Source organism: Prosopis cineraria, unplaced genomic scaffold (assembly GCF_029017545.1).
Source record: "Prosopis cineraria cultivar Desert tree isolate PC_DT_omini unplaced genomic scaffold, ASM2901754v1 PC1, whole genome shotgun sequence".
NCBI classification, from domain to species: Eukaryota; Viridiplantae; Streptophyta; class Magnoliopsida; order Fabales; family Fabaceae; genus Prosopis; species Prosopis cineraria.
The window spans coordinates 269356-341444 of record NW_026555332.1 but is presented as its reverse complement, the minus strand read 5'-3'; the positions used below and the strand labels follow the sequence as shown (position 1 = coordinate 341444).

The 72089-nt window shown below is 33.9% G+C and overlaps 5 protein-coding genes and 1 pseudogene across 5 annotated transcripts; 2 read left to right on the top strand and 4 right to left on the bottom strand.

Annotated features, from left to right (window-relative positions):
- Positions 1 to 11702: 11702 nt before the first annotated feature.
- Positions 11703 to 13802, bottom strand: LOC129313475 (cytochrome P450 CYP73A100-like). The gene is made up of 2 exons (XM_054956667.1): positions 12919 to 13802; positions 11703 to 12710 (listed from the first exon to the last, which is right to left on the bottom strand). Exons 1-2 carry the CDS (start codon positions 13767 to 13769, stop codon positions 11978 to 11980), a joined length of 1584 nt encoding a protein of 527 aa, XP_054812642.1. The 5' UTR covers positions 13770 to 13802; the 3' UTR covers positions 11703 to 11977.
- A 3886-nt stretch (positions 13803 to 17688) lies between these two features.
- Positions 17689 to 19834, top strand: LOC129305869 (tetraspanin-2). Its single transcript, XM_054946036.1, has 2 exons — positions 17689 to 18362; positions 19264 to 19834. Exons 1-2 carry the CDS (start codon positions 17865 to 17867, stop codon positions 19573 to 19575), a joined length of 810 nt encoding a protein of 269 aa, XP_054802011.1. The 5' UTR covers positions 17689 to 17864; the 3' UTR covers positions 19576 to 19834.
- Positions 19835 to 31318: 11484 nt separating this feature from the next.
- On the top strand, positions 31319 to 32381 carry LOC129291007 (cytidine deaminase 1-like). The gene has a single exon (XM_054928091.1). It carries the CDS (start codon positions 31421 to 31423, stop codon positions 32297 to 32299), a length of 879 nt encoding a protein of 292 aa, XP_054784066.1. The 5' UTR covers positions 31319 to 31420; the 3' UTR covers positions 32300 to 32381.
- Positions 32382 to 34522: 2141 nt separating this feature from the next.
- On the bottom strand, positions 34523 to 35306 carry LOC129307613 (PRA1 family protein F1-like; annotated as a pseudogene).
- A 10928-nt stretch (positions 35307 to 46234) lies between these two features.
- LOC129303719 (uncharacterized) lies at positions 46235 to 48290 on the bottom strand. Its single transcript, XM_054943214.1, has one exon. The coding sequence runs from the start codon at positions 48136 to 48138 to the stop codon at positions 46648 to 46650; it is 1491 nt and encodes a 496-aa protein (XP_054799189.1). The 5' UTR covers positions 48139 to 48290; the 3' UTR covers positions 46235 to 46647.
- An 8588-nt stretch (positions 48291 to 56878) lies between these two features.
- Positions 56879 to 59128, bottom strand: LOC129292349 (sodium transporter HKT1-like). Its single transcript, XM_054929921.1, has 3 exons — positions 57969 to 59128; positions 57415 to 57621; positions 56879 to 57323 (listed from the first exon to the last, which is right to left on the bottom strand). Exons 1-3 carry the CDS (start codon positions 59111 to 59113, stop codon positions 57125 to 57127), a joined length of 1551 nt encoding a protein of 516 aa, XP_054785896.1. The 5' UTR covers positions 59114 to 59128; the 3' UTR covers positions 56879 to 57124.
- Between the last annotated feature and the right edge of the window lie 12961 nt (positions 59129 to 72089).

Below are 72089 nucleotides of genomic sequence, written 5' to 3'. Positions count from 1 at the left end.
ATTTATTGTAGTAATATTTAATAGGAATAAATATAAAAAGATAAAGTTAATTTAATAATAAATAATTATTTTATTAAAAAATAAAATTTAATTAAAATATTTTATATTTTTAAACAATTAGAGTAAATAATTGCAAGATATTAGAGTGTAAATAAGATTTTTTTTTTTTTTAAATTGTCCAAACTCCCACTTGTCACTCGGCTTGCCCACCTTGTCAAATCCTCTCCAGTCTGAAAGGGCGTGTCTGGCCCTCTCCAGCTGTGAGGTCATTGCAAGTTCGTCCTCTCCAAGAGACTGCTGGTGTGTGCCAGTGTGTCGCACATCCCACCACTGTTCATCACTGTGCCCTTGCCGTTCATGAATCCACTGCTCCGTTCGAATTGTCGCCGCTCATCTCTTCTCGAACTGCTCGCTACGTGTTTGCTCTATGGAGGGTCTGCTCGTCTTTGCTCAATTTATACTTGGTCTGCTTTCAACATGGATGATTTGCTTCATGAATACTGTTGCAATTTGGTTTCTAGGTGGAGGGGAAAAGAGGGGGTGAAAATGTTGATAATGAGAGAGTTCTTAAGGGTAGAGCTTGAAGCTTTGCTTCTTGGCCACATTACGAGATATGGAAGCTGGAAGGAAGTTCTTGGGGCCGTTGGTAATGATTGAATAGTTTTTATAATTATAATTAAAATCAGAATTAAATTATAAAAATATGTTTGATATTTTTTTATTTAAAAATGTAAGGCATTTTTAATTGAATTCCATCTCTAATAAAATAATTATCTACTTTTCAACTAACTATTTTTTATATTTATTCTTATTAAACACCCTACAATAAATATAAAGTTATCATCAATGGGGCACTTTTAACAAAAAAGGTAATGATTATATTTCGAAAAAATAAAAATACCTTACTTTTTTAAATATCTAACTCCTTAAAAAATACCTTATATTTTTTAACGAAAGTATGTTAGAAAAATTAGATGAAATTCTTGCATTACTTTTATTTGGTATGTAAAACATGAAAATAAAATTATACTTAAAAGAAAAAAGTATCCCTATATAAAAATTAAAATAAAACATAATAAAAGCTTAATTGGGTTTTAATTTCATTATGGATTTTATATGTTAATGAAATATTATATAGATATTATATAGATGATAGATATTATATATAAGTAAAATATTTTTCAAAAAATATTATAAATATGTAAATTATATATAAATATTATATATATAATAACACTATCTTATATATATATATATATATATATATAACAACATTTTATATATAGTGAGCGAAAATATCACACTCTTTTATACTCCTTTTTTTCTTTTTGGCCAACATATATTATTTAAAAAAATATGATATAAATGGGTTGTGAATCTATATGGTTTATGTTGCTTATCTAAATGGGTTTTTTTAATAATATTAAAGATAATTCTTTAAATTGCAAAATACAAACTAAAAAAGGATTGAAGCTAGCAAATATAGACCACCTTTTCACATAACTAAAGACGAACTTAACTATTTATCACATAAGTAGTATTTGTACAAAATGTCTGACTCAATTTTTTTGCCATATCTCCCAATGCACAATTTACCTACAATGGTAAAACCAAAAAATGAACTAAAGAAATATATTTGAGCACTTTACAATGCGGACTTTCTATATATAAGGTAGCCACAGCTACTTAATCAAAGGCTACCAACCATGACATAACCAAAAAAATATATTCATTATGGTTTACAATGTAGACTTTGCTACACTATAATACCTAAAAAGAAGTAGCATATATGACCTACACATAACACATTTATGCATAAAGTATTTTACGAACTACAGCTACCTTAGCCTTATCTGGTACGTTAGGAAATCCAATAAGGATTTTATCATCACCTATCATTTTAAGACATGCATCAGTGTACTCATTGTCAGTAAGATCTTTAACCTTTAACAACTCATCATATAGAGCCTCTCTCCGTGCATCTAACATTGCTTCTTGAGCCAACTTGTCTCAATGAGCTCTTAATTGGACAAAGAAATCCTTGATGTCTTGAGAAGTAGCTGTTAACATCTCTTTAAGTGCACCAGTCATAAGTTCATCACAATCTTAACTAGTTCTTTTTCTTTTCTTAGACTTAGAAGTGCCAACATTTATGCTTTCTGATGGACGGTCAGAGAATGTAATTGATGGATCCATCTCTAGTCCAATATCCACAGTATCTTCATTAACATTAGCAGCTATTGTATCAAACTCTGTATCAGCTTCAACCTCATGCACATCATAACTTGAAAGTAACCCTTTTCCTATGGCTTTATCTTTTCCAATATAGAGCATAGTGCATCAAAGAGAGGAAAGGGTTTGTTCTTGAAATGATCAGTTTTTTTATGGCTCTATAGACACACAATCACACAAAAATATCAACAGTAAATAAGCTTAAAAATTAAAATATGCATTAATATTTATTATCAGAATAGAAGTTAAAATAAAAAATATTTTTCTAGTAAAGTATTATCTTGATATACTCATCCCACACTTCCTTATTTGCAGTGACACATTATTTGTTAGGGTCCTAACCAAATCCACATGTGTTTGAACCATATAACAAATCATATATGACCTGCCAACTAGTTTTCAATGTCTTTAAACGAGATTGAATGTGAGATATAGCTAGTATACCCATCTAGGTGACTTCTCCTCTATCATTTTTTGCAACTTCTTTAAACCTCCAAACTTAAACCCATTGTCTGCAACCAAGGTCTCATCATCACGAAGCTAAAGCAAGGATTGCACAAGAAGGGAGTCTCGCTCAGGTGTCCAAACATGATGGGTTGACTTTTTGGAATTGCTACCTGTCATGATCTTACTTAAATAGCAAAAATCATCATTAGTTTTAACATATCATAACACAATCAATTACTGTGAAGATAAAATATCATACATCATAATATTGCAAAGAAGGCAAATATTACCTAATAAAACCATTCATAGTGTTGTCATTATACAAAACATACGTCTACAAATTTTCAACTAGAATTTAAGTCACATCTAGATTTAGGTGTCTCTTATGATGCTCACATACTACCCCTATGACTCATAAGTTTAACAAACATTTCATTTGCCAAGGTATCATGAAATTTAGCCCATGCTTTTGATGTTCCAATTGTTTGAATGAAAGGTTTCTCCATATCATTGGTATTTGTCTCCAATGCTTCTATCTGAGTATCTAGTAGATCATTTCCTTGTTGACGAATCAAATTATGAAGGAGACAACACGCTATGATAACCCGATTATGGACACGAGCAGGGTAGAGTGAAGGACTTCTAAGAATTATCCATTATAGTTTCAACATTCTGAAACAATGTTCAATAACGTTATGTGCAGACGAATGCCTCATGTTGAAGCACTCACGTGGAGTTAAAGGCTATTGTCCATCCTTTCACTCACTTAAGTGGTATTGCTGACCTTGAAATGAGGCAAGAAATCCTTCACAATTTGTATACCCCACATTAACTAAGTAATATTAGCCTACAGAAATAAAAGAAATTAACTTTAAGCTCATTACTACATTAATCGTTACTTAAAAATAAATTAACATTACCTTGAGGCACTTTCAAACCATTCCTACGACTAATTGCATCTCGCAAAACTTTATCATTAGCCACTGAGCCTTCCTAACCCATTAAGACATATATGAATAGTCTATTTGGAGAGCAAACTCCCAACACATTAGTGGTTATTTCCCCCTTTCGATTTCTATATTTTGCTTTATCAGCCATACGCACCTTCACTTTAATATGGGTTCCATCAAGAGCACCTCAACAATGTTGGAAATGATAAATAATTAATTAAAAGAACAAATAAATTATATCATTAATATAAGTTATGAATTAAGATATGAAATTACCTTAAACCACCTTCATTTTTTGTCTATTGAATCCTCAGCAATTGGCTTAGGTTTCTTTAGGAGCTCTCAATTCAATTTCATCATAGAGGTTAAGACAAAATTAAAATACCTAATAATAGTTTCACCAGACCTCCTAAAATAAAATAATATAACTCTATTTTTTAGATGATGTGCAAGGATATGTAAGAACATTGCCACTTGCTCATCAACTAGCATATTTTTAGTTGGTTTTAAACCTCCTATAACATCAAGCATAAGACATAGTTTGTCAAATGTGGCTCTATTCATTCTAAGCTAGTTATAATAAGTAGTGTCACTATTATACACTAAGTTTTGTAAGTGGACTTTATTAGCATAAAAGTCTACCGTATATGGCCTTTAACTAATAAGATTCCTACGCAAAGCTATAGTGGTACAAATGGCTAAAAAAGATTGATACATAGAGTGAAGAACACGTATCCACCAAATCGTCAAATGAACTATCACATCTTTCCTTCCTGGATCCATAATTGTAGGTTACAAATTTTAAATATTAGGTTAAAAAATTCTAAAACAACCAACAAATATCATAAGGTAAGATCTACTTTAATGTATAAAATTCTATTGGAAAAAGAAAAGGTATAAAGTTCTAACATAGAACCCATATTTTAATAAAACACTATCAAACCATCTTAGACTAGAAGATCATGGAACTCTAGTAAATCATCTTAAACTAAACACAAATTGTGTCATACTAATTTTGAAATTGGATTAATTTTCAAGGTAATAATCTAAAATGGATAAGAAATGTTGTGGTTAGACTTCAATTTAATTTTAAAAAATTAGGACTAGATCTGAGTATGAGAGAGTAAAAATCTTGTTTAGCATGCTAGCTGCACTCATTGAGCTAAGCAACTTTAAAAGGGAGTAAGAGATGGAAAACCAAGCATTCAAAGTTGATTTGATCGAAACAAGAACATTTTCCAATATCATAAGCTTATGTTTCTTTAATTTCTGCAGGTTTTTAACAGAAATAAAGCTATATTCTATCTTATTGGCATTTACAACTCACACCACATTACTTTCATTAAGCATAAAATGATGTATATTTTAGGTATATTTCTTTCATCTTCTTGGTGATAGACAGGTATATTTTAGGTATATCTAATTGCATAAAATGATGTTAGACCAATAAAGTGAAACATAAGGCAACTATCAAGTATATTTCTCTCATCTTCTTGGTGGGGTTGCAATATTTGTCGAGGCATTGACATCAGTTTATAAAAGCAGATGGTACCAAATGCAAGAGACTACAAAGAGTATGAATTATTAGATAATCTAACTTCATACTAGAGGGACTATAACTAAGCTCAAACCTTTTTGCACTGACAAGAAGAAGAAGAAGTACCTTAACAAAGAAGCAGTTGCCACTTCCAAAGATAGGGGAGACAGGAGAAGGATATAAAATCAAGGATGAAAAAGGATGGAGGAGGGAAGTCAATTGCCATACTTTAGTTGCGAAATCCAAAATATTTGTCTAGATTGCATCGTCCATCATCCTTCTTGTCATCAATCTCGCCACTGCTCTCTCGTCTTCTCTTGTTCTATCGCATCCAATAGTGAATTTGAGTGTAGTTAGGGTTATATGTTTATGGGGCAAATTTGTCTTTCTAAAATTTTTATGAGTAAAAGTGTCTTAAAAGTTATAATTCTATGGAATTGCTCTTGATTCCATGGCTTTAAACAAAGAATCCAATTCAACTTATTTTTATGGAATTAGAATTCTTAGGAATTACAATTCATATCTACCAAACATCACTTTATTCAGATTCTTATATCAATTCTATTTCCATCTCTAGAATTCCAACCTACCAAATATGGCCTTAAGGTGTGTTTTGTTCGAGAGAAGAGAATGGATGGATGAAGGAAAAGATAGGGGAGGAGTTTTAATAAACCTTTGTTTGATTTAGAAAGGGATGGGAGGGGAAGGGAATAAAAAATAAGTTAATAATTTTATTCTTATCAAATTTAACTTGATTTTTATTTTTCACTTTGAAAAAGACTATTATATTAGAATTTATTAAGTTTTTATTTTAAGAATATGAACTTATATTAATAAAAAAATTTGAAGAACAAATTATATTTTATTAGTGAGTCTAATAAAAAAATGTTAAAATTTTATACATTAAAAATTATATATTAATTTATGTAAGGTGATAAAATTTATTTTATTATAAGAGATAGAGAGAGAGAGAGAGAGAGAGAGATAATACATAATTTTTTAATATCAAAAGTAGTTTAGAATTTTTAAAATAAATTTTTAAATTTTTTTTAATTATTTTCTCTCTTCTCTCCCCTCCAAAAAATCTCAAATTGGAGGGGAGGGTTAAAAGGAGCCCTCTTCTCCTCTCTAATTTTTTAATCAAATAAGGAGTTTCTCTTCCCATCCTTTATTAATTACTAATCAAATAAGGGAAGAGGAGCAACTCTCCTCCTTTCCCCTTCGAAAACTTCAAACCAAATACACCTTTAAGGAGGAAGAGGAAGAGGAGGAGGGGAATCAAAAAGGGGCTTAGGGAGCTCAAGAGAGCATCATGGACAATTTGATCAATTCAAGAAAGATCTTATTTATAATCAAATCTTACGGGATTTTATTTCCATTCGTGTATTTGATAGAATTTTTGGGTAGTTAGAATACTTAGAGGATTTTATAGTTATTTTTCCTAAATTTAAAAACATATATTTCATTTCATATTTATTACCTCACATGTCTCATGTATTAGTAATTATTTTAATAATAACTTTTTTTGTTTTTATTTTTTATTCTTTTGTGCATATTAAAAATATAAATAATTTATTACCTTGAACATGTTAAAAATATGATAAACAAATCATTTTATAATAAAATTTGATATTTTGTGTAATTAAAATTATTAACACCTTTCTTCCTATTATTCATATAAATTTAATTTTTTTATTTCATTAAGAGTCTTACATTAACCTTTTTTTATTGTTTACTAATTAAAAAATATTATTTATTTGCATATCATATCGTTATACTTCTTATTTGCTCCCTTTGTTCTAAATTATAAGACAATTTGAAACAAGATTATATATATATATATATATATCAATAAAACTTAATAATGACACTTTACAAATTATTTTTTTAAAAATAAAAATATAAATTTTTAAAAATATTCTTTATTTAATATAACTTTAAATCTATACAATCACAATAGAATAATTATTTCAATTTTGTTTCCTTTTAAAAGGTAATATTAAAAAAGTATTATAAATGAAACTTTATTATTGTCAAGTTATTTTATATTTTAGGATAATAAAATATTTTAAAGTTATCTTATAATTTAAAATGGAAGAGTAAATTTTTTGTTTGCCAATTCTCTTTTTTAATTCTCTCTATTATTATCTTTCTATTTAACAATAATAAATGAAAAACTTTGTTCTTACCTTTCCCTCTTCAAATTATAGTCATTCTCTATCAAACAGTTAAATAAATTGTAAGCCTTTATGTACTAAATAACATAATTTTAAAGGTTTAAGGATAAATTTATCCTTAAATTATTTTTCGAAGAGTATTAGATATTCTACATCATAGTGCAAAGAGATTCATCAACTATAAAAAGGGTTAATGTACAATTTGAATTTTGAACTATCAATTCAAGGAGCAATTTAAATCTTGAACTCATATTTGGTACATTTTAAACTATAAATAATTAAAATTGTAGCAATTAAGTTTATCAATTGATAGTTCAAGATAAAGCTTTATAATATGATATTTTGAATGAGATTTCAAGTATTATAAGACTATGTGAGTGTCCTAAATATTTTTCTTAATCACATTTTCTCTTTAGTTTCAGATTTAGATTATGCAAAATCTAGAATTTGAAAGATGGATGAATTTTTGATGAATAAATATAATTATTGAGATTATTGGTAGTATAATAAACATTTTAAAGTATTATTTTGTTGATGAAATTTGAATTTGAAGCTTTTGAGTTAAACCGTAGACCTCTATGGGTAGATTTTTAGTTAAATTTAAAAATATAAATTAATTTGTTGATGCTTAGATGATTATTTGAGATGAAAAATAGATTATTATGGCTATAGAATTATAATTCTAGGCTTGAGACTAAGTTTGTAATTTTTTGATATTTTTAGGTGCAAATTTTTGGAATAAAAAGGGATATTTTGATATTATAAAATTGTTTGAAGGATGATTTTAACCAAACTTTAATGAAACTTTTGTGAAGGAAGCTATTGAATTAAGTGGATAGGTTCAAATATATGAAATTGAATTTTAGAACTCAAGAGGCTAAGACTAAAGTCTTAAAAAAATGAAATGAAATAAAATAAATACCTAAGTGTTAATAATATTATTAACACATTTGGATATGATTAATTGTAGATTAATTTTCTTTTAGCACCATTCAAGCTTTGAAAAGCTTTGGAAGTGTTGTAACTTGGGGGGTAATCTTTAACCTATCAAAAGTTGAGGTAGCTAAAAGAAATCTATTTTATGTATTTATGTGTTAATTAATTATTTTTGTTTGTGAAACAAATGAATGTGTGTGTGTGTGTGTGTATCCAAATCTTAAAATTATAGTTTGTAATACATATGTGACTTTGTTGAGATCTTATAATTTGTGACTAAGTTAATTGTGACATGATTTGAGTAATGAGATTGAGGATTGATAATTATGTGTATACTTTTGATTATAAATTGTGGATTATACATGGTGATGAATTGTATATGAGCATGTTGAGTTTTTAATATAATGCTATTGTGATTATGTGATAATATAAAAATTGATACATAAGGCGTGATTGAAATATGATAATTCTTGATACTTGTTGAGCAAGAAAATTGATGAGCATGTGAGATAATTGTGAATTACATATATGAGAGTTATTGAAATGCATTTTCTCATGAGTATGATCATATGGCAGGAGTTCACTTTAATAAAGGAGCTAGCAATTGTGCAAAATTCATATGATACTTGGCTATTAATCAATAATTCTAAAGGTTATAGCCACTACTTATCTTGTAGGGTGCTGTAGCATTGTTTCTATTAAGGGACTTAACCCTATTGGCCTATCTGAAGTTTTAGGTAGAGATAGTCTTGGATATGACACCCTATGGTGTGTGATTTGTGGAAAATCATATTCATAAGTGAGTAAGGTAACCCTGACCTAGTAACCCCTCATAATATGATTAAGGCCTTAGGTAGTCTTACTATATAGACAGTCCTTTCCTATTGTTGGCCCATGAATTTCATGTTAGAGGGAATAAGGGAGGATATAAGGAAAAAATTGATCATACATTTTATTATTATTATTATGCCATTTGAGTGATTGATGACTATGTTTGAGACTATGATTGTAATTGTGGAAATGAGAACATGTGATAAATATGTGAACAATGTATATGTGGCCACTTGTGCCAATTTTATATGAACATTCAATACTTATAGGTAATTGTGCCAATTTTGTACTTGACTCTGTTCTTGAGATTATTCATGAGTTATATGTTAATGTTATTAGTATGATCTCGATATGATTGTTTGCATGGTCATCTTGATAAATTTATTAGCCACTTGCATTCATAATTAATTATCATGTATTTGAGTAACTTAAATGTACCTTGGTTATTGAGTGATTGTACTCACCCCTCTATTTTATCATATTACAGGAGCTAACTCATATGGAAAGAATAGATGAAAGGAGTATCAGGCCAAGTGATCGTAATAACTTCTGTAGGCCTTTCTCTTTTTTCATATGTGTATTTAGTTTATGATATTACCAACTAAGATAATATATTCTTGATCCACTTGAATTATGGGTTTTGTGTTTGGTGAAAATGTATTTTAGGCCCTTGGGAATGTGATTTGGTGATTATGTTTATATTACTAAGCCAAAATATTTATGCAAGTAAAAATAGTTATTATATATATGATTTGAGAATTGAAATATTGTTATGGTCTTCCCTTGTGTTTTGATGTCCAATAGTGAATAGTTGATATTAATCATATATGAATGAAAAGGAAAATTCATGCATGTGATTAACTATTGATGAATAGATGATATATAGAGTATGATGACCAGTTGATAACCATTGTGATAGATGTGATTAAGACCTTAGCCTTCCGTTATCAGTTATAGAAAGGTTTGAGTGGTCAAATGTTATATTAGTGAATATATGTATCATGTGGAGTAAGGCACAAAGAGAAAATAAGGGAAAAAGTTTTTCTTCCATCTTGAGATGTGTTTTTTAATCATGCTTTCACACAGGTTTAATTGAATAACGTGAGCTTTTGAAATATTTTAAAAACTTGAGATTCCTTTGTTTTAAATAGTTTGTACAAATATATGTTAATGACTTATTTTGATTAATCACTATAGGATAACCCTTTTGGGCTAGTCTTTAATTAACTATAGTTAGTGTGATGATTTAAGTCCTAATTTAGGACACTCCTTTATAGTCTATGGTTCATTATTGTGTTGATTGGTTGGTTAAATGAGTGTGTATTGCATATAGAGTTGGCAATATCATATTATACATATTGTTTCCCCTTATTGAGCTAGTGGTAATTCCCTTTTTTTGTTTTTGGTGATTGCTTCCATCCTTAAGAGGGAAAACATGATGCAACTAATATTGGTAATGTTTTGGAAAATATACAAAGACTGGAGTAAGGAGATCTGATGGGGCCACAAATAATGCCAGTGGGACAACAAATAATATTGGTTAGGCAAGAGCAAAGACTAATGGATCAAAAACAACAATGGGGACAACCGAAGCCTCAATAATGATATTTTGGAAAAATTGAGGTAAATGATGAGGGGTATCCAAAAACAAAAAAAAAAAGATAAACATGATGAGATCCTCGGGAAGAGACTTGGAGAGAGCAGTAAAATTGTGGAGAAGGCTAGCAACATTCATGAAGAGATCTGTGATGATATGCACGATGATGTGCATGGTCATAAGGATGGAGAGTAATTTGAGGAGACTATACCAGGGACGTTGGTATGACCGATGCATCCTAAGAGGAGTGAGTCTGAGAACTCCATAGATCTAGTGTTGACAAGGTTCATAAGACTAAATCCTCCATCTTTCAAGAGTTCTATAGAAGATTGAGCTGGAGAGAAATGGATAGACAAACTGATTATGGGCATGTTGGAGCTTAGCTCTGTGATAATTAAATTGAGGGGGATACAGGAGATTCTTTAGGTTTTGCTCAGTCCCCTTCATCTTCAAACGCTATATACCCTTAAGTGTTAATATTGTCATTCTTTTTTTTTTTTAAATTGTACGGTGTTATTTTCTGGAAAGAAGTTATTTTCCTATAGAAGGTTAGAGTTGTAACGCCTATCAAGTGTTCGTTATTTGTCACCGAACCAAATTTCTCTGAAGGGAGGAATTGAAGAGGAAAAGAAGAAGAAGAATGAACTTTTTCTTGGAATTGCCGAAGGTGCTGGAATAATTATCGTCCTTCGTTTATGAGAAGATGAATGGAGAAACAAGACAAGGAAGGTTGAAGAAGAGACTTTGGTCAAAGCATTTTTAGTCAAAAGTATTTTGTTAAACGGTCAAAGTTAACATCTGTTTGTATTTGGATATAATTGCCACGATTTTTGGATATAATTGCCACGATTTAAGGGCAAATCTGATCTTGAACCATAATTTTAAACATCATACAACTTTGGCAAAGGAAAAGGAATCTTAGCAGTAAACTTATCTTTCCACTATTGACCCCCGATTCTAACCTAAAACTCCACAACAAATGGAACCAAGCGTACTTGTTTCAAAAGTAAGGTGACCTTTATTTCAAGGATTTCATCAAATGATTATTGTTCAATACAACGCACATATATAATTCAAGTTCTTTTGTGTGCTTGAAGCTTGTCGTATAAGCCGCGTCATTAACTTTTTTTGAAGACACAAAAAAAAAAGTACAATAATACAGTGAATGCACACAAGAATTCAAAAACCCCATCTATATATCTAGGAAAGCTGATGGACTAGCTAGAATCTCAAGTTTACATTGGCTAACTTGACGGTTCGAGAATGATGATCAGGCCTTGATTGGATGGAAGACGACAGTTGAGTGGTTGGCAATGTGCAAACTGAATTGGCCTCCCTTTTCAGAGACATCTATCTGTGTGCCTTGTGGAGCCTCCATCTCAAAATTTGACACCAACTTGGCAATCACTAGGCCCAGTATTGGCAATGCAAGTATGATCCCAGGGCAGCTCCTCCTTCCTACCCCAAATGGCAAGTACCTGAAATCAACCTTCCCACCGGCCACGGCATCAGTCCCACTTTCCTCTTCCATGAACCTCTCTGGCCTGAACTCCTCTGGCTTTTCCCACCATGCCGGGTTGTTTGCCAGCCACCAGGCATTCACCACCACCTTTGACTCTTTTGGTATGCTATACCCCCCTAGCTTTGCTTCCTCAAGGTTCATGTGTGGCACCAATAGAGGTATTGGGGTGTGAAGCCTTAGTGTCTCCTTCACTACAGCTTGTAAATATGGCAGCTCTTGCAGGTTAGATTCTGTCACTCTCTCGCCTTTAAGCACTAGTGATATCTCTTCACGTATCTCGCTTTGAACCCTTGGATGTTTCACCAGCTCTGCTATTGCCCACTCCATAGACCATAAGGTCGTCTCTATTGCTGCCACGTTAATGTTCTCCACAATGTAAAGCACATTCTCCTCACTGATCTCTCCTTTCATCTGCGCATCTATGATGTGGTCGATCGCGCAGCTTATCTTGTGCTCTTCCCCATTGGCGGCCATTATTTTTCTGTCAACCAGAACATCACATATGAATACGACGGCCATATGCTAATATGATATGACAAGTATCAATGTACAATTTAAATGATCGTCCTGTTTGGTACGAAGATCAGACCTGTTTGACTTGACTGTTTTTGTTAGGTGTTTGTACTTCACAGGCAGATATGATGACGGAAATATTACATGTATTAAATTCATGTCAGGTTGATGGTTACCTTCTTTGTTGAACGTAGTGGTTGTTGAAAAATGCGAGCCTCCTGGTTTGCAAGTTCCTGCACCTGTTTAGGTAGCCCTTCAGAAAGGGTCTGAGCAGAGGGATGAAGTCTCCGTAATTATACTCAAAACTCTGAGCCAGACGGCTTCTTTCAGAGTTGAATCGGGTGGCCTCAATGAACAAGGGATCCTCCTGGGACTCAAACTTGGCATCAAACATCATCCTGTACATGATATTGTACAGCATCAATTGCAGACGCTTTCTGATCAAGATCCCCTGGCTTCTCACGGTCTCACTAGTGTTGAGGTCCCTCACAACCAGGTCCATCTCTTGTTCCCACATGTCACTGTACTGGTGGACAACCTTGTTGGTGAAAAAAGGGACGGTCATGACTCTGCGCATTTTACGCCAGTGATCACCATACACGGTGAAGACCATGTCCTGGCCATTTCCAGTGAAGATATCAAACACAACGTTTCGGGGGCGAGAACCGAATTCGACGCCTTGGGAGTGAAGGACTTGAGTGGCGAGCTCAGGATCGGAGACCACAACAAGGTTCTTGGAACCCAGTTTGAGGAGGAATACGGGGCCATAGGTCTGGGACATGGAAGCCAGGAGACGGTGATTGAGGTCATTCCCAACTTGAAGCCAGTTCCCAAAGATAGGGACAGAAAGAGGGCCCGGAGGGATGTTAGAGGGCTTCCTGCTGGACTGCTTCAGGAACAGGACCAGGGGAAAGACGAAGGCAGCGAGTGAGAGAAAAGATGGTGAGAATTTAATGAGGATGGAGATGATGAGAGCGAGTGTGATTAGAGTGAAAGAGAGAGATTTGTTGATGAGAAGACGACCCATTTTGTTTTTGCGAGGACAGAGGCTGAAGAGAGGTGTTGATGAGTTTGATTATATATATTAGGAGCGGATGGGGGTTTCTTGTCCCATGGTTTTAGAGGAATCCATGGGCTCTATTTTGAAATCAAGGTAGGAGAGATGGCAACGGGGATAGGTGAGAGCAAAGCCTCTTGTGGAGCAGTCAAATGTTGAGCTCCTTGGTAGGTGAATGCCATGTTGCCCCATTTGGCCTCCGTCTCCCTGGTCAAGCCAACCCTGCATTTAATTGTATTTCTAATTCCAACCCACAATTTGCCCTGCTTTTTTCAATCCCTACTCCGTTTTTTCTTTTTTCTTTTTTAAAAAACTATAACCTGTTGATATTATATAGCTAATAAACAGGTTAACCCTTACTTTGACGCGATTATTGTGCAGGTGGGTATATATATTGTTTTCAAATTTCGGCTTCTTTAAAATATTTTTAACCTTTGCTGGTCACCCAAAAAAAAAAAAATTTACCTTATCCGCACAAGACTTGCGCGGGAGATCTCTAGCAAGCTAATGAACTAATCATTCAAACAAATATCAATATATAGTTTTTTCAGCGGATTAGCTCACCCCGGCAACTATACAAAAGAACATTTTGGTTTGGCTTTGCTTCATCATCAATATATTAAAATATACGATATGAAATAGAAAAATTAATCATGCGGAGTGCTCATGCTTTACGGTGAATAACGAGCAATTGGAGAGATCCTCTGATTTATTCCCTTCCGTGGATTTCGCTCTGGTGGGATTGAAATCTGATATGTTTTTCCAGGTCCTATTGTTCTTCTTTTATGACTTCGTTATGGGAGTCTACATCATTTTGGTATTGTATATACACGCTGCCTATGTTTTTATAGGAAACAAATGAGAATAAACAAACAGAAATAAATAAAATGGAAAGGTACAAGATGAATATGTCATGGGTGTAAGACGTGTGTCGTTGAGGTGTTGCTCGAGTGTTCTTTCAAGTGGGGCTTGCATGAATTTGTTTGTTTGTGCATGCAAATCTTCATTTGCCCTTCCCTTGTGATTAGGGGTAATTCGCTACTCTGTTTTGAGGAAGAAAAACGGGGAAAGAGCAGGCTGGAAATATTTTAAGCTATAACATGAAGAAATTCGATAGGCAACAATTGAGCGACTGAGGGATATGTTAATGGGTTCCTCAATAATTATGCAGTCTTGAAGCACGCCAATTACATGCCACGATGGAATGAAAACAGGTTGCTCATTTTATTGAGCTTCCAGTGATTCGTAACTCGCTAGCTTCAAGTGTTGCCCGACCTTATTGGATAAGTTGAGTTGTTGACGCGAAGAACTCTCTTTTAAGATTGTGTGAATAACAAGAAATTGTTGCAGTAAATATTAAACACTAAAGAAAAGAAAAGCTCACATTAGATTCAAGTCTTTTTTTCCCAATCACTTGGGAGTAACCCGAGCACAAATTTATACACTCGCAACGCCTACCCTGCAAGACGTGAATGTGTTTGAGAGGGTGTCTGATGTGTCAGCGTGCCATCATGTCAGGATCGGCGCTGACCCTGTAAACGGTTGGTTGTCAATTACATGTGCACGATCAACTTCTCCTACTTTGGTTTTCCCCCTCGTATGATGGATTTCCTAATATCTTTCTCACTCCTCACAGCAACATCTTCAGGTGGACGCGTTCCATTGCTTTTTTAAGCTTCGTCCCTTCAAATGAGTTTTGAAATAGAAACTGGATAAGTTGCGGAATATTCTATATCCTACTGTTTATTTCTTATCTATATCCTTGCTCATTAGTTGCTTAAAATTCTATCCTTTCTGTGCGTTCCACGGAAGCATATTTTGAGTGATTATTTTTAATTCAAGAAAAAAAATTCTGATTCGAGTAACGATATTTAGATTAAAAAGAATATTATGTATGTTTCAGTGTAGGAGTGATCGTCAACGTATTTTGTTATGGACGACAGTACCGATCTTAGATAGTCAGATTGCTTCGCTTCACTTGCAAAATAGTGAACCGAACCATCCCAATATAACTCTGGCTCGGAGGGGCCAAGGGGACAGGTGGAGAACTGAGATTGGGAAAATATGCAAAAACACAGATCACAACGCTGCTCTATCTCATTAAAACAGAAGTTCATTCTTTCAGATCCACTCGGTTTGATAAGCTGGAAGAAAAATGGGAAAGAAAATTGATGGCGCAAAGTAGAGGACATTCAATATTGATTATTATATATCTACCTTTATGTGATTTTATTAATCTCCGCTTAGGCGTATGAAGGGCAATTTTCATGTGAACGAAAGACACTTTTCATTCATTTCTCTTTTCTATCCTGTTATATTTCCCGTATCAAACTAGTTGAACTGAAATTATTGAACAGGACAAACTCCGTGATTGATGAAAAAAGAGTTACAGATAAAATTGCGTGATTTAAATTTTTAGTTACACATGTTGAATTGATAATTATTGATATAATATTAAAATTCTGATTAACCTGATTGGTTTTAATAAACTGTTTTGTTTATAAGTAGTCTAATCATGGGTTGATTATAATTACCTTGATCAGTTCAAATATGGGTTTAGGGTGTATTTAGTTTTCAATTAAAAAAAATAAATTAACAAAGTGCGATGATATTTGAATAATATTTTTTAAAATTAATTTTGATAATTGAAGATGTAAGGATAATTTTTATAATCAATTATAAATATAAGGAAAAATAAAAATGTTCAAATGCTAAGAATTTATTCTCAAATGAAGAAATAAACAGCTCATGCCGAATAAGGTTTTGGAAAGCAAATGAAGTTAAAAAAAATAAAGGTGTTTGGATAAAATTTTTTAAAATACTCCTCTAATCCAGTATATAAATTACTTTTTAAAAGCATAATTTAATTCACTCTATAAGTTATTGATTGATAGGATTGTTTTGTTTTAAATTGAAATTTTTAAATTATCTTAAAAAGTAAGAGAGAGAAAGATATAAAAAATAATATTATATGATTAATTTATTTTTTACTTTTTACTTGAGGATTATATTTAAAATTTTACTTACTTTTATTTCTTGTATTTTTATTATATTGGTATTGATGAGGTTGGTAGAAATGATTTATAAATAAGATTAAATAGAGTAATAATTTTGAAGAATATCCAAATTAGGGAGAGTTTTTATGGTCTTGATTGTGGATAAGCAGTAAGAGTAGAATGTTAATTGAGCAAATAACTATGATGAGAGTTAAAAATAAAGGTTGGGCTTAAAGAGCCCCTCATTTAAGCTCATTTTTATAAAAATTTGAGTTTCAAAAAATGATATTTTTTAAAAAATCGAGCTTTCAAGTCTGACCCTAATAAATTCTGAAAAAATGAGTTTAGGTGATCCTTTTAAGCTCATTTTTATTTTTTCCTTAAAAATAAAATATTTTTTATTTTTAAATTGAACTTAAACTTTAAAATATATATTTATATTTTAAAATTAAAATTATTATTTTTTTTTTAAATTTTAAATATTAGAATTTGTATTTTTAAAAAATATATGAAATATTGTAATTTAAAATTTTAATTTTTAAAAATTTTAAAAAATAAAAAATAATAATAATGAATTATTAACATGATAAATTTTTTATATAAAGGTTGAGTTTTAAAAAATAAAATATTTTAAAAAAATTGAATTTAAGGGCTCTATCTTGTAAGGATCGACCCATTCGTTTTTCAACTCCAACTGTAGTGAGGTAGAGGATTATTGGATACCGGATTGACTTGATAGTGTGATAATATTATTTTGGGGGTGAAAGATATGAATTTGATGTGAAGCGGGGAATGATAAACAATGCCAAAAGGGAACGGGAGCGTAAAGCAGTAAAGCACAAAGAATGAACAAGTGGATGACACATATGGTGAACAGGAAATGGAGGAGCCCGTAAAAAAGAATAAAAAGACAGAAATAGTAAAATGCAGAGAGTGAAAACTGCAATCGCATCTATTTCACACTGAAAAGTGAAAACCACACGGACTGAGAAAGAGTAATCCCTCCAGTCTCCAAATCAGCTCCAACCGCGACTTCCAACCTACCCAATTCCTCCTTCCAAACTCCAAAATGGGGGTCAGCAACAACATCACCGCCTTCCTCAACTTCATCGCCTTCCTTGCCTCCATCCCCATCATCGCCGCCGGCATTTGGCTCGCCCAGAACCCCGACAACGAGTGCATCCGCAACTTCCGCTGGCCCGTCGTCATCCTCGGCTTCCTCATCCTCCTCGTTTCCCTCGCCGGCTTCGTCGGCGCTTACTGGAACAAGCAGGGCCTCCTCGCTCTTTACCTCTTCTCCATGGCCCTCCTCATCGCCGTCCTTCTCATCCTCCTTATTTTCGCCTTCGTCGTCACCCGCCCCGACGGAACCTACCGCGTTCCCGGCAGGGCCTACGATGAATCCCGCCTCGACGGCTTCTCCGCCTGGTTGAGGAACCACATCACCGGTTCTGGGAGCTGGGCCAAGATCAGATCTTGTTTGGCCGATTCTGATATCTGCATTAAGCTCGCCCAGGAGTATATCACCGCCGACCAGTTCTTCAATTCCCATCTCTCTCCTTTACAGGTCCGTATGCATCCCAATTAATACTTGTTCTGCGTGCTTGGCTTGGTGAATTGGAGATGGATTTGCCATTTGTGTGTCCTCTGTTATTTTTCTGTTTTTTTTTTTTTTAAGAAAGATAAGCCGAAAGGTCACACCCATTTCATCAAGACAAAGAGTTTCTTTGTTGACTTCTCTAAACACTGCAACCCGTCAGGATCTGTTTGCCAGCATTTAGAATTTAAAAATTTGGCCTCCACCTTAAACATAGACGATAAACCCGAGCTTTTAGTTATTGGGTTTTGTTCCATGTTCTTTTTTTTTAAAAAAAAAAAGTTGAGTTTCGAAAATGGCTCTGAGAAGAATGTAGGGAATAATGGAATTGGCAGTGAAGGAAGATGATCCTGGACTGACAGAACCCAGACAGTGACGGTCACTCGACTTAGTGTCCGTGATGTTTCGGGTGGGGCCTGGTTTTCTATCTTATCTTAATCCACGCTACAGACACAGAACTAGAGTAGGGTTAATTATTAGATGTTGAGTGGAGAGGTTAGGAGAAGGGACGCGCTCTTATGTGACCTTCCGCAAGCAGAAGATCTTTTTCAAAAGATTTTGATGCCTCAAATCGGGCATCATTAGAAGACGACACCAGACCCATCGCTTCCCTCGGAGCGGATAGCCACGAGGGGCATTGTAATGGTGCCCGGAAAGGTGCATGCCAGCTGAGAAGAAATCATGCAAATTTAAGATAATCACCCTACAATAGTTAAAGTCAATATTTTTTTGTGCTGATTGCAAATAATAATAATAATAATAATAAGTGTTGGTGGCAGGTCGGGGCATTGTTTAGTGGGGTTTGTTTTCTACTGTTGTTATCCGCTAAGTGGTGTTAGATGAGTGTATGATAGTGTGGTGGCTGATGCAGTCAGGGTGCTGCAAACCTCCAACGGTGTGCGGGTACAGTTACATGAACCCAATAATGTGGACGAACCCGGCGAATCCGACGGCGGACCCTGACTGCTACGTGTGGAGCAACGATCAGAACGTGCTATGCTACAACTGCAACGCGTGCAAGGCGGGGCTGCTGGGAAACCTCAGGAAAGAGTGGAGGAAGGCGAACATAATACTGATAGTGGCGGTGGTGGTGCTGATATGGGTGTATCTGATAGCGTGCAGCGCCTTCAAGAACGCCCAGACAGAGGGCATCTTCAACCGCTACAAACAGGGCTGGGTTTGAGCTTTACATGTACATTCTCTTTCTCTTCTGCTTCCTGCTTATCACATCCGTGTATTAATTTCCCACTTTCACTTGTGATTCCATCTTTAAACATTATTTGCTACTTCATAACTTCTGCCATCTTGTGTATGAGAACAAGATAGTGTAGAGTGCAAATAATTAATTTATGGAGGGCACGTGGGTGGGGCGGCAGTTGGGGGACCAAATGAGCGCCGACCCCACCGACCGCCATCCAAGTAAAGTGATGCTTCAGCTTCAAGTTATGTTTCTATTAAAATTACCCTCATCTAACACCATTACTCGTGTATGCCACGCGGCCCTCTGGAATTATTGCACTTTATAGACACTTTAATATTGTATGTAGACCGTGCACGCCATCAAGGAGACTTCTTGTTTCCAAGTGAGAAAATTAGTGTCATCAAGAATTACATTAATTATCTTGTCTGAGAAGGACTTCTGAATGGTAGGAGTGGCAAGAATAGGAATCTGAGCCATGGAAAATATAACCAAAGGATGGAGGAAGAAAAATAGGAAAACTCGAAGATGAAATTGGAGTCACCAGTCCACTGGCTCTGATACCATGAAATGAAAAAAAGAGTTTAGAAAAAAGATAATCTCGAAGTACGATCTAATTATTCAAGAGATAATTGTTTACAAACCTTTTATATTTACAAGTGCTAATCACTCTGTTAACAAACTAAACTCTTAATCAACTTAGCTAATGGGCTTACAATACTACGGTTTATGAAGGCCCAATACTTTAATAGATTTGAGGATCATCATATCTTCTTGTCACCGGTTCTGGATCTTTAAAATAGAACTTGAACCTTTAAATTTAAATTTTACATTTTACAATTTTTAAAATGATAAAGTCATCTCTTTTTTTAAAAAAAAATGATAGTTAAAAAGTATCTGCATTCCAAGTTTTACATTTATGAGAATAAATTCATATAAAGTTTAGATCATTTAATTTTAATTTAGATGGTCTTGATTCAAAATAAACATATTATGTATTGTGTTTTTCACTTATGATGTGCTCGCAATCTTTATAATAGTTGACACAATGTCATGTCTTAATGGAATGAGGTTGTTCAATTAGATAGAAAAGTACATATAATTTGGAGCGGAGGCTTGGTTGAAGAGATGAGCTAGAGCTTGGAGAAGAAAGAGTTGACAAGGAGTAGAAATTGAAGGTTTTTTTTTTTGTTGATACAAAAAAGGGTTTAATACATTAGAAGGGATTGAGATCCCAAATAGTAGAAATTGAAGTTGGAACAATGAGTTAAATCAACAAGGAGAAAATTGGTAGTATTTATGCTAAAAAGAAGAAAATTTTATGAAGACCGGAAGGTATTGACAAAAGTAGGAACTATAGAGATAATTATTTTCTACAAAAATTGAAAAAATCTCTTTGAAAAAAATATAACAAAGTTCTCTCATAAGAAAAACTAATTTGGTTTCAAAAGTCTAAATGTAAATGTCTCAAATGGGAATATCAAAACACGAAATTCTTCCATAACACATCCATTATCAAAAGGAAAAGGAATTAGATTTTATCTCTTAAAGTGGATGATGATAATTGGATTGAGGATCAAAATATCCTATGAAACATGGCTGCTTCTTTCTATGAAGACCTTTTTAAGAAAGATAACGAAGATAGACCCAAGCTCACTACTGAAAGATGCTTTCCTCTACTATCTTCCCTGCAACTTCATGCTCTACACAGGGAAGTGATAGATGATGAAATAAAAAATGCTACTTTTGATATTGATGCATTCAAAGCTCTTGGTCCTAATGGCATCAATGTTGGTTTCATCCACTCTTTTTGGGGTGATTTTAAAGTTAGCATTTTCAACCTAGTCAAAGAAGTTTTTAAAGAATTAGATTCTATTAGAGAGATCAATGATACTTACATTATCCTAGTTCCTAAGATTGATCACCTAACCTGCATGAAAGACTTCCATCATATTTCACTCTGTAATGTGAACTATAAAATTATTATCAAAATTCTCTCTAGCAGTCTACGTGTTTGTATAAATCATTTAATTGGTGATAATTAAAGTAGTTTCGTACATGGGCAACAAAGCAATGATAATATTATTATTGCTCAAGAAATTATCCATTCTATATGGAATAAAAGTAGGAAAAAGGGCTTTATAGCTATAAAGGTTGACCTTGAAAAAGCTTTTAACAGACTATCTTAGAACTTTATTGATGATACTCTCAATTCCATTAGAATGAATAATCACTTCAGGAAACTAATCCAGGCTACTATTTCCATATCATGTATGAGAGTCCTATGGAATGGTGAACCAACTAAAAAATTCATACCCTCTCATAACATCCATCAAGGAGGTCTTCTTTCTCCTTATCTTTTTATCCTTTTATTGAGCTTTGAAACCATTGCATTCTCCTTATCTTTTATCCTATTAGACTAATACCTAATGGACCTCCTATTTTTCACCTTTTTTTTTTGCTAATGATGTAAAATCTCACTCTACTAAATATAACTAACCAATAAAAATCTTGGTAATCAAAGGATTAATCTATAAAAGCAATTACTAAGTTTTAGTTCAAAATCAAGGGTTTTCAAGTTTTCTCAATCACAATGAGTTTAAATTAATTGTAATCTCTTATATCACAATAAAAACAAGTTACAAAGCATGGGATACCTCATAGGGGTGAAAACAAATGAAAACAATTGAAAAATAACACGTTTGCTATGAGATAGGGCAATGCGCCATAGTTCGTGTACGCTGCACTACGGTGTGTTGCTCTCTATATCATATGTTGCAGCTCAAGCACTATGCCTTGGTAGCTTTATCCTTTTCAACACCGGAGCTAGAGCCTGAAAAATATTAAAGAAAAAGGGTGAGTCTAGCCACTCAGTAACCAAGGTAAAACCTACACTATGCAGTTATATATTAATTGTAAATCAAACACATGCATATAAAACCAAGTAATTAAAACATGCTTTAACACATATCATATCTTACTAATCCATTTAGCACATTTTCATCTCACACATGCTGGGTACATAATTACAAAATACTTAAGCATGTGACCATGACCTGATATATCACACAACTTGTCACAACTCAAAATATGTGACACGTCATAAGTTTATATAGGCAATGTTTAACTAACTTTATGCCCTCCTTATTTCTTTCAACTAAAACTGTGGGCTATAACACTGAATAGGGTTTCATCTGTGTGACTAGACAACTCAAGCTCATCAATTGTAAGGTGTGACCCGGTTAAAGATCACATGACTTACTCTCGGACTATGGCTTCTCTCATGTTCGAATCTCTGGAGTGTCGTATACCCTAAGCTATTCTCCTTATTAAATTGGTAGAGATAGCTAGGTTATAGTCCTTCGACAAACTCTGGGATAAGCTATACCCTCGTGCACCGAAGGGCAGGTTAAATAGCGTATGGATTTTCTCTACTCTCAATCCATAAGTAAACTCTCGCCCACTGATCATGCCATATACGATGCTCATTTAATTTTCATAATCTCAATTATTTAATATCAATATCAACACGTTGGGCTCACGACCGTGCGCTATCCCAATAAGTATAAATTCTCATTTTCACTTATGACACATAAACACATCACTTTTAACCTCTTATATTCTTCTTTATCATATTCATCGTCAATCACTCATTCACAACACATTGTAAAGAGAAATTCTTTTTGAACACCATATTTACCACTTCAAAACTCATTTTGCAATTACTTTCATATGTTTAATACACATCATACAATTTACATGGACACCAAGTTTCAATGCATAACCCAATTTCACAAGTCATAATTTGCATGATAAACACATAATTTACATCACAATTAACATATAACTACCCAAAGTAGGGTTCTCCTGGTTACCTCAAACCTTTGAGAGATCAAAGGTTTACCCCCTCAATATTATAACTTTCAAGCTTGAATTCCTAAGCCAAATTGATATCCAAGAGCTTAATCTATAATTAACCAAGATGGATTTCATCAACAATGTCGATCACACATAACTCTCAACTCACACTTCACTTCTAACTCACCCAATGCCCATGTTGCTCATATTTGAGTCTACCCATTAGGTTTATTAACTCTCTTTAATCCCCAATAACATTAATGAGCCATTGAACTTGCATTAATAGTATCACACTCTTCCAACAACCCACATTAATGCAATTTTTGTATATTTATGAAGCCTAATCACCCAAGACATCAAAATTCATTATATTTAGGCTTAAATACTTTAATATACTCTCATTAAATTTATTTGAATCAATAGATTCAGACTCATAGCCTATATGGATCAAAAATCATCTTTCACTATCAAACCCTGACCATAAGCTTCATAATGTAGAAGAAAATGGAAGATTAAGAGGCATGATACTTATCTTGGATATTTGTAACTTTCAAAATACTCTCACTATCGTCCAAGAACAAATTCTAGCAGAGTTTGGCATGCCTCTTCATTTTCTCCTTTTTCTTCTCTCTATTTTTGTCTCAGTTTATGACTTATTTCTATAAAATTTGCACCATGTGCCGCGGCGCTTATCCTCACACACCACGGCATCTGATAAAGAGAAGACAGGTCTCACCTTGTGGCCCTATGCACCGTGGTGCACCACGCATGTGCTGCGGCACATGACATGGAGGCTTTTCAACTTGTAGCCTCATTTTCAAATAAATTTTATTTTATTTTTTATTTTATAACTATTAAAATAAAAATTTTAAAAAATTAATAAATTCATTTTTGAATAATATAGACTTAATCTTGTAGCCTAATTCAATATTGAAAGTTTTTAAAATTTTTATAAATTAATTATCTAAAACTGTTCTGAACGATTATGTTTTAAAATTTTGACGTGTTTAAGAATTGATAATGATCATGTGATCTCTATCTTTTTTTGAGAAAAAATAATAAGCAAATCAACTTGCTAACTCACAGATTAGCTTACTACCCACCTCACTTAAAATAAATTCATTTTTTTCAACCCAAGTCATTTTTTTTTTTTTTGTGGATTAGCAGGTTTAGCCCTTGTCAAATATATCTAACATACGTGTGCGCTCTTGCGCGTGTGCACTCATGTTGTAATATGTATGTGATGGAAGCAAAACCTGTTTTTTTATATATATAAAAAGCAAAACCTGTTAAATAAAGGGTTGGTCATGTTAATCGCACCCACGTTATTCACGTGGATAGCCCAAAGATGTCCAATCAATCATTGACTTGTGTGACACTACCAATAAAGTCGGAGTTGATCCCTCCTAACTCATTCTCATCAAAACGGCTACTCATGTTTAAGTCACATTTGATTATTATAATAAAATTAAATTAAATGAATTAAAAAAATCAAAATAAAGTTAAATTAAATCATCATTTCCTTTATAATAAGAACGATAAACTTATTAATATATATTATAAATATAAAAATTATCACACTTTTTAAAAACTCATAAATCATGATTCTTAATTGTATCAATTAAATTATTTTTCATTTTATGAATATGTTCACCTATCTCCTTTAATTATTTTATTTTTATTTTTTAATTTATTTCATTTTATTTTTTTAATAAACAAATGAAACCTCAATATTTGGCCGTACATCTAACAGAATTATCTCCAACAAAAAAATATTCATTAGCAATAAAAAAAATATTGTATGGCGCGAATCCTATGCTTTCATTCCAAAAATGGGTTTACTACACTTGTTTCTAGTTCGTTTCTGTGTGCGCTTTTTTAAATATGCATGTGAGGCCTTAAGCCCAAGGGGAAAGCCCAGAAGTCTGAGCCCATATGGCGTTAGGCGTGTCTAGGTAACAGCCCACCGAGTTGGAATTTTTGAATGAAACCCCATCCATTCGCCAGAGTGAGACCGCTTAGTAAAGGAGGCAACATCAGGGGCGTTGTGGCAGCTACTGTCATACTTGAAAAATGCGAGGCGAGCAAAGATTTCGACCTTCACAGTGAAAACTGAATCGAATGAGGAGCCGCTATCAAAATTTTAAAATAAATCTTAAAAAACCGTTTAAAACAAGATAAGGATGGTCTATGAATAGCGAGATGTACAACTTCAGCCACACGTGAACTCTTTACCCTTCGTCTCCTTCTTTCTCTCGTTCTCCATCTCTTTCTCTTTCTCTTTCTCTTTCTCCATCTCTGTTCGGCTTTCACTTCCTCTCAGTCTTTGTTTTTTCTTTAGAAAACTCTCCCTCTGATCTCCATCTCTCTTTTTCTTCTCTTATGCTTTATTTTTCTTCAAAAAAATCTCCCTCTAATCTCCGTCTCTCTCTTTCTTCTCTTGTGCTCTGTTCTTTTTTCTTTTAACTGTCTCACTCTCGGCCTCCTTCTCATCTCCCACTCTCCGTCTCTCTCTTCTTTTTTCTTTCCCTTTTTTCTGTGCCTCTCCTCTCCAGTTTTTCTCTTATTTTGATCTCTCCCTCTCCTCCTTTTCTGCTCTCTCCTTTCTCAGTTTTATGCTCTTTTCTCATGCGTGCCTATGTTTCCTCTGCAAAGTGAAGCTTTTCTCTGTGTTTTCGTTTGCTGCATGCATGCATGCGGCTCCAGTTCTATTTCTTTTCTTCTGCTGGCCGAAAGCATGTGTAGGTATGCTGGTTGTTTGCTGCTCCTTCTACTCTGTTTTGCTTCTTTTCCTGTGTTTCTTCTGTGCTTCTCTGTCTTTGTTCGGCTTCCTCCTTGCATGGCTGTGAATCTGTTTTCTTTCTGTGCATTTTTTCTTTGTATGTATCAGCTGGCGTGTCGGGTTCTGCTTCTGTGTTTTGTGTGTGCTTCTTCTGTGTGCATGACTACATTTTCTGCTTCCTTCTCACTGACAAGATTTTGTCTTTTGGCTGTGGTGAAATGTTGTGCGTTTCACCACGGCCTTTTATTATTTTTTTAATTAATGTTTATTCATTTTTTTCTTTATTAACACACACACATGTATATATTTTTTAAATTGAAAAATAAGATTTAAGGAGAAAAATTTAACTCTCAAAAGTTGACTCCCAATATTTTTAAATGATTAGGATAATTTAGAGAGAGATTTTAAAATATTTAAACAAGTTTTTTTTATTTTGTTAAAATTTAATCCTAAAAAGGATTAAATTTTATTTTTGTATTTTAATGAACTAAAAGAAATAAAATCCTCACCAAAAAAGATTATCTAAAATAAAATTAAGTCCTATCAATTAAATTAAATTTTTTATTTTGAAAATATAATTCTAAAAAGGATTAAATTTTATTTTTGTATCGTTATATTTTTTTGATTATTTATTATTTTTTTATTAAATTTAAAAAAATATTCGGACAAAATACAGTATTCACAGCTTCTGTTTGTTTCTATCTCCTTGCAATATGAACAGTATTCATGTTTCGGTTTCAGCATGATGGATCCAAAATAGACTTTTGATGTTTGTGTTTTGGGGCTTTGGCCATATCCTTGAGGCATTCATTGCTTGACCTTTTGTTTTTACCCATCTTGTGAACTCCCTTGTCAATTCGCGGGACACCATCTCAGAAACCCCACCCAATTTCCAGCTTTTGTCCGCACTGTTATACTTTTAGTTTACCACCAATTACACACTCATCACGTTTTAAGTTTTAACCATGTAAATTAATAATTCGGCTGATCAAAGACCAATCATCTACAATTCTCTCTACCAAATACAACTTTATTCATTTTCGTTTAATTCCCGGTATGCAAAACGTGATCAACATTTCATATATTTATACCAAAGAACACGTCTGTACAATTTCATGACCTTCTAATATGGGTACTATTCCACTAGTGTTATGAATATATATAATTACATGCCCCTTGTTTTAGATGAAGGAATTGTAAAACCTAAATACCAAATGTAGTGTAATTGTGATTAATTAGGTAAGGAGGATGGCCCACCGTGAAGGAGATGTGAAGTGGACGAGGAAGTTTCAATTTTCAATTTTGATGACAGGAGGAGGGGGAACCTGACAATATGGATGTCATAATATATAATATAGAAATAATGTGTATGCTTGCAAGCTTGCGGTCACTATAGAGATTTGAGACGCTGTGTTGTAGTTTTCTGTCAGACGGAATACACGGCACCACCTCATCTCCATTATTGGTTACAAGTAAATCAGCGTTCTCGTGTTGAAAACGCAAATCACTCTTGCATTTTGAAACAAGGTATAGTATAACAGACAGATTCAATCAAACGTGTACTCCATGGGTTTGATAAGGTCAATTTCATTGTTTTATGTAGAGCAACTTTATTTCTATTTAAAATCGGGGGAGCAGGGATGACACAACATGTACATTATTGCATGGTTTCGGTGAGGCAGGACAAAATGACATGTATAGTTAATTACATTTTTCATTAATCACATATTATGTGAGCTTCTACATGTCCCACGCCCACGCATCTTTTTGTCTAGTGCCGCAGGCATCCATGTAATCCAGAGAGTGACACTTTGTAACAACCCCCACCCCCAAAATATATATATATATGTGTGTGTGTGTGTGTGTAAAAGGCTACAGATAAATCACGCAGAAGAAAACAACTAGGACATGTCTAAATTTATAAAGTTAGGATATCTCTAAACTCATAAAGTTACAGCATCTATGTGGTAAATCATTAAAAATTTTACATTATGAGTATGACAAACAAGCCAATCTATACATTAACTTCTTTAAACATGTGGTTGAAAACAATCATTGGGTTTGTCATGGGCAAGTTTTTTATTTTCTCCATGGTTTTCAGCAAGCAGATGATTTGTGATAAAATCGTGTTGAGCAGTGTGAGAGTTTTAAAAAAATTAAAGTAGGCATTGATTTTGGTAAAATTGTTAGTCTTGCAAGTTGGCTTGGCTCACAATTATGCCACCAAAATCAGAAATGGAGCCAGCTAAATCCCTCACAGTATCCAGTTCCCATGTTCCTCAACAAGATATTAAAAACAAATAAATAAGCTTCATCTTAGGTTTAATATCAATTTGGACCTTGAATTATAGATTTAGGGGATTTAAACCCTAAACTTTAAAAAGATACATTCTAAACCCTAAATAATTAAATTTGGAGCAATTTGATCTCTACCGTTAACTTTCAACAAACGTCTGTCAAATTCATTTGAAAAAAATTACACTTTAAACCTCAATTTGACAGACGTTTGTTTAGGATTTAAAATGCACATTTTTAAAAGTTTAATATTCAAATCGCTCTTGAACCTATAGTTCATGGTCCAAATTACATATTAACCTTTGATAATATTACAAACTTTTCAGGATATGAAAAGAAGGAATTAAAAAAAGATAAACAATAATGATGACGATGATGATAAAACTATATAAAAAAAGTTGTAAATTGTAATAATGAATAAAGAAATTTTTGGTGGAGATTATGGTAAATAAGAATGAGACGGTGTCCAGTTGACTATTTTTGTTCTTATTGGATGGGGTTTTGATAGGCAATCAATGACAATAATATGAGCAAATATAATCTTTTGTCATAAGTACATTTTCATATTTTTTTTTCCTATTTGTTCTTTTGTGTAATGGAATCTCATAATAATATTGGTGAAAAAAATTATCATTCTTTATTAAAAAAAATCTAAAATAGATTTCTCTTCATACATTTTTTTTTGTCTCTTTATTTATCATAAAAGCATTTGGTTTTGTTTTATAAATTTTTACCTTCATTGATCAATTCAAACTAAAAAACTTACACATTTCTTCAAAATCTTTTTAAAAATTGATGTAATAAACAAAATACACTTTTTTCAATTGCTGTTGAATTATTATTGATTAGAGTACATTTTTTAAATACAAAAAGGTTAACATTTTGACCCTGAACTATAGGTTAAGGGACAATTTAAATTCTAAACTTTTAAAAAGATGCATTCTGAACTTTAAATAATTAAAGTTGGGGCAATTTGACCCTTATCGTTAACTTTCAACAAACTTCTGTCACGTTGGGAGTTAAAGTGTAATTTTTTTTAAATGAATTTAATAGATGTTTGTTAAAAGTTAACAAGAGGGGTTAAATTGCTTTAACTTTAATTTTTTGAAACTCATAATGTACCTTTTTAAAGTTTAGTATTCAAGTCACCTATGGGCCTATAATTCAGGATCTAAATTAATATTTAACCCCTTCATTTTTGTAAACACAGGTTTGATTGCTAAAAAAACTCCATCTTACTCTAGTAAGTTTGGTTGATTGAAAGCATGTTAACTTTAATGCTAAAATATAAAAAACCTTAAATTTCAAAGCAATTATATATGCCCCTTCATATTTAAACATTTAAAATTAATCCCCTTACTTTTAATTTTGTTTTTCAAAATCCTCTAATATTAATTAACTATTATTTTATTAATATAGTTATCATCATGTCATATTAATGTAATACACATGGCATATAATATAAATTTTTTTATTTTTTAATACATTTTAAGGAGGGACAGGATTGTAATGTTTTACTTCTAATATATATGATAATGCTCTCACTTTTTTTAGTTGACCTACATTATTCTTATTGTTCACAATAACATAATTTAAAAGAAAAATTATAATTTTATTATTTTTTATCAATTAAAATAATATTTTATATTAAAAAAATAAAAAAATTTAAAAGTAGTCACTAATAAGAATGATATAAATAAAAATTTATCCTTTAATATAAGAAAACTAGAATATTTTACAAGTTTTTTTAACAAAGTTGATACAAATCACCAATAACAAAAAAAATATCTTATTCTAAAGTAGCACATATTCCTTTTATAACATGCCTATAACATATTTTTATTTAAATAAGTACTGAAAATTTCATTCAAATGAGAAAATAATAACTACAAACAACTAAGAGTCTGAAAAAAAAAACAAAGCAAATAACAAAATTTACATCACATTTATCAATGATAACTTTAAATGTTTTTTCTTTTCATTTGTTTAATATAAAAATAATTTTTTAATTGATAAAAAATAATAAAATTATAATTTCTCTTAAATTGTATTTCCTGTAAACAATAAGAATAATGTTGCTCAACTAAAAAAAAATGATAGCACCATCATGTGTGTTAAAAAATAATAAAAATATTTTTTCTATATCATATGCCATGGTAATAACTATATTAATAAAATAATAGTTAATTAGTGGTAGAGGATTTTGAAAAAAAAAATTAAAGATTAAGTGAGTTAATTTTAAACATTAAAAGGTGACAGAGTTTTGAAAAAAAAAATTTAAATTTTTTTGAGTGTTTTTTTTGTTTGCTTCGGCCATTAGTGTTTATAATATTTTTTTGGTGATTAATAAAATTAATTTTTTGACAAAAAAACTATGTATTACTGTCTTAAAATTTAAAATCTTTTCATATATTTTAACCTAATTTTAAAGCCAAAAAATAGAGGCGCACTTGATTTGATTAGTGGAAAAAGTCAAACCAGCTTATTTGAAGTTTTCAATTTAAGTACTACATTATATAACTGTGTTAAATAAAATGTCAAAAATATCCTTGAATTATAATTATTCCATACAGAGAGTCCAAATTAGCTAGGATGGGAGTTAAACGGGGTGATAATATCCTAAGTTTCTAAAATACTGGACGAATAGAATAAAAAAAAACTTTGAAACATAAAAAAAAATGGGCAGAAAATAAAATGAAGCAGTTAATTCTAAATCTACGGTTTAGGGTTGATCAATCTACAAATTAATTATCAATTAATCCATGAAATGTTTTCAAGGTGAGAGGAGGCAGCGTATATAAACGTCTATATCGGAGAAGATCGTCCTTCCATCTGCACCTCGCTTCATTTCTCTCAGGGCCCCTCTGTCCAATCAAAACCATCCACCGACCGCCAATGGATCCGCCCAGATTCCTCATCCAAGCATCGGAGGCCGCATCCATGGCGGAGTCTGCCGCCATCCCTCTCCCCCACTTCCTCCTCTCCCTCGTCTCCTCCTCTCAGTCCCTCGCTCGTCCCCCCATTTCCAACTTCCCCGTCGCTGCCGTCGGTCTCGGCCCCTCCGGCCGCATCTTCGTGGGCGTCAACCTCGAGTTCCCGGGTCTCCCCCTCCACCACTCCGTTCATGCCGAGCAGTTCCTCCTTACCAACCTCTCCCTCAATGCCGAGCCCCGTCTCGACTACTTCGTCGTTTCTGCTGCCCCTTGCGGCCATTGCCGCCAATTCCTCCAAGAAATTCGCGATGCCCCAAATATCAAACTCCTTATCGCCTCCGATGAAACCCGAGATTTTACCCCTTTAACAAAATTTCTCTCCCACAGATTTGGACCCCATGACCTTCTCCCCGAGGAAGTTCCTCTGCTCTTGGAACCGCGCCACAACGGGTTATCCATGTCGGAGGAAACCACCCACGACCTCGCGAACGGTTACATCGCGAACGAGGAATTGAAGGTTGCGGCGTTAGAAGCTGCAAACAAGTCCCACGCACCGTACAGTGGGTGTCCCTCAGGGGTGGCTCTGATGGACGGCCGCGGCAAGATATACAAAGGGTCTTACATGGAATCGGCGGCTTTTAACCCAAGCATGGGGCCCGTCCAGGCGGCTTTGGTGGCGTTCGTAGCTGGCGGAGGAGGTAAATACGACGAAATCGTGGCAGCGGTGCTTGTTGAGAAGGAGGGAGCGACGGTGAAACAGGAGGGAACGGGAAGGTTGCTGATTGAGTCAATCACGCCGAAGTGCCAATTCAAGGCACTGCTTTGCCGGAACGCTGCTTAACACTCAACAGTCAACACTCACTGCATTTTGTATTAATCCACCTTTTACTTGATAAAAAATAATATTATTTAATTGTTCTATATTTGTCATGTTTAGACTTTAGAAATTACAGTGCAACTGGCATATTATATGTAAAAAGATTATTTTTCTTCCATAAAGCCAATAAAAATAATAAAGGTTGGCTTAACAGTTCTAATTTATTAAAAAAAATACATAATTTATATTAGATGGTAAAAGAATTAACTTATATTTTTAAAACAAAAACAGGAAATGCATCGTTAAATGCATGATTTTGGATGTTTGCGAAAAAAAGATAATAAGTCATATGGGAGATCATGCAATTTCTTAATGTTTTAATGAAAAAGCTCAATCATTTTCCTCATAATTGTCATATATCTTAAAAAACTTTAAGATTAATGTTACAACTTTGGGCAAATATAAAAATAAATATGTTAACAGGATAAAGCTACACTATTTTTATTTATATATCTCTTTCAATATATTCATTTGGACTAAATAAAAATTTTAAAATGTATTAATTTTGTTTTAAAATTGAATATGTTTTTAGTTTTGTTTTTATTAAATACATATATTTTAATAACATATTCTATTAGTCTTAAATTAGGAACTTTTGCATATACAGCCCATATCATAAGACCAAATAAAAAAAAATAATCTATCCTTTTTTAAATTTTAAAAATGTCCTTTTTAATATTTAGTTTATAGTTAATTTGCAAAGTCTATTTTTTTGCAAATACTATAAGTTTTTAAATGCAAGAAATATCTAAAATTGAACGCAATGAATACGAGAGATATTATCTAAAATGACTTCTTTTAAAGATAAATGCAAAAGAGAAGACACAATTGGACGTGAGAGACAAACGCAAGATAGCATAGCAGTGTGAGTATTGAGGTGAGATACATTAACGGTACTCGATGAAACGGAGTACATCGGTGGGGAATGGAACTATAGATTCATAATTTTTTATTTTATTAGTTTAGGTATTTAACTCTTTGTGATAAATTAAGAGTTCAAAATTTTTTTGTGAACTGCGTTTGATCTATTTTGAATAAATGATTATATGTTTTTCGTATTATTAATTTATGATACTACATCATTGATATATTGTTGTATATCATTAATATACTATCGCAAATTAACATAACTAAATAATCAAACATAAACTTATTTCTCATTGGTATATAAATATATATCAATGATGTAGTATCACAAATCAGCAACACGAAAAATACATAATCATTTGCCCAAAATGAATCAAACACAATCAGCAAAAAATTTAATGTTATCAAGAGATGTGAATATCATGAAAATTTAATAACAAATAATAGATTCTAGCCTAATGTTCTAATTCCAAGAATGAAAATTCCTTTTCAATATCTAATGTCATCTTCATAGTGTTCCTGTGAAAAATAGAAAGGAAGAGAGAAAAAAAGCTTTGCGATGAAAAAAGGCACTGATAATTTTATATTCAGAGAAAAAAAGGAATGATTCAAAAAAAAAAGATTCAATCAGTTAAGGATTAGTTACAATAAATATATTGTGTTTTAATAATAAATTTAATTTAAGGACAAAAAAGTAAAATATATCTAGTTGATTTTATGAATGGGCCATATTTTAAAATATTTAAAAATTTCATCTATAATTCATCGGAGCAATATTTTTTAATGCCATTGAGCTAATTTTCTTTGCAAATTATAAGGCAACTTTAAAATTTGTTAGCGTATTTTTTTAAATAAATGGATCATTATAGCTCTATTATGTTATGTGGGACTTTAGTGTCAAAACTCCCCCCTTTTTAATTTTTCAATTTTAATTTATTTTTAAATAAATGATATGGGTTAAAAAGGACAATATTAATACATCACAGTTAACCTATTTTGATTAAGGATTATCTAGTTTGGGTAAAAATAGATCATTTTTACGTGAGTCAATATTTTTTTCAACTCAACTCTTATAATAAGTTATTTGAATCAACCTACATAGTGTAACCCATATTCTCGATTCTAAGAGGGAGAAGTTGACTTAAAAGTAACCGGAATACTAATAGAGGGGGAAAATAATTATGCAGGACCTCACTACGAGGAAGACAAGAAGCATGATTCTGCCCCGAAAAACTTTTGGAGAGGTAGTATATAAACATATTAAGACGTGAATGCATTCCACCAAACAAAAACAGAGTAATTATTATTTGCTTAGGAGTTTTAGTTTTGTTTTAAAATAATTGTCAACGAAATATTTCATAGATGATGAGGAATGAGCTTTGAGAAGAGATGATCGATGCTAACAAGAGGGGTCCTTCAAAACACAGAATGTTGAAGGAAATTAAAAACTGAAGAGTGTGCGAGGGAAATTGAGATCTAGGTGGTAAAAGAAGAGGAAGCAGCGTGTCATAGATGAATCCCTGCTTCATCTTCATCGTCCTCCTCTGTCTCCCTAATCACACTATGAACTGCCGCAATCAATAACCCGACACACACTCCTACTAATACATTCTCTCTCACATTGCTGACATAAATCAGTCCAACCGTCACCATTAACAACAACACCGCTACCAATCTCTCGTCAATCTCATGCCCGAATGCTCTCAAGGGGTTATCTCGCACCCAATATAACACCACCCACGCCGCCATCAATCCTCAATATATGATCACCGAGACTGGGTGCCACAGCAAAGTAAGCAATACTGTCAACAGCATCACAACCACGTAGTTTGTGCGGAAAACGCACGGATTCTTCTTGATTCTTTGGATCGAGTTGAAGAACGAGAACGGGAACGTGAGGCGACAAGGATGGATCATGTCCTTCCATGGTCTTGCCGTGCCCAGGATTGCTTGGATCTGCTCTTTTGTCCGCGAGAGGAACTGTTCGTTCGGTGATGATGACGACGATGCTTCTCCTGGGTCTTCTTCTGAGATCGTTCCGTATCCAGATATACTCATTTTGCTTCGTTTTCAGGGCACGAAGATGAGATCTCTGAGCATGACGTGTTTGACATGTTTTCTGTTTCAAAAACGGAACATTTCACTTGGGGAATATCCGATCCATGAAACCATAACATGTCATTCAACCAGCCCAGCGTACGCGGCTGTTGCGGATCTCATTCCTTTTTTCAGAGGCAGAGAATTCTAAATTTGAATATAATATAGGGCCTTTCCGAGAAAACAGCCAAATAAGGAGGGAGAAGAAAATTGATAACTGAACAAAGCTTCTGTTTATTTTTCAAACAATTTCAGAATTCAGAGCTGCAGGAGGCATTGATTAGTAGCCATGAGACTCAGGCAAAAGTACAGTTATCATATTCTCAGCCCTCCGCTCGGTTTTATTGTGGCCTTTTATACTCTTTTTTTTTAAATATCATTCGGCAACATCGTTGTCAATTTTATAACTTCATCACTATAACTGACAAAAAAACAGAGCAGCGGGCACCACTGAAAAGGGCATTATACGCCTGAGCTTCTCTGGCCTCACTCTTTTTCTGTTAAGAGCATACTCAGTGATCGCAGTAGAATGAAATAAATCCTCACTTGATCTTAAATTAATGGAAAATAGCAAAAACAAGGTATTGCAAATCCCCTGGACCCCGTGACCACCATGAAAACGAGCTGAGCTTTTCATCCCCCACATATTTACGTGTCAAACATAGTAAAATAACTAGCCCTGTAGAAGCAGAATTGATTATTGACATTTTAAGTGTAAAGAATTGATGCAGCTAAGCACCTAAAATTTCATACTTCGGAGAAGTATTAAAGTAATTACAAGTCAGCAATAATTGTTAACATATACTTAGTTAGAATAACTAAATTTGTTAAGTGCGTTAGAGGTTCTGTTGCAGTCACGTGTCTCTCAGTACCTATATATGTACTCTCTTTCTATTAAATGAATAATGAGTAGAGATTAATCGTAGTCATTGTAGTGTGATTTTTTGGTATGGTATCAAAGCCAGACGGCAATCGTCTGTCCTGATAAGCTACCAGTCACCGAAAAATAAAAAAAATCGGAGCCATTAGCAATAGTGATTTCTCCTCCTCTTGGATTTAGATTGCTACGAAATAATGGCGAGTTCATTCTCTGCTTCTGTCTCTATGACTGGACCTGTTCTTGCCTCTAAATCACTTCTAAACACTGTGACAACAAATTGAGGTTTTTCCAATAAGAAGATCACCGTCAAGTTAGATGATCACAATTTTTTGTTATGGAAGCAACATGTTTATCTTATGGTAAAGCAGCATTGTCTGCATTGCTTCCTCGACGGTATAATTCCGATGCCTCCATCTCAAATTCTTGATGAGTCTAGTCGTCTGATTTTGAATCCGGCGCTTGATGACTATGAATCTCTTGATTCTGCCTTAGTGTCTTAGCTACTTGCATCTGTCGCTCTATCCATTTTACCTGAACTAGTTGGTTTAAACACTGCTGCACAGATCTGGAGCAAATTGAACAAGTTATACTCCTCCAAGTCAGACTCTAAGATACTACTCTATCGGAATCAACTTCAAACTCAAAAGAAAGGTGAATTACCTATGCGAGATTACTTAGCTAACATTAAATCTATTTTTGATCATTTAGCAGTTCTTGGTGAGAAGATTGATGAGCCGACACATATCGCTTATATACTTGGTGGTCTTACTACCGAATATGAGTCCATAATTGCTGTAATCAATGCTGCACGACCACGCTTTGGCCTAGATACCGTCTCTTCCATGTTACTTGATTCTGAAGCTCGCCAAAAGGCATTCTTGGCTAATACTGTATCTGCTTAAGCACATTTAACATCTTACTCGCCTGATGTTAATGAAAGCTATGCTCCAGTTGGTGTTTACTATACTCAAGCTCCTGGTGGTGGTCGAGGTTTTCAACCTCTTAACTCTAGAGGTGGTCGTTCTGCTCGAGGACGAGGTCGTCTTCCTTTTATTCGGCCACAGTGCCAAATATGTAGCAAAATTGGACATACGGCTCAACGTTGCTACTACAGGTTTGATACCTCACCTCAGTATAATTCTCACTCATCTACTGCTCTTGATGCTTGAGCTTATCATACTGATTATGGGACCTATGATGGAACTCCTCATATGTCTTATGTTCCATATGACTCTGCTCCTATTTCTGCTATTGCTCCTGTCTCTCCATGTCCTTTTGTTCCACCTATTGCTCCTGTTTCATCCTCGTCTGAGCAACCTCCGCCTGCTGCTCCAAGTATTGAATCCAGTGTTCACTCATCTCTCACTGTTGCTCAAGCGTTTATTGCTACTCCTGAGTCAGTAGTTGACAATAATTGGTACTTTGATTCTGGTGCGACTCAACACATCACTCATAATGCTGCCAATCTATCCTTGGTGCATCCTGATTTTGGCTATGGTAATGTCCTTATTGGTACTGGTGACTCTGCCAACATCACGCACATTGGCGAGGCTTCTTTTCAGTCTCCTATCTCTCACTTTCATATGAAATGGGTTCTTTGTGTTCCTCATATGAAGAAAAATCTTGTTTCTATTACTCGTTTTACTAAAGAAAATATGGTATCTGTTGAATTTTTCCCTCATGGGAGTGTTGTGAAGGACTTGCAGACCAAGACTATCCTTATGAGTGGACCTGAACAGCATGGCATGTATCCTGTGGTGCATCAAGTTCTAGCTCCTGCTATACATCATGTCCACGTTCCATTTGCTGGTTCTCAGTCTTCCTCAATCATCACTACTGAAGTGCATAGCATTGTGACTTCTGACTCATTATTCTTGTGGCATTGTCATTTAGGGCATCCTGCACTACCTACTGTGCAAGCTGTTTTAAGATCCAATTCCATTCCATTTACATCACCTCCTTCTAATTCACTATGTACTGCATGTCAAATGGGCAAATTTCATAAATTTCCTTTTTCTCCTTCTCAAACAGTGTATACAAAACCACTACAATTAATAACAATGGATCTTTGGGGCCCTGCTCCTTTACTTTCTCATGGCTTTGCTTATTACATTGTGTTTGTGGATGCTTATAGCTGTTTTACTTGGATATATATGCTGCATAAAAAGTCTGATGCCATTATGAAATTTAAGGAGTTTAAACTTATGGTTGAAAATAAGCTTAATGCTAAAATCCAGCAAGTTCAGAGTGACAATGGCGGGGAATTTCAAGCCTTCATTCCATTTCTTAAATCATGTGGAATTCAACAACGATTTAGTTGTCCCCATACTAGTGAGCAAAATGGATTGGTTGAGAGGCGTCATAGGTCTATTGTTGAGACAGGTTTAACTCTGCTTGCCCATGCCTCTCTCTCTTTATTTTACTGGCCGAATGCTTTTTTATCTGCTGTCTTTTTGCTTAATCGTCAACTAAGTACGGCTATTGATGGTAAAACTCCTTTTGAAGCGCTATATGGTGTTAAGCCTGATTATGCTTTACTCAAGGTATTTGGTTGTCAGTGTTTTCCCTACACTAGGCCTTTTCACTCTCACAAGCTTGAGTTTCGTTCAGCTTCTTATTTGTTTCTTGGTTACAGTACACATCATAAAGGTTACAAGTACCTTGATGTTCTCACTGGGAAGATATATATCTCACGTCATGTTCGGTTTAATGAACATGTCTTGCCTGGTTCACGACAGTATAGTGTAAAAAAAGCTGCTGATACTACTTATGACACCCGTCATTCCTCACTTGTTCCTAATCCTATGCCTCACCCTACTATTATTTCTCCTGCACCATCACCTACTTCTTCTATCGCAGCCTCACCATATCACTCTTCTTTACCTATTTCTTCCTCACCTAGCCCATCAGACTCACCTCCATCTTCCTTACCTTATGAACTCACCCATTCTAACCCTCCTGCTTCTAATCATCATCCTATGATTACTAGAGCCAAAGCTGGTGTCTTCAAGCTTAAGGTGTTTGTTGCTATGGAGACTCCTTACTGCCCTGCTTCCATTTTTAAAGCCTTGGCTGATCCTCACTGGCGTAAAGCAGTTCAAGAAGAATATGATGCTTTAATTAAGTTTAATACTTGGGAAAAGGTTCCACTACCTTCTCAACGTAAGCTGATTGATTGTAAATGGCTTTTTAAAGTCAAAACCAATGCTGATGGAACACCTGCTAGAAATAAATCTAGACTCGTTGCTAAGGGCTTTACTCAAGAGGCTGGCTCAGATTACTTTGATACATTCAGCCCTGTAGACAAAGCACCCAGTATTCATATTTTGCTCACTGTTGCTGTCACTTATAGGTGGAAACTCCTACAAGTTGATTTTAACAATGCATTTCTAAGTGGTGATATCTCTGAAGAGGTTTATATGACACGTCCACCTGGTTTTGAGCATGAATTTGTTGACCCAGTCACTTCTCAACCTTTAGTGTGTAAATTACGCAAGGCTCTTTCTGGTCTCAAACAGGCCCCTCGGGCTTGGTTTCATAAACTTCAACAATTTCTGTGCAGCATCTCTTTTACTCCATCCACTGCTGATTCATGCTTGTTCATTCAAAAATCTGATAAAGGCATTCTTTACTTGTTGGTATATGTTAATGATTTAGTCCTGACTGGTGATAATCCTCAAGAACTTCATGACTTAATTTCTTCTATGAGCTCCATATTCTCTTTAAAGATACTTGGTGATTTATCTAATTTTCTAGGCATTGAGTTTTATCGATCTAGTGCTGGCATTTTTCTGTCCCAGAAGAAATATGTAACTGATCTCCTTATTGATACAGGATTAATTGCTTCTAATTCTAGTTGCACACCTATGGTTACCAACCTTCACCTCAGCTCTTTGAATGGTGATCTTTTACTTGATCCTTATGTTTATCGTAGCATTATTGGTAAGTTGCAATATTTGTGTTACACGCGCCCTGATATCAGCTTTGCTGTGAATCGTCTTAGTCAGTTCCTATATAAGCCTCATCCTCCTCACTGGAAATGTGTCAAGCGTATTTTACGCTATCTTGTGGGGACTGAACATTATGGTTTACTTCTCCAGCCTGCTTCTGCTCCGTTTCATGTGCAAGCTTTTACAGACGCTGACTGGGGTACCAACAAAGAGGACCAGAAGTCTATTAGTGGTCTTTGCACCTTTTTTAGTCCTAATCCGATTATGTGGTCATCAAAAAAACAGCAAGTTGTTTCTCGCTCTACCACCGAGGCTGAATATAGGAGTATTGCTGATGGAGTTACCGATGTCATGTGGGTAATGGCATTGCTTCGTGAACTGCATCTCTCTATTGCTTCACCACCTGCTGTTTGGTGCAACAATTCAGGAGCTATTGCCTTAGCTGCTAACCCTGTTCTTCATTCTAAGACTAAGCATGTGGAACTTGACCTTCACTTTATTAGAGAGAAAGTTGCCTCTGGTGCAGTACAAGTTGGCTATGTACCTGCTATAGATCAAGTTGCTAATGTCTTTACAAAGCCTTTAGGCTCTGCTCTTTTCCGCTACTTTCGTAGCAAGCTGAATATTATTGCTTATGAGGATGTTCTAAATCTTGTCTGGTCTTTTGCTAATGACTTTGATTATTAGTTTTTTTTTTCACAGAGGAGAAACTCTTCCTGAGAGGATATTAGAGTAATTACAAGTCAGCAATAATTAGTTAACATATACTTAATTAGAATAACTGAATTTGTTAAGTGCGTTAGAGGTTCTGTTGCAGTCAAGTGTCTCTCAGTACCTATATATGTACTCTCTTTCTATTAAATGAATAATGAGCAGAGATTAATTGTAGTCATTATAGTGTGATTTTCTGGTAAGAAGCTTTCAGTTCTATAGATTACAAATCAAACTGTGAACGTGAGAAGAATGAAGAATAAACATCTACTGCTTGGCGTCCTTGTAACGGGAAAAATAAATAAATATGCTCAATATTTTTATCCTTCACAATTAGAAGTGGATAAAATATAACGCCTAAGATTGTAGGCAACGGAGGGTTCGAAGTCAAATCAGTGAAATTGCCAATTCCTTTAGGCAGACCAATGCTGCATCCAGCTGTGTTACGGGTCTCAATTATTAGAAGATAAAAAGAAAGTCATACTATAAAGATTAAACGACAAATCATAAATATATAACTTTAGGAAGTATTCAACCACATGACTTAATCTATTTCGATAGAGTATATTCCTCTTAAACACATTTAATATGAGAATTCCGACATCAATGGCATCCTTTGTTTCTTGATACTGTCAGACACGAGGTAACCAATTTCATCTCTGCACCTCACCAGGATACATTCACATCTAAGATGTCTGGTTCCGACATGGGCACCATCTCTCTCTGTGTGCGCACGTGTGTGAGAGAGATCTTTTTTTTGAAAAATTACCCATGCAAGCTTAAAAAGTGGCTCCATCTGCCATCAACTGGTAAGGAAGTACTTTGATGTTCAAACCTTTGCACATGGGCTTATTCTTATAAAAATTCACTTTAAAAAAACGGCATGTCAGGATGTTTGTTTTGCATAGCTGAAGGATTTATTTAAATAGGGATTTCAGAACTCCCAAGACACTACTGCACTGATATATTTCAGCAGCAAGTGATGTAAACAAATATCATACTGATACTTGTTACTTTTTTGGCTTGAGAACATGTGACCTGTTCATCATGCTTGAGTAGGATACATTCCCGCTGCACAACTAATAAGACCTCAAGACATAAGCTCATAAATCAAAATCAATATCAATATCAAAGTTTTCTTGGATTTTACACCAACCGATTTTCTCCCCTTGTTTCTCCTCTTCCTTCAAATTTCAAAATATAAAATGAAGGCCGGTGCTTCTGTAGTTCCCTCTCCTTTTTTTTTCAAATTCCAAAATTAATGAAAGATGATATCTTTTTTGCACCCTTCCCTTCTCTATTTTAGTCTTCTCTCTCCTTTTTTCATTCTTGTCTCACCTCTCTTCTGAAGCTTCTCCTTCGTTCTCACCACGCTCACATTATCACTCTTTCCCAAGGCTATATCCTTCTTCACCTACAAGCCAGAGACTAAAGATGTGGATTGAAATTACAGAAAATTTTCTTTGGCTATATTCGGTGACTTCTGTGTGTTTGCAAACCCATTGTTCTTGGTTTTGACTAGAACAATGTAAGAGTAGCTTTATCTTCGAAGTTGCAAAAGCTTGTTTCCAACTGAAAACCAAGCAGCCACATCATATATTTTGGACCCAAAAAAAAAAATGAAAACTATACATCACCAACTCTAAAGAAAAAGCCTAAAGGTGGCCTGTCATGCTGAACTTTAAAATGCGACATATCTTCCTCATATGTGTAATTAAGTCTGATATTAACCATATGTCTAATAAAGTCTGATATTAACCCAGACAATCACATCATATGTGTAAGTAAGTCTGATATTAACCCTTAAAAGTCACACAAATATTTCTATTACTTGAAACAAAAGATATCAGGTCCACTGTTGCTGACAACTAGTTTACCAGTCCTGCTGAAAGGGTAAGCAAAGCCTGTATCTTTAAGCTTGGTATGCAAACCGGAATGAAAAATACAGCAATCACTATATATTGAAGCAGGAGTCCTGAAAGATGACCAAATACCCAAGAGGATTTTATTTGGTGGCTAATGTTAATTATGAATTCATATTACCAAAAAGTATTTGAATCTACAGACTACATCCTCTTACTTAATGTTTCGTCAGTATTCGGAGAACTATATTAAAGGATTAGTATCACATAAAAACCAATCAACAAGGGGAATCCAGATGAATAGCGAAGTTTTTGATGAGGGAAGGAGAAGCCATCCTTAGTTCATATCAAATGCCAAGGCGATTGCAACATAGGCACAAAGAGAATGAAAGAGATTAGAAATGAAAAATCCTGCTTAAACTTAGAAAGGGATGGTTGAATGTATTTTAACCTTGCAAGACATTACATGCGTTCCAATTACAAAATTTGTAGCGGAAAAGTGGATGACAGATGCAGGGGGCGGGGAAGGAACGAGGTAATTATACAGTGTGCTTGGGGATATGTCCTGCGCCCTAAATGTGTTTTACTTTAGTAAAATGCAGCATCCTGCAATTTACTAGTAAAACGTGGCCACCCCCAAACGCACATGCACAAGCATTTCATTTTATATATGCCGGACAAAGACATGGCTCATGTTGAGGCATTCTTGCTGCTTCAGAGGCACAGTTTAAAATCCTTTCAGTTGGTTTGTTCTATATCTATCTTTTTTAGGTGTTTAAGACTTGAACCTTTACATATTGGGGTTCATATTCCTGATTCTTCTCTCCTGGAATTTTTAACTTCCTTGCAGTTGCAGATGATGATGGAGGTGTAACTTTTCCTAGTGTTTTGTTACACTCCAACTAACTTTTTAAGGAGAAAGTGATGGCTTCGTAACAAATTGATATCAAAGTTAGACTTGGGTTCACCCAATCGATGGGCCATTCTGTCTTTTTTTTAATACAAGGCCATGGAAAAACCATGTGAAAAAGGACTAAGGTCTAGTTATATTAAAAGTCACGAGGCTTATACAATCAAGGGATGGGTTGTCAAAAATAAAAATATTGAAATCTCCGTAAGAAGTCTTGTGAGTTAGAAAATTAGTGCATTTATTGGCTTTCCTATTGACATGGTCAAAGGTAACCTCCCAATCTCTCATAATAAGTTCTCTAATATTCTTGATAATCACAGAGAGTGGATAAGTATTACAGTAGCTGTTGTTAATGAGCCATAAGGCTTCCAATGAGTCTGAGTAGACATTGATTTTGACAAGATTCTCATTCCAACAAAGATTGAGTCCTTCTAAAATTTCTAAGAGCTCAACTGCTGTGCTCGAGTAATAACTAAGGTTTTTAGAGAATCCCTTAATCCAATTTCCCTTGTTGTCTCTAATAATACCACCACAGGCAGCAGCACCATTATTTGTAACAAAGCCATCGACATTGACTCTAACCCAACTAGGTTATGAAGGATTTCATTTAGCTTCATATCTGTTGTTGTTCTTGCTCAGAAGGTTGATCTTGGATTGTAACTTTAGGTCATTCATTATCTACTGCGTGCTGGAGAAGGCAATGTCAATTTCAAGAAAGTCATCCTTAAAGTAAATCTTTCTGCATCTGGCTTTCCATATATTCCAACATGTTTGGGCAAAAAATCTCTAGCAGGAAATTCTTCTAGTAATCCAACTGTCGGCTTCATTCTTAGCGTTCTAGTTTATCTAATCTTGCACATCACAAGAGAAAAAAGCATTAAATTTTGCAGGATTTACTAATTTTTTCCATACCTCTTGGGCTTCTTTGCAATCCTACAAAATATGAATAGAGGAATCAGTAAAATTACAACCAAGGGGGCATGTACGCAGCTGAGGAGTATTCATGTTAGTACACGTAATCAATGGGCCATTCTAGTGGACTATCCATGATGGGGACGTCATGAGTTGGCTGAAAAAATTGTTACGTCCCACATTAAAAGGACTTGAGAAGAGTTTTCTAAATATACAAGTGGGTGTGCTATACATCTGATTGAGTTAACTTTTTAGATAGAAAGTAATGGCTCATGATCAAGGTACGTAAAACCGGACCGGTCATTGAACCGGTTATGGCACTGGGTCACGGGTTAGTGGTTCAATTAGGGTTGAACCGGGGGTTGAACCGGTGGCAAACCGGTTATGATTAAAATAATAAAATTTAAATAAAAAGACATTAATTATAAAAATATTCAACTAAATTCAACCACTCAAAAGTCTAACAGTAATAAAATACAATATTTTAAATATCTATCATTACACTTACAACTCTTCAATCTCAAAAGTCTAGAAAAGAGATGGAAATAGAGTTGGAGAAGAGACGAAGATTGAGCTAGAAAAAAGACGAAGAGTCAGAGACTAAGCTAGAGAAGAGATGAAGATAGCAAAGACAGAGATAGAGCTGGAGAAGAGATGGAGATAGAGCTGGAGCCTGAAGAAGAGACGGAGACTAAGCTAGAGAAGAGACACTGATTAGGTTAGGGTGAGAGAGGAGAGACACAGATGAAAGGCCGAAATAAATGCTGTCTGAAAATCTGAATTGGACTTAGCGTGATCTATCTCTAATTTTTTATTTTTTAACTTTAGTTTTACTTTTTTTTGTTATCTTATTTCTAAATTCAGCACTCTGAAAAATAAAAAATGAAAAAAAAATTCAAAAAAAATAACCCGGTTAACCCAGTCTACCCACCGGGTTAACCGGATTATACCGGGTTACACCGATTTATTTCGTCACCGGTTTAGGAGTAAACCCAGACCGGACAAGGGACCGGGTCACCGGTTTCCGGATTGACCCGACCGGTCCGGTCCGGGTTTCAATACCATGCTCATGATAGTTTGCTCTTGTCGAAATCCTTCTTTCAAACCCATTTGATGTCCCCCCAAAAAAAAAAAAGAAATTTTACTCATCCTGCCTACCATTTGTTAGCTTGTTTTAATTATGAATATCAACAATATCTCTATTCTCTCTTTAAATATGAGTACTGCCATGGGTGTTCTATGAAAAAAAAAGAAAAAGCCCCTTGTGGAATTTGAACCGATGACTTGCGCCTGACCATAGTACTACTCGATCACTGAGTTAAAATAGTCCGTTTGATTCAATTGCTAAATAAGAAATTAGCCATTATGAGTCTAGTGCATATATTTATTATTCCTTATACTGGTAATTAGAATAAAAAGAGAGGCTAACTCTCTAACGAAAAATGTTAGTTACAACTACTAGATTGCAAACAAGTTTTGTTTCTCTAGATCTCAAGTATATAACGCCTTCTCTAACCAATCTTTTTTGGTCAGTTTAAGGGATCAAGTCTTAAACGCCTTTTCTATACAATGTTCAACATGAAAATTATGCAGCCAGGATTTACTAAATTTGGAAACGGCAGTGCCGTGCATGCGAAGTTATTAGCAAGGAAGATCATTTAACAGAAAAAGATTGATTAAAGCAAAAAACGATTAGAATAGTCAGGGCCAGGCAAAAACATAATCTGCAATTAACAAGGGCTTTGACAGAAGATCATACGATGGAGCATGAGAGGGTTTGACATCCAAATGGTGGCCTCACTCTATCCCAATAAAATCAAAATTCTGGGAGAGTATATTACTTGCGTGCTCAGAAGCGTTGAAGCTAAGCTTGGCCACTACTTGAGCATTTCAGCATTAATGCAATTCTAACCTAATTGATGGAAGAAATTACGAGTAACTCTACATGTAAGACTCTCTCAGGGATCCCTAGCCTAGGTATATGATGCCTATTCCCTTGAAAACATGAATTGAAAACACCTCATCATGTTCATAATTCTGACATCTGAGCATCCATCCATCCAAGAGAACACGTCATCATGCAGCTTAGTTCCCAATCAGCTATTTTGCCAACTAGTACATGTTTATGCCCCAGGCAAAAGAACTGACTCGGCAAATGAGGCAGAACCATTAGTTGGCGCGCCCCTAATCTTGAGAATAGAAGTGATCAAATTATAAATCTCAACATTCTCAAACGATGGGATTTTCCTCCCTCTTGCAAATTGAGGACCGTGTCCAATAAAAATGCTCCTCATTGAGAAAATTGAGTTATCGTAACCATGCGAACCGCCACACTCTTTGCGGTTTGTTCTTTTTTGCTCTACCTTGAAGGCTTCTTCAATCAAGCCAACTATTGGCGGAATCCTATCACTCGCAGCATAATGAAGCCGGCCAGGCAGATCCTCCTTGAGATACGCACTTAAATATTTCCCATTTTCCACTTTCCCGGATTTCAACCCTTCATTAATCTTAGAGACAACATTTGACGGGTCAATACCAGGAGGTGGGCGAATTGCAAGCAATGGAGTGTATGACTGGACCCAACTAGCTGGAATCTCAATCCAGGGAGCCAAATCATCTAAGACAATTAGCTTCTTGTCACATGTACCAACCATCCCATGATCACCCACCATAATAATATTAACATCTTCAAAAATTCCCCTTTGTTCCAACCCTCTAATTAACCTCCCGATCATCCTATCAATCCCAGCAACCGCTTCAGTGATCTCTGGATCATCGGGACCAACCTTGTGACCCTGATGATCGGGATCCTCAAAATAAAGTGTCATAAATGAAGGAATATCAGCGCCAGGCAAATCAAAATACTTCAATACGGCATCCACTCTTTCCTCAAACGGAACAGAACCATTGTAGTTCCTACAATACTCGACAGGGCAAGTCCAAGAACCTTTATTTACCTCAGAGCCAGGCCAGAAATATGTCGCGGCTTTTAATCCGTTGTTGACCACGGTCTCCCACAAGGGCTCGCCCAGCCACCACTTGGGTTCGTGGCTAGCCATCGTGAAAGCTTCACCAGTTTGAGGATCCAAAAAAAAGTTGTTGATGATGCCATGATAGGCAGGGTAGAGACCCGTCACGATAGAGTAATGATTGGGGAAAGTGAGAGAGGGAAAAACAGGGATCAAACCGGCATCGGCTTCGGTTCCGTTGGCAATTAGACGGTGAATATTGGGCGTGGAAGTCTTGAATTGGTAGCCGAATCGAAAACCATCGGAAGAGATCAAGAGAACGACGGAGTGATTGAGCTTCTGGAGAGGACGAGCTTTCGGCGCAGAGAAGGAGGAAGTGGAGTGGTTGGTGGGGGTTGAGGAGGAGGAAGCAGCGGAGAAGAAAAGGAAGGCGAAGGCGGCGGCGGCGGAGAAAGCGATGCAGGAGATGAGGGTGAGGGAGATGAAGATGATGGAATAGGAGGGTTTGCGAGAATTGAAGTCGGAGGGAGAAGAAGAATCGGTGTTGAAGGAGAGGAGAGCCGCGGAAGGAGGGTCATCTTCTTGAGCAGGTAAAGGGAGGGGCTTGGTAGAATTGAGGACGTCGGGGGAAAGATCAGAACCCATATTGGGAAGGCAGTGACGATGAGGGAGGAGAAAACCAATAGATGGACGGAAAGTAAAGAGGAAGATGGAGTGAGATGGAAGGTTGGGGGGCGTCCTGTGTGGTGGAGGATCGCTGTCATCGACCGAAAACAAGGTGGGTGGGTGGAGGACTGAGTGGGGTTGAAGACAACGCTCTTTGAAAGGGATATTCCGATGACGATCCACCGCGTGTCGCTTTGGAATTGGATCAATTATGTCGTCTCATCAACGGTAGCTGACCAATAGGATTTGAGTTTACCGTTTTCCCCCTCCAACAAAAATTTAAAAAAAAAATTAATCAAAATACGTTTTTAAATTAATGCTTTCCTAATTCTATTTATAAATTACTTTTAATATTTTTATATAAATTTATTTATTAATTTTATTTTTAAATTTAATAATTTTTTTATTTTTAATAAATATTATTAAATTTTAGTATTGGTAATTATATTCAAAACATTTAATAAGAATAAAAACAAAAAGAAGGGTATTAAAGATTTGCAAGTGTTTTATAAATACGATTAATTTTTTTTCTTTCTATACCTTATAAATTAGATCACAAGAGTAAGATGAAATAAGAGAAAATATTTATAAAAATATAGAGATATTATAAAATTTACATATCACCAAATTATGAATCACCTTTTTTTTTATAAGAGAAGTATATAAAAATATCATAAAATATGAAAATCATTAAATAATCAATTATTTTTATATGGGTAAGCAAACACGAAATAATTATTGCTTTTTATAAAATATTTATGAAATAAATCACCTTTTTATTAAAAAAATGACAATAAAATTCCTCTCAAATATATAAATGATAATTTGATCTCTCAAAATGTCATAATTCCCTTGAATTTCTTAAAAACTTTTCTGTCATTAATAAATTTATATAAATTATTAAATTGACTTTGTTAAAAATAAATAATTCACGAGTTTTGTTTAAATATTTATAACTTTTTTTATATTTACAACAATATAAGAGCAAATCATAACTTCACATGTTAAATTTTTTATCTGATATTATATTGTTATAAATATAAGAAAGAAAGTTGTAAATATTTAAATAAAACTCGTGAATTATTTGTTTTCAATAAGGACAATTTAGTAATATATATAAATTCATTAATGACAGAAAAGTCTTTAGGAACTTCAGTGAATTATAATACTTTGAGGAACCACATTGTCATTTATCTATTTTATAGGGATTTTATTGTTATTTTTCCTATATTTTATGAAAAATAATTAAATAAATGGATCCTAAATAATTAATACATTAATTAACATGTTTCTCATGGGTAGCATAAAGATTGACGATAAAAAAAAAAAAAAACTGGAGCATATTGAGGAATTCATAATCAAGGCGAGCACTTGAACAGAAGCTGAGAAGCACAAGGTATCAGCAGATGCAGATGGATAGACACGAAAGAAGCGCTCAGAAATTAACCAACCTCGGAGAGTGCAACTCCTCCAGTAGTTTGGGCTCCTAAATGGATGAGGGCCAGGTTAGCCAGACATAACACAACACCATGCATGCTCATTCTTGCCATTCTTATGCCTTCTCGAGCTTGGTTTTGCCCACACGCTGACTACTTGAACCACCATGGAGGCTGCTGGTTTTTTGTTTTCTACCGCCTCGTCACTGTTTTATCATTTTCAGCGACATGCTGTGGTGGAATATATGTACCTTGTGCTTCCTCTAGCGGAGCTCATTCATTCTCTCCCCATGATCCAACTGTCTTCTAACCTCCCATTTTAAAATAAAAAATCACCTCTCCATTATGCACGTCGCTTCTTCAACTCCACTCTTGCACAAACTTTTTTATGTTTATGTTTAAAAACTACTCTTCTGCATCATAGAAATCATACTTGATTTAAAATATAGGATATCAGGTAATTTTTATAATTGTTTTTTCAACTATATCTCTATTTCATTTATTATACTTTTTTTTTAAAAAGTGATGCATTGGAATTATAATTATCATTATCAAGATACTTATATATATAAGATATTTAATAATGGTGAAATTGAAAAAATAATTAAATATCACAAGATTTTAAACTCAGTTTGGAGCTGATTGACATCCAAAGTTCCAAAGGATATGAAATTTAAAGACATGGGTAATATTAAGGCCACGTAGGGTGAACTTAGCTATATCAAGGGCACTTAGTTTAACCATTTAATAAGGTTGACTCAACTTATTTAGGAATCTTAAGTTCGAATCATGGGTCATGTAGTCACGTAAATAAAGGGTTAAAGTGCATTTTTTTATATACTTTTCTTCGAAGGGTGTTAGGCACTCTATATTAATAAGTGGGCATTTTTTTTTCTTAAATCATTTTTTAGAGGAGCCAAAACTTCCATTATTGATCCATTAAGTGTGCCTTTTTTTTTACGTGGCATATCCTTTGATATTAATTTGTCCTTAACTCTTTTTATAAAAGCATTGGGCACTCTAAAGTTTTGTTAGAATAAAATTTAATTAGTATTATAAAAATATTTAACATTTTAATAATTAATTTTAAATATTTATTAAAAATTTATAAATTATGTTTTAAATATTAATAGCTCAAACTAGTTTTTCATAAATGTATAGATGACTTATAAATTATGTGTGAAGATTTGTAAATAATAATAATAATAATAACAATAATATTTTCAAATAAATTATAGAAAATGACCTTATGAGATAATTAAAAATGATTAAGTCCTCTAAATATTTTAAGTTATTTTCTGTAATTTTTTGTTCGTATAAATGGTCTTTCTCCAGAGTTTTGTACCACCCAAATTTGATATTTTATAACTTTATATTGAAAAAGAGAGAATGAAATTCCAAATAAATTGATAAAATTAATATTGTATTATTGAATTTGTAATTTATTTTTTTAATTTTAAAATTTAAAACATGCTTCATTATATAAAAATATCAATTAAGAATAAGTGACACTTCAATTCTAAATATCCAATAATTTGATCATTAGTTGACTAAAAAAATAAAAAATTTAAGAAATTTAATCAATACTAATTTTTTAAACTATCATTTTCTTAATAAATATTAAAAAATTTAATAATATTTATTAAATTTCTTTTAACAAAATTTAGAGTATCTAATACTTTTATAGAAAGAGTTTAAAAATAAATTTACACCAAATGACATGCTATGTTAATAGAAAATGACAGAGTTAATGGATCATTAAAGAGGGAGGATTTTTACTCCTATAAAAAATAGTTTGAAAAACCTCGCTTATCAATATAAATGCCTATCGTTTCTAAAAAAATACAAAAAAAATACACTTTAACCCTTAAAGAAATATGCTAGCAAAAATATTTTTGAGGTACACCATCGGAGTTGCAATTGATAATAAAAGTCCCCCACGATAAAGATTTGGATTAGCTCAAGTGAGATGTGGTAATATTCTATTTTTTTCAGGACATTGGATAATGAAATAAGAAAAGGTTAAAGTTCGGTGGGCTTTTTCTTAAAAAATCAAGGCACCACGCTTATACAAGGCGTCTCGCATATAAGCAAAAAGCAATTAACTCACTTGGCAAGAAAAGTTGTTAAAATTAAAGCCGTCATTATATCCCCAAAATTATATTTGTAAATTAATTTTTAAGTTAAGAATTATTTTTATTCCTGCTTGAAATCATAAAGTTTAAAGTTAACTGTCAATCAATTTTATTGTTGAACTTTAAAATCCGAATCCCCAGGTTAAATCTCCTCTTCCATTGTTAATGGGTTCCACTCGCTAGCATATTTTATATTTTTTTGACCCATCTCTCCCTCCCACATCACTTGTCTCTCCCCCTCGCTCAATTCTCTCCCCCTCTCCCTGCTCGTAGCAAACTCCGGCCATGGATTTGGTTTGATGAACCACAACACACAGTCGTGCATGGACCAGAACAAGGGATGATCGACAGCGTTCCAGGGATGAAGGCGCTTGACGATGGAGATAGTGCCTGGCATGATCGTCACCCTGCATCAAATTAGTCGGTCTTGAGTACTGCCTTGGAACAATATGGAGCTAGGTAGCTTGATCCTTCAGCATTTATACATTGGGCAAGGAAGATACACCATGTCAGCTTACTTGCTAGCGTACCCCTGAGGTTACATCTCCCTCTTCCTGAGGTTAATGGCGGTCATGACCAGTGTTTTTTCTATTGCATGATTACATCTTTTACTATTGCGACGATATCTTCCCTTGCAATTAATCAAGTTATGCAATTATTTCATCCTGAGGTTAATGGCTCAAACCGGATTGATGACAAGGCCCTGTCTGAAACTGAAGAGAACCTTTTCCTCAATGAAATTAAAACACCAATGGATGCCACTTACAAAAGTTTAGCGATTACGTGTGTGACTCTCGCGAAGTAGATGGAAATAAAGGCCACATGGTTATATTAATTATTTTGAACGAGAATTAATTGATGTCCAGAGGCACTAAACTACTGATTAAGCATTAAATGGTTAAATAATATTAAATATGTTACTAGTGTTTTTGGAAAAAAAAAAAATCTGTAACAATTTTGGGTTTGCATGTGTGTGTGTATAACTTCATATTTGATTTTAGGTTCATAGCCATAACTCTAACTGCATTCAAAGAAGCAAGACAGCGTGTGTGTCTAGAGAGAGAGAGAGAGAGAAGAAACAACAGCACCACACGGTGGTTTAGAATAGTGGTTTTCTTATTTTTCCTTGTTTTACCGGTGGAAAGAGATAGAGGTGAGCGCAAATTCTGAGAGCAAAATGACTTGCTGCATTTACAAACAAAACAGTTTCATTACGTCGACATGGACATTCATTGGCACCATACAGACCCAACGACAATGAGAAAAATGGATTGAGTCGAAAGAAACTCCGACTGTCTAAGGAGGAGAGAGAGGGGAGAGGGAGAAGGAATGGAGGAGAAGGTGGAACATGCAGAGACTCGGAAGAACATGCAGAGAAAGTGGAACAAGCGGTGAAGGTATGAAGGAGAGAGAGTGAAGTCTTGGAAGGATCCCATACGTCGAGGGAGAAGAGGTCGAAGATCTTTGTGCTGCGACACGTCATCACCTCCATCTTTGGCACCATGAAGTGTGGCATAAGAATTCAGAAGAATAGTGGTGGACATGATGACTATCTCAGCGCTTTCAGTGCCCAAAATTTCGACAGCACGGACGTCATCGCCCTCTGCGGCGCCCACAAATTCGACCGCTCCCACTGGCTCCTTCGTTGACAGGATCTCCCCCACCGTTGAACCCACCATGGACCCTTCCTTCCCTGTACGTAGTTGAGTGTGTTGACGAGGGCATTCGCCACATGGGGGAGCAGAAGAGAGTCACCATGATTATTATCTATTACCGTTTCTCATGCAATGGAGGATGGAAGTCCAGGAAGAAGAGATTGGGAGTGGGAGACATGAGCTCCGGAGTTTTACGAGTTTTACCGTTTCGCATCACTTGATGAGCACCGCCGTGCTCATCTCTGGACCTATCCAGATTTTATAAATTTTATTTTTTAATTTTATTTTATATTTATTATAAAAAATTATAAAATTTTAATAAATCTACCTTATTATCAATATAAATAATACAGATTTAATTTAGATGGTCTAATTTAATATTACTTTTTAAAAAAAATTATAAATTGACTATCCAAATGTACTCTAGACATACTAGATCCAGAGTGCATCTGAATAATCAATCTATAAAATTTTTTTAAAAAAAAACTAATATTAAATTGAACTATCTAAATTAAATTTGTATTGTCTAAATTTATAATAAATAAAATTTATTAAAATTTTATATTTTATAATTTAATAAAAATATATTAAAATATAAAAATAAAAATAATAAATCTGGACCTTTTAAATTAAAAATTTAAATAGTTTAGATTGCTCATCAAGTAACGAGCAACGATAGGACTCATCACCTGATGAGTGCCAAAACCAAATGTAGAGTTTAGGTGAAGAGAGAAGAAGATAGAGAATGGGGATGGTGCAAGAGAATGGGTGGGCTCACATTTAAATATTTTATAATAAAAATATTAAAAAAATCAAATATGAGACCCACTATTATATTTTATTATTAAAAAATATTTAAAAAATTCATGTGGGCTCCATTAACAAATAATTAATGCTAAATCAGAAAAAGCAAAATTCTGAGGTTCAGAAATAAAATTGAACCCAAGTTAAATTCAAAGTTATTTATGAACTTTTATGTATAGTTTAAGGATAAAAAATGATCCTTAATTTTTATTTTTTTCCTCCTAAAATGTCTCTCATTTATGCCACAATGTTTACTCATCAGATGATATTTTACTTATTTAATGCCAACAAGTTCAACTGTTCAAGTACTCATATCAAATGAAAAGGGTAAAAGGATCAAGGTGTAAATTTAGCCCTTAATTATTTCTCGATGATTACTGGGTAGCTTAAACTATGAAATTGTGCAAAATAAATCATCAACTATCAAATTTCAGTGCATCCCTTGCCTACCATCAATTTCTCACCAATATTCATTTTTTTTTAAAAATATGGGATCCAAACATTCTCTCTCTCACTTTGCTTCATCCACACTTTCATCACTCTCATACTCTCTCTCCACTTTCGCCATATCCATCTCTCTACAACATGGCTAACATCCTCACCTAATGAAGACTGGTGATTGCCACTACTAGAGGAAGATGACAATGAGTTCTCACTTGTGGTATGATGATGTCATTTTTGGTGAACATTGACATTACCACCCATTGAATTACTGGAAGTAAAAGAGAAGCTTAAGGAGCAAGAGAGAAGGAGATTACATTCACAATGCTTTTGTCTTCAAGACTTTTGTTGGAGATTGAGGTAGGAATTGAAATTCCTTAGCTTGGTAAATGCCATATGAGGTGGTGGAGGTGGTGGGCACCGTCTGACAAGAGAGTGATATCAGCTTTGATGGCCGACCAATAAGGATCAGAGGCTCAATGTGGGCGGAGGTAAAGTGCAAAAGAGGAAGTTATGGAGATGGTCTTGAATGCATGAGAGAGAGAAGAAAAAAGACAGCAGAGTTGTCGCCTTCAAGAGGCTCAAAGACGCTTAGATTGGAGGGAAGAAAGAGTTCGAGCAACACATGAAAATTCTAGGAAGGTTGAGACACCCAGCCATTGTTAATCTGAGAGCTTACTATTTTGATAAGGACAAGAAGTTTCTAACCTCCGATTACATACCCAATGGAAGCTTGTTCTAACTTTTTCATGCCATAAAGATGAAGAACGTCGATCATGCAAGAGTTCTTGGGTCAAAGAGAGAGAGAGATGCATTCTGAAAATGTGAGAGAGAGAGAGAGAGAAATTAAATTAATGTGAGCTCTACAATTTTAATAAATGCCCGCTTGTTAGAAATTGATGGAAAGTGCCAGCTGCTTCAATTTTTATAGTTAATAGTTTATTTTACACTACTTCATAGTTTAGGCTATCCAGTGATCCTTGAAAAATAGTTGAGCGCTAAATTTACACCTTAATTTAATAAAAAAAAATATCTTTAATTAATGGAGATGATAGAGATAGAGGGTGCTTTTTTATTTGTACTTGAAATACAAGCCCCTTTGAAATTTGGTTATATTATATATGGGATTTAGATCCTCCAAAATTGGGATTGGTTAGGTAAAGTTTTCATATGTGGTGCTAATCAGACTTCTAATCTGTATTTTACTTATTCCTCTACTATATAATGTATTCTTATTAACTCTTTCTTTGTAATTTTTTTTATCTTTTTTTCCGAATTGCTAATATACATATATTTGATCTTTTTTATCCCAAAAAAAGTGAAGTTTTCATTTTTCTAGTGTTTTTCAATTATTTTATTAATTTTTGTAAAATATAAAATATTCTCTTAAAAAAATTTATAAAAAATCACCAACCCCAGCTTCAAAGCATTTAAATCCTTACAATAGATATGAAACTGGAGAGTGCGGATCAAAATCATAAATCCTACAAAATGTCATTACTTAAAATGCGTTTAGTTTAATGGGAGGAAAAGGCAGGGAAGAGATTTGTTTAGGTTGTAAAAATAGAGAAGAAAGGAGGGAAGTCTTTTTAAGATTTTACCTCCCCTCCCCTCCAAACCCTATTCCCCTCCAAAATGGGAGGTGAGGAGGGGAGAGGTATAATTTTATTTTATTAGGACTAATATATCCATACTATATATATTATGATAATTTAAAAATGCCTATCCTTCCTTGTTGCCATGTGCTCCTTTATTCAAGTTGCATCCCTCCCCAAATCTTATGCCGCCATTATTGCTCCCTCCTTTCAGGTCATTGTCCATATGGAGATTAGATTTTTCTGTTTAGGCCATCGTTCGAAGTTGCCAAGGCTTTTTCCTATTCTGGTACAAATGAGGTTACCGTTGTTGAACCATCTGAGAATCGAAGACTTGAACTAAGGGAGATCGGATTTCCCCCCGCCTTTTCATTTTATTTTTGCTGTTCTTTTATATGTTAATAAACTAACTGCATCCTCATACCTTTGTTTTCTGAACTTTGAAATAAGTTATTATTGTATATGTTATTGGCAATATATATATATATATATGAACTATGGATAATCAAATACTTGTAATTATATAATAAAAATATTCATAACTATATTTTATTAGGAAAAAAATAATTTTATTAAGATGAGGGTAAAGTTTTCTTTATATATTTATTTCCCTCCTCCCCTCCCCTCCAGAATCAAATAAAGTATCATCCCTTCCCTTCATCAAAATTCCTTCCCTCCCCTCCACTCCCCTCTCCTCCCTTCCCGTCTGACCGAACAGATCCTTAGAGGTGATACATTGCCGTTTGCTATATGTACGACAGTCACATAAATAAGCAGTGCTCCGCATGGATGAGGGTGTTTTATGGGTACAATGTATCAAGTAGACTAGTACGTACACTTGCAATATGAGAGGTGGCAAAGCTTGGGATCGTCTCTCTCAATTGTACGTGTCTCAGTAACTAGGAGAGAAGCCATGCTTTGCCACCATTTATGTTGAATTTCTTGACCCTTCCGAAGATCATGACGACTATCAGGATCAACTTTCCTTTGTTACTCCATCTTCCAGCAAACCCAACCCACTTTTCTCTGCACTTCCCATCTGCAATCAATTGCCTTTGGCAGCTATATCCCATTGAGAACCCCACGTTTCCATATGCGCTGCATTTTATTGTTAAACTTTTGTCAATTTAACACCCCATGTTTCATCTATGTATACATAATTAAGCTGATCAAATTTAACCTCACTTGCCTGATTACTTCAAGGGTGATGTTGAACACATTAAAGTTGAGGGGATCTTCTCTCAAGCTTCTTCTCTCCGTGATGCAAATCAGTATAATAAACATAACCAAGTAAGATAGTTGAGAGGACACGAGACACTCCTTTAGGCTTATTTTCTGTTTCCTGTCATTTTCGGGTTCCCTTATGGGCAAAAATGTCGTGTATGGTGGCAGGTACCTGCAGTTTATTTGAAAAAGAGAATATATATATATATATAAGTCAAATTCTGACATTGTTTCTCCAAATGGATTATCTTCTTTCATGTACATACACAGCCTGCACACAAAGCCTCGTGGAACAACAGAAAGGTCCATTGTGAAAACCGATATAACATGAAAACAATATTTACACTTCCAAAATTCTAGAAAAAGACTAATCAAGTATGAGTTTAACTAGACCTTCAATGAACTATGGGTAAAAACTTGTATTGTATGTGGAGTTACTGTTTCAGAAGAAAGAAAAACAGATTTTATATACACTATTTCTTCACGGAAGTGAGCTGGGAGAGTAATGAAATGTCTTACATCATGACAACGAAGAGCACCAGAGTGGCGGAAGAGAGAGTAGAAAGATCGAAAACAGATTCACCGGCATGTCTGGCATTCGAAATTTGGAACAGCGATGAAATTAATTTCTGATAGCTGTTTTGACCCTCCATGTTCTCCGACCTCCACTCCATGCAGCAGAACAGAACCAACTGTGTCAGATTCAACCCCAAAACAGTAGCTACAAGGCACAAGCAATGAACACCAGAGAGCATGTGATCATAGCCCATCTCCTCATAATTCTTCTGAATATAAGAGAACTCTTCTCTTTTGGTAACCCTCTCCAGAACCCACATCACAAGCCTCAAGAATGGAGGGTAGAGGGTGCTCCCGAGAAAAACATATGGCAAAAGAAGTAACAGCAGACCGGGGTTCTGCTTGAACACGAACATGTTTTCGTTTATGGGCACAAATCCACAACTGGCAAAAGTGGAAACCACGGTGAAGACAGAAAATGTGCGCATGTTGATCCTTTTGTTTCTCAGTACCTGTCGTGCACTTGGGACGATGCTCATGTAGGACCAGACCAAACCGGAACCAAGCAAGTGAAGTACCGTAAGGTAACCCAAGACCACAAGCCCAAGAAACTTAACGGAGTTTTGCCTCAGTCTGCCCATGCCATCATTTTGAGCCACATTTGTATCGCCGCTATCTACAGCAAACATCTCATTCTGTTTGTGCACAGAAACTAAACCGATCTCGATTTGATGGGTACTTGGAATTGGAGGGTTGTGTTTGAGTGGAAGAGGGTTTAGGGTGTCTTTAAGGCTGTGTTTCCGAAAGACATTGGAGGAAGAAAATAGAAGGGCGAGCATGGAGGTGAAAACCTCACCGCCAAGTAACATGAGGAAGGTTATGAGAATGAGCTGGGAATTGGAGAAAGCCTCCATTTCAACCACGCTCATGCTGGAGACAGTTGATGCCGAAACGGAGGTGAAGAAGAGATCAAAGTCGCTGGGGGGAACAGGGATCGTGGGCTTTGAGAACTTGAGAGCAAGGAAACCAAAGAGAGAGACGATTATGAAGTACAAGAGTTGGAGAAAAATGGGGCTGACGAGGAAGGGTAGATGAGAGGAGGGATGATGCAAGTTTTTGAGAGGAGAAGAAGAAGGAAGGCGCGTCATGCTTGGAAGGAGGAGTGGAAGGAGGAGTTAAGTGGAAGGGAAGGGAAGGGACGAAGTGTGAATGTGGGGTGGGCACTGGGGGTGTGTGAGGTAATGGCAATATCGAGGTAGGCATCCTGTTAAATATCGAGGTTTTGAAAGGATGATCAATGATGCATGGTGCAACGTCGGTTCAAGTTAATTCGCCTACGTGCATTTCGCTTTAACCGCATTGACTAAAGATTTTGGATTACCCGCAATTTAAAAATATATAAAATATTTTTTAAAAAGTTAGGTGTTAAAAAAATATAAAATATTTTTAATTTTTTAAAGTATAATCATTAAAAAATATCCTAATAAATAAATTATTTTATATTTATTTTAGAGTGTTTGCAGGGTAAATATAAAAAAATAGGATTAATTTAAAATAAATAACTATTTTGTTGAAAGTGAGATTGAATTAAAAATATTTTATATTTTTTAATAAGAAAATACGTGTCATTATTGTATTCATTCACTTACATGATATAACTGCAAACGGTTGAACAGTTTAGGTTTGGTTTACTTGCTCATCATACATGATGAGATTTGAACCATTCAAATTTGAATTTAGATGGTTCAGATTTAAAATATTATTTTATATTTTTATTTATATTTATTAAAATTAAAAATTATAAAATAATTTTAATAATTTTTATTTTTAATTTGATCTAGATTTAATTTAAAGGGTTGAATTTAATATTAAAATTTTTATAATTAACATATATTCACTATCCAAATGTACTCTGTATGGTCTATATTAATCTGAACTGAATTTGAAATGTGCAGAGTGCATTGAAACAATCAATATAATCTGAACTATATAAAGTATATCTGGACAATCAATCTATATTAATTATAATATTAAATTAAATTTTTTAAATTAAATTTAAATCATATTAAAAATAAAAAATTATTTTATAATTTTTATTTTAAAATAAAATATATAATAAAAAAATTTAAATATGAACCACCTAAATTAAAATCTGGATGGTCCTGAGCAAGAAACCAATTCCGAACGGTTTAAGGAGTCGATCTGAAAGAAAAGAGAAGAAAATATTCGAGCGCGTGGGGCCTAGCAGATGAAAAAGCTGCTCCACAATGATTCCAAACGAATTTTGAAGAGATCCTGCGGAAAAAGACTTACAATTATACGGGCTTGATCTTTTTTACTTGGTTCTATCAAGAATTGAAAAGGACGGGGGAATGAGAAGAAAATTAGAGCGTTCACACTGTTCAACAGTATTCATAAAAAGAACACACATACAGTGCGTGAAAATTGTCGTACAAATTAAAACTATAACTAATTAGCAGGAGATTTGATAGTGAAACGGGAGCAGGCGCATAAAATATTAGAAATGGGGAATCAGACCCCACGTCAAAGATATTGGAAACATTTTAAAAACAAGTGTGGTGCGCGCTGTGCAATTAATTTATATTAGTGAAGGACAGAAAGGCAGAGACAGAGCTTGAGTCTCCAGAAAACATGAACAACCGCGCATTTCACACGGTGTCATTCCCATTTTACTTTATTTCTGTGAGCACTTGTTTTCCGCCTCATTCTCCCCAGTGTGCTGTGTCAATCACAAGTGTGGGGGAAATTTCACATAAATTATGCAACTTATTATTACTACCGTCAAATGTGAATTTCCTATGTATCATCCTCCACATTCCCTTCTCTGGCGTCAGATCGCATCGCAGGAACCAACTCCATGCTCTCACATCTCATGACATTTACCCCCTTGAAATTTAATATCCACCGTTTAGATTTAAACATTTTAACTTATGTATATATATTTTGTTAAAAATTAACTTTTATAAATTGCCAATTGGAAATTATCTTTGTTTTATTTTGTAGTTACCAAAGGGTTAAATGATACCCCTTAAATATTTGTTTAAAAGCACCTAATATCCTAAATTTTTATACAATGCAATTTCCTTCTTTAATTATTAAAAATGATACATTAAGCACCCTACCGTTAAAAAAAAGTTAGGAAAATTTAATCATTTGATTCTTATATTTTTAACTTAATTTTTAAATTTTGACTCATTGTAATTTAATTTTTATAGTTTTAACTTAATTGTAACTCAGTCTTTAAACTTTACCTCTTGCAATTTAGTCCTTATAATTTCAACTACTTAAATATTAATCACTATATTTTAAAAAATTAAATTATAAAGATTAAAAATATTTAAAATTTTAATATTTATAAGGATTAAAAGAGTTTAGTAATATGAAATATTAGAAATAAGTTTTAACATCATTTTAATATTTATAATTTTATTTTTTAAGATACAAGGATCAATATTTAAATAGTTGAAACTATAAAAATTAAATTGTAAAAATTGAAGTCTAGGGATTGAGTTACAATTGAGTCAAAACTTTATGGACTAAATTATAATGAGTTAAAGTTCAAGGAATGAGTTATAATTAAAAACTATAAGGATCGAATGATTAATTTTTTTAAAAAGTTAATAACAAGGTACTCAACACATCATTTTTAAAAGGTGAAGGGAGAAATTGCACCACATGAAAGTTTAATATATCATATGCTCCTGAGTGAATAGTTAAGAGACAAAAATACCTTTTAATCCTTTACCAAAATAAAAATTTATAAAATTTTTGATAAATCTATTCATTACCAATTTACATATAGTTCATATTTAATTTGAATGGTATAAATTTAATATTAAAATTTTGTATATTGTTTATAAATTGATTGTCCAAATTTACTCCGAACGATCTAGATTTAATGCTAAAATTTTTTATAATTTTTTTAAAAATTAGGATAATTTTCTAATAGATACTTTTAAAAAAATGACTTCTTAAAAAATTATAAATTAAAAGTTTTAAATCCAAAAACCTATATATCACTTCCAAGGTGACGATCACTAAAGTGGGTCTCATCAATCACATCCTCTCTTCATTTGTGTGACTGTAAGATCTCTCACTACTATTTTGCTTTTGGATAATTTTTATAAGTATTTTTTTAAATATATCCCTAATTTATTTATTATTCTTTTTAAAAATATGATGTATTAGAATTTTAATTATCATTATCAAAACACATATATAAGTATTTATTTAGGGCATAATTGAAAAATTTGTAAAATTTTTTTTAAGAAATTAAAATTTCAAGTAATATTTTTTCAGAGCCATGAATTAATTAATTACTAATATCCTATATTGTAGTCCAAAATAAGTCACATTCTTAAAAAAACTGTTATTTTAAATATAAGTCATTTTGTAAAAACTTGTGACTTTATGGAGTATTAATTACTCCCTCCATCCACATAGATATAAGAGGTTTTTTAAAATTTTTTCTTTCATAAATATAAGAGGTTGTTGGCATATTTTTTATAAATGGACCATTATATCCTTATTACATTGGAAAGAAAAAAGATAAATATTCTTATTAATTTAATTTAAAAAAATAAATTCATATTTTTTATTTACAATAATTAAGAGTAAAATTAAAATGTTGTTGTGTTTTTAAGCAAATAAATAATTTTTATTGGTTTTTGTGATTCAATTAAAAACCTCTTATATATAAGGACGGGGGATATTTTTTTGAAAAAAAAAATAGTTGCCCTTTCTCCTCAATATTCAATGAGGAGATAGATTGTGTTTGTTTTTAAAATTTATGGTATTTGTTATGGTTGAAAATGGAAATCAAAGCAATTTTTAGACTCTTTTAATGATGTAACCCATTGATATTTAATGTAAGGCAAAGTTAATTAACTTTGTACTTACTAACAAATGGTAATTATATCCTAAAGTTGTTTTAAAAAAAGTGTGTAACTTTTTTTAAAATTTTTTATCCATCTTTATAATTAATAACCATGATAAATTCCTCTCTAAGAATTCAAACCATAATAGAAATAAGGGATAACGCTGGAAAAAAAATTAATTATTTTAAGTTTGCTTTATATTAAGGATAAAAAATTTTCAAACGTTGTCTTAATTATATTAGGGACAGGAGAGAGTAAATAATTTTTCTTGATTCCTGACTAAGAACAAAGATGTTTATTATCGAAAGTAGTTATAAGTTACTTATGATAAGAATGAGAGGGAGCATCTTTTGTGTGTTAATGTTATGTTGGTCCTCCCTATAACTAAACCCTCCCAATCAATCTTCTTACTATAGTCTAAGTCTATCATATATTTCTTCATGCAGTCTAAAACATAAGTTACTTTTAACTATTTTTACAAGAATTAAGGAAAGTTGTTAAAAATGGTTTGTATAAATAAGTAATAACTCATTACTTTTCAAGATCATCCTTCAATTAAAATCAATTTATCTTAATTATCTTTAATTTATTTTTTATAAAATCTCTCTCTAAATTAAATATAAGAATATTTGTTGAGAATAATAAGTTAATACTATTAATTTTGTTACTAGAGTGCCTTATATTTTGGATGAGAGGGAGTATTTTTTTTTTTTGTCTTTTTTGTTCTGGTTATTTTTGTTGGTCTTCATGCCTATTAGTCTTCCTCTTTTATTGAGATATGATAATTTTACACACACACAGATATTAAATTTCAATAAATGGATATGACAAATTGGGGATAAAGTGCTCAGTCACTCAAAAATTTGTTGGTTTCTTCACAGTGATACGAGTTGGCACATTCCCCACACTTGCCTCATTTCTTTTGCTACATTTCACCTCTCCTTCCTCCTTTTTCTCTGCTTTTATTTCCCTATCCATCCACCATCTTCCTTCTTCTAAGAATTGCAAAGATTGCATATCCGTTATAATTCATGTTTACACCTCACTTGATGTGTCGTTTCTAACCATCATTTTGGTTCCTTAATTCTAATTGGTTACTTCACTGAAGATAAACTTGAGAAATATTTAGTCAGTGCGCCCGCACATTATAGATTTGTTTTATCAATAATAATTCCATTATGGGGAATGATCACGCTCTATATATGCTTATTTCCTTCTTAATTAATTATAATACTTCGGCATGTTAAAGAGGAAGTGGCAAAATAATAAGGACGTGGGCTAGGAGCCAATCAGTAACCCTAGATTTCACCCCAAAAAATATAATACTTTCTCTATTTCAAATTATAAAATACTTTTAAAGGAGTTTTTCTGTATTAAAATATAAAACACTTTGAGTAAATTAATATTTTATTAAATATATCAATTTCAATATTACTCTTTATTTCTTTATAATTAATTTTTGCTTCTTTTCTTTTAAATGTATTAATTGATGGGTATTTTGAAAAGTTTACATTTTTATTTTAAAAATATAAGATTGTTAAGTATATTTAATAAAATTTATTGGTATGTAAAATTTTATTTAAAAATATTTTATAATTTGAGACAGTAGGAGTAACAATCCTTTAGAAATAGATCGTATGTGGATCTAATTCATGAATCTCCAAGAGTCCTCCCAAATAATTCACGGCCGGCCTTTTCAATTTTGAAAATATTCTCACATGAGTAACGCAAATACAAAATTAATGAACACGTGGTCGGATATTATTACGTATATCATGTTCCTAACTCCCATCTCGTGGCTTCTGTCTTTATTTCTGTAGTGGGCGACCACTTCCTGACGTTGGAGTTCCCGGTATCTTCTCCTTTCAACTGCTTTTTTAAAGGGGCAAAAAAAGTTAATCATCTAGTTGTCAATAATTTACACTAATAATTTTAAATGAGTGGTCTTTGTGGTAGTATTCATAATCTTGGTAAAGCATTCCTCGCATTAAGAAGCGTAAATGAAGCACTCATATTAGCGATTGTTGGAAGGGCTAGTAAATTAAATCAGAGCATGGAACAAACTTATGCCTCTGTTTTGGCATCAGCTGGTATTAATTTTACCTGCAACCCTTGGATTTTAAGCTTTTGCTCTGCGTGGTGCAAATCAGAACAATGAACATCACCGAGTTAGTTAGTTGAGAGAACAGAAGACACCCATTTAGACTCCTTTTCTCTCGATTTGTATCATTCTCCGGCCTTATTGGTGCTCTTCGTTGTCATGATGTGAGTACTTCAACATTACTCTCTGTATTTTTAAAGATGTCCTGCTGTCCAAAACAAGAAGCAAACAATTGAAGCTAGCAACATGCTTACCTGAACTAATGCTGGTGGCACCTTAATTAATTTCTTGACCAGAGTAAGCAGCGAGAGTAATATTGAAGTACTCACAACATCACCAGCACGTCTGGCATGTGAAACCTGGAACAGCGAGGAAATTAAGTTCTGATAGCCACTTAGGCCCTCCATGTTCTCCGACTTCCACTCCAAGCAGAACACCACATAACCCCAATACCGTCGCAACAAAGTGCAAGCAATGGATACCAGAGAGCATGTGGTCATACCTATATCCTCGTAATTACTTTGCATGTAACAGAACTCTTCTCTTTGTAACTTTCTCCAGAACCCAAATCACAAGCCTCAGGGATGGTGCGTATAGGGTGTTCCCCAGAAAAACAAATGGCAAAATGAGTAACACCAGACCTGGGTACTACTTTAACACAAACAGGCTTTCGTTTGTGGGGACAAAGCCACAGCTGGGAAAAGTGGAAACTATGGTGAACACAGAGAATGTGTGTATGGTGATCCCTTTGTCTCTCAATACTTGTGCTGCCCTCTGGTTACCACAGTGAATGAGCTGCTTGATGAATTAAATGGGGCTCACTATTTTTCTAAGCTGGACTTGCGCTCTGGTTACTATCAAATTATTGTCAAGGAAGAGGATAGATGCAAGACAACTTTTCAAACCCATCAAGGCCATTAAGAATGGTAAGCCATGCCGTTCGGTTTAACTAACACCCCAGCAACCTTCCAATAACTTATGAATGAAGTTTTCAAGCCATTCTTGAGACGCTTTATGTTAGTATTTTTTTAATGACATCCTAGTCTACAATGTAACCTCCTAAATTCTTGATTTTGGAGTTATTACTGATATAGGGGTGAATTAGTAATTTAATATGAAATTAGAGTTTTGAATAATGGAATGCTTTTTTTTGACCCTTTGAGATGTTACATGAATAGATTAGAGTGGAAGGACGTCATTGCGAAGTAAAGCGTGTGAGTGCGATGAGAAATTTCCTCTCTTTGCCACACATTGCTGCCAGTACTAAGTGTGTTGTGGCGCATGGCACAAAGTCCTGATAGATAAGGACATGGGAGCTTATGGAAAGCAAGGGGAAAACAGAGAAAAGAAGCATGAGAGAGTGAGAAGAGAGGGACTTCTGCTAGGGCAACTAATTCTAGAAGCTAAGGAGATATTTTTGACTTGTTACTTATCAGATAAGTCTCATACCACCTTAACTTCTAACTCTACACTAATTTCTCTTAGTTTAAACTATGAGAAAACTAAATCTAAAAATTTTTAGGGGTTGATTTCTTACCCTATAATAATGTAAAGGCTCTTCAGAATTATATTAGGACTTTGTGACTGGTTTGAACTTGAATGATAAAGCTTTGAGGCTCTAAGCTCAAATTAACCTAATTTAGAAAGAGAAAATAGGTGAAAATTAAGGATAAGTATGCTAATGCTTGTAATGAGTGGTGATTGTAAGATGGAATTAGATGCTCTATCTCTATAGCCTTTACTATCTCTATAACTTTCCTATCCATAAATTATAATAAGTGTTTTAACTTCCATAAGCTCCCAATAAGTGCTTTTAAATATTTTTTAAATTATGTAACCACCTCCATTTAGAAAAAGTTATTCCATAACTTCTCTACTAGCATTAATTTCTTGCTTACTTGAGACTAGTATAAATAGCCCTCATTCTATTTTATTCAGAATCACGAAAGAAAAATACAATTTTTTATTATCAAAGTGAGAGTGTTCTCTCTATCTCCCTTGGCTCCTAAGCTAGTTTGATATCAGAGCAGGGTTTCAAGTCTAATGGGGAGTGATTAAGAGACGAGGAGGTATGAGTTTGGCCAAGAAAAGTGAGGTTATATAGGTCAGTTTGTCAATTACCAGATTGGGTATTGTAAGTGGAGATGGACTTAAGTAGGAGACGTGATAGCGTTTAATTAGGTAATTAACTATTGTAATTGGCAGTTTTAGTTAAGGTGGTAATTGACTTAAGTTACTAATTTTGTGTAGATCATTATTGGTAATATGGTGGAATAACAAGAAGGAGTTTATGTGAGCAAGTATATCACGGGTATCCTTTCTTGAGAACAAAAGGATTGAGGTAACCATATATTTTATTATGTTTATTAACTATTATAACTGTATAGGAGTAGATACTCAAATGATGATTTCATAGATGTGGAATTTTGTGATAAATATTTTATAATATGTGTGTGTGTGGAGATATGAGTAAATAAATCTATATGGTCGACCTGGCATCATAGGACATCCGGTACAGTATTATATTAGGACTGCTATCATGTGACATTTAATCAATCTAATAACTCCCTAGTGTTCAAAAGAATGCAATTAGGAGTCAACGACACCTTATCATAAGTGTGTGTGAAGAGGAAAACTATAGTCTGGAAGTATGATAGAATACCTTTGGTTGGGTATTTCTACCATTGAAGGTATAATATCTCTCTCTACTAAACAAAATTAATCAATAAAATTTATGGTAATTAAATAATTAACCCATAAAGGTGATCACTAAGATTTAATCCAAAATCAAGAAATCCTAAGTTTTCTTAGTTAAAATAAGTTTTGTACTGTCAGTCTTGACATTACTCACATATCGTTGTGATAACTAGGATTTAATAAAACCCCTTAGCAAAGCTACTACAACTTAAGGGTTTGAAAATAATTGGTTTAAAAACATTGGGATCCCAAGAAAAACCCTTTTAAAATATTATTTGAGTTCAAACCATGATTAAAAATTAGTTAAGAGCAAATACGGAATCATGAAAATTAATTCATTTCAAAACAAACTAAAACAAGTCACTTTGCTCTTATCTGGTCTGTCCGCCGTGGCGGATGGCACAAAGGGACAAATCTCTTAAGGGCCTCTTGCACTGTAGTGTAATAATCACGCACTGCGGCATGCACCTGTTGTCATGGCTTCTCCATGAACTTTTAGAGCACGCTGTTTTGCTATCCGACATTCGATTTGAACAGTTCAAGTGTCCATACGAAACTCTTTGAGTCCTTTAGCTAATGGCACTAGTTTCGTACTCAAATAACCATTTGTTTAAAAGATGAACACTCGAGCCTAAAATGGTTTGTTTTTTTACAACAAAACACACTTTATGGTGTCCAACTCACAATACCAAATGCCATTAGCCCCAGAGACACCTTGACCACCTCAAATGTCATAACACCTAATTGAGTAATCACACTCAAAATGACCACCAAACCCTCAATTGACAATAACACAATGGGATGGATAAAATTCAACACATCAATCAATTGGTCATTTTGACACTCAAGACACTTGAAATATATATATACATATATATATATATCACTTGTAAATATAACTTAGCCAAGCATATGCTTAATCTATAACATCAATCTTGGACCAAAATATACACACTTATCACAAGATTCACACAAGTAATATCCAAATAATGTCATGTTCCTAAGCTGACAATATGTAGTGATAATATTCGTTACAAAACCAAAAAGGAGAAAGGAAAGTGCTATACAATGATGCTCTTCACTCTTCAAATGCCCCTTCCTTCCCCTTACTCTCATTAGAGCCTTCGCCTGTAACATATAACTATGGGGTGAGATAAATATTTCAATAACCAATATAGCTCATCAAATGTTTATTACCATAAATAATCATGAAAAAGTATCAAAACTATAGTAATAACAAGTATACCATAATTATGAGATAAGTATATCTTTTTATAACAAAACACATAGTTTCACACTAGCATGATCGTAACCACCAAACCTTCAATGCTCTCCGACATAAAACCATAGGCTCTCTTAGATTAACTACTTCTGACCTAAGCATACTTTCAGTGATAGAAATACCCGGCCAAAGGTAATCTAACCTGCCTACGGACTATGATTTTTCCCTCTTCACACACTTGTGATAGAGGCGTCGTTGACTCCTAACCGCACCCTTACGGGTACTAGGGAGTTGCTAGACTGCCCGGATGTCCTATGTTAACAATCTCATATAATGTTGTACCAGATGTCTCATGGTGTCAGCCCGACCATATGGATTTTTCACTCACATATCTCCACACACATTCCCACATATCTCGAGTGAACTCTCACCCCCTATGATCATGCTCTTTCACAAATTTCATCACTTTTCATCACATTCCCACATCACAATCTTATATACATCGTGTGTATATATATATATATATATATCAAATAAAATTGATAACCTTTTACAAATCAATTTTTCATGCTAAAATCATTTACAATATCACATTATGCACAAAACTCTTCAAAACCATAATTTTATCATTTATAATTACTTAGTTATAATAGTTAATAAACATAATAAACTATATGGTTACCTCAACCCTTTTGTCACACAAAAAGGGTTATTGTGGCTCAACATTAGCTCCACACATTTTATATGCATGATATGATGCAAGTAACCCTCAATCTGTACAATAAGTGATAATCGTCAATTATCACTCCGAATAACTCCGAATTCACTAGGTTCTAAGTACTTAAAATACTCAAATTCTTTTTCTAATAATACCAACTATTTCCACATACTCTAACCATCCTATTAAACGTCCCAACACACCCAATTTGCAAATCAATGTCCCACATTGTCTCAAAATCCTTAAATTATACTTAGGGTTCATCCAAACCCTTACCAAAAATTCTCAATCACCGTAAAACTCATAAAATTAGGGTTAAAAGCTTGATTTAACTCCTCAAGATCTTAAATAAACTAATAGGTTCAGTCTAAACTCAAGGGAACCAAAATCAAATCCCCCATTATCCCAAATGTTCAGATTTTTGCATAAAAGAGGGAGAAGAGGGAATGTACAACTTACCCAATGGTGATTCAAGCTTCAAATGCCCTCAAAGTAGCTTAGGGATTGTACCTTAGCAAACAATAAGCTCTTTTCCATCGCTCTCTCATTATCTCTCTTTTTCTCTTTTGTTTTTTGCATCTGATAAGTGTAAATTTTGCATGTGCGCGCAGTGCATTGACACACCCACCACGGCGCATGGCACAAAAAACTCCACACAATTTTAAACTCCTTTTCATGTCATGACCTGCTTGAACCTCGATCTAACCCTCTTTTAAGTCTGTCTAAGGATCTAAAAATTATATTAGTCTCTAAAAACCTCGCTAAGTAATAATCTATCTAAATTGACCAGATTACCCTTGAAAATATTGATAATTACTAATGAGAAAACTTAGGATGTTACAAGTTTAAATCAATCATAATCTCTTAAATTAGAGTAAAAATAAATACGAAAGTGTGGAATATCTTAGAGGAGTGAAAGAAATCAAAATCAATTGAAAAACAACATGTTTGTTGTGTGACAAGGCAATGTGTTGCAGCTTGTGCACGCTGCGCTACAGCGTATTGCTCTCTATACGACGTGTCGCGACGTGTTGCACGTAAATGATAGTAGATTTTGCTATTATTTGGTAGTAGAATCAGGAAACTTCAGATGAGTCTCGATTCTCCATCCGATGTCCAAATGACATGATCTAGGTGTCTATGAAAAGTTCTTTTCATGAACTAACTAATGGCATAGCTTTCATTTTCAAAACAAGTCACACTAAAAAGTTAGACACCTAAACACAATTTCACCACTTTTTACAATGTTTATAAAAAAAGGTTGTCCAAACCCCACAACAAGTGCCAAAAGCTATTCCTAACACCCAAACCATATCTATTAAACTTAATACTATCAATACAACACGTCACATACATTTAAATATTTGTATAACACAAAATTACTCCTTAACCCCTTTTTAACCAAAAATAAAAGGGGGAGGTAAATTCATTGCATTTACTCATAAATCAAACATGACATGTTTAAAGCACCATTTCTACACTTATACTAGTATTTTGGCCCTATCAACATATATATCTCTCCATACACAATTACTCAGGGCCCAAAATACAATTTAGACTTTTGTAAAAAAAATAATAAGTATGATAGTATGCAACCTAAAATTGGCAAAATATTCTATTATACAAAAATAAATAGATACAAGAGGCATACTAGAGGAATACATAGATTTCTAAGCCTCAGTAGCTTTGTCTCTCTGAACACCACAACTAGAGCTTGAAAATGTTAAAGAAAAAGGGTGAATCTAGCCACACAGTAATTAAGATAAAACCTACCCTATGCAGTTATACATCAATTGTAAATCAAACATATGCATATGAAACCAAGTACTTAAAATATGTTTGAACACATATCATATCTTACTAATCTAGTTAGCACGTTTTTATCTTACACATACCGAGTACATAATCACAAGACACTCAGACATGTGATCATGACTTGATATATTACACAACTTGCCATAATTCAAAACATGTGATGCATTATAAGTTTATATAGGCAATGATGAACTAACCTTATACCCTCCTTATATCCTTTGACTGAAACCATAGACTATAATACTGAATAAGGCTCCGTCCATGTGACTGGACTACCTAAGCTTACCATTTGTAAGGTGTAGCCTAGCTAAAGATCACATGACTCACTCTCGAATCATGGTTTCCCCCACTCTCAAATCTTTAGGGTGTCATATACCCTGAGCTATTATCTTCATCCGACGTTCGATTGAGATGATCTAAGTGTCTACAAAAGCTAACACTGCTATCGAATATTTGGCTACCCCTTATGTTTTTATGATTAGGGGTTGAGAGTTGAAATTGTAATATAAGTGTTATTGTACAGCTATGGTATATTGAACAAGTGTCATTTAGTCAATTGAGTGTAATTAAATGATAATTGTGAGCTTTTAGCACATAGTAGTGATTTTGGACACCCTATTTGTCTTTAAAGGTTGTAAAGAGTGATTTTACAAATTGGTATATAAATTTTTAT

What these genes read in the sequence shown, in the direction of transcription:
- LOC129291007 (XM_054928091.1), top strand. Translation starts at nt 31,421, where the DNA reads ATGGATCCGCCCAGATTCCTCATCCAAGCATCGGAGGCCGCATCCATG.
- LOC129303719 (XM_054943214.1), bottom strand. Translation starts at nt 48,138, where the DNA reads ATGGGTTCTGATCTTTCCCCCGACGTCCTCAATTCTACCAAGCCCCTC.
- LOC129313475 (XM_054956667.1), bottom strand. Translation starts at nt 13,769, where the DNA reads ATGGGTCGTCTTCTCATCAACAAATCTCTCTCTTTCACTCTAATCACA. An exon ending in CACTACGTTCAACAAAGAAG is followed by an intron (nt 12,711 to 12,918) that starts GTAACCATCAAC and finishes TCTGGTTGACAG; the next exon opens with AAAAATAATGGCCGCCAATG.
- LOC129292349 (XM_054929921.1), bottom strand. Translation starts at nt 59,113, where the DNA reads ATGACGCGCCTTCCTTCTTCTTCTCCTCTCAAAAACTTGCATCATCCC. An exon ending in GTGCTCTTCGTTGTCATGAT is followed by an intron (nt 57,622 to 57,968) that starts GTAAGACATTTC and finishes AATAAACTGCAG; the next exon opens with GTACCTGCCACCATACACGA. An exon ending in ATCACCCTTGAAGTAATCAG is followed by an intron (nt 57,324 to 57,414) that starts GCAAGTGAGGTT and finishes AATAAAATGCAG; the next exon opens with CGCATATGGAAACGTGGGGT.
- LOC129305869 (XM_054946036.1), top strand. Translation starts at nt 17,865, where the DNA reads ATGGGGGTCAGCAACAACATCACCGCCTTCCTCAACTTCATCGCCTTC. An exon ending in CCCATCTCTCTCCTTTACAG is followed by an intron (nt 18,363 to 19,263) that starts GTCCGTATGCAT and finishes TGGCTGATGCAG; the next exon opens with TCAGGGTGCTGCAAACCTCC.